The sequence below is a fragment of the Oncorhynchus tshawytscha genome, unplaced genomic scaffold, assembly GCF_018296145.1.
Source record: "Oncorhynchus tshawytscha isolate Ot180627B unplaced genomic scaffold, Otsh_v2.0 Un_contig_19123_pilon_pilon, whole genome shotgun sequence".
Lineage (NCBI taxonomy): Eukaryota > Metazoa > Chordata > Actinopteri > Salmoniformes > Salmonidae > Oncorhynchus > Oncorhynchus tshawytscha.
This window is the reverse complement of record NW_024609076.1, coordinates 31357-102854: the sequence shown is the minus strand read 5'-3', so window position 1 is coordinate 102854 and position 71498 is coordinate 31357. Positions and strand designations below refer to the sequence as shown.

General features: G+C 44.9%; 3 protein-coding genes across 6 annotated transcripts; all 3 read right to left on the bottom strand.

Moving 5' to 3' along the window:
• Nucleotides 1–11285: 11285 nt before the first annotated feature.
• On the bottom strand, nucleotides 11286–23257 carry LOC112240170 (prostaglandin reductase 1-like). 2 transcript variants are annotated; one of them, XM_042314130.1, is made up of 9 exons: nucleotides 22978–23257; nucleotides 20986–21139; nucleotides 16645–16748; nucleotides 16030–16197; nucleotides 15801–15918; nucleotides 14611–14766; nucleotides 14343–14448; nucleotides 13490–13608; nucleotides 11286–11724 (listed from the first exon to the last, which is right to left on the bottom strand). In XM_042314130.1, the coding sequence occupies exons 2-9, from the start codon at nucleotides 21091–21093 to the stop codon at nucleotides 11614–11616; spliced, it is 990 nt and encodes a 329-aa protein (XP_042170064.1). In that variant the 5' UTR covers nucleotides 21094–21139; nucleotides 22978–23257; the 3' UTR covers nucleotides 11286–11613. The 2 variants fall into 2 exon arrangements, with proteins under 2 accessions (XP_042170064.1, XP_042170063.1); XM_042314129.1 differs by having other exon boundaries at nucleotides 22983–23255.
• Nucleotides 23258–24873: 1616 nt separating this feature from the next.
• On the bottom strand, nucleotides 24874–39254 carry LOC112240168 (C-type lectin domain family 4 member E). Of its 2 annotated transcripts, XM_024408510.2 has the most exons (5): nucleotides 39066–39254; nucleotides 38692–38785; nucleotides 30003–30127; nucleotides 29675–29799; nucleotides 24874–26317 (listed from the first exon to the last, which is right to left on the bottom strand). In XM_024408510.2, the coding sequence occupies exons 1-5, from the start codon at nucleotides 39207–39209 to the stop codon at nucleotides 26164–26166; spliced, it is 642 nt and encodes a 213-aa protein (XP_024264278.2). In that variant the 5' UTR covers nucleotides 39210–39254; the 3' UTR covers nucleotides 24874–26163. The 2 variants fall into 2 exon arrangements, 1 of the variants encoding a protein (XP_024264278.2); XR_006081908.1 differs by lacking the exons at nucleotides 38692–38785; nucleotides 39066–39254 and adding an exon at nucleotides 33830–33962.
• Nucleotides 39255–63709: 24455 nt separating this feature from the next.
• Nucleotides 63710–65553, bottom strand: LOC112240169 (N-acetylaspartate synthetase-like). Of its 2 annotated transcripts, none has more exons than XM_024408511.2 (3): nucleotides 65217–65553; nucleotides 64707–64871; nucleotides 63710–64204 (listed from the first exon to the last, which is right to left on the bottom strand). In XM_024408511.2, exons 1-3 carry the CDS (start codon nucleotides 65431–65433, stop codon nucleotides 63810–63812), a joined length of 777 nt encoding a protein of 258 aa, XP_024264279.2. In that variant the 5' UTR covers nucleotides 65434–65553; the 3' UTR covers nucleotides 63710–63809. The 2 variants fall into 2 exon arrangements, with proteins under 2 accessions (XP_024264279.2, XP_024264280.2); XM_024408512.2 differs by having other exon boundaries at nucleotides 64707–64789; nucleotides 65217–65351.
• Between the last annotated feature and the right edge of the window lie 5945 nt (nucleotides 65554–71498).

The window sequence follows — 71498 nt, the reverse complement described above, 5'->3', positions numbered from 1 at the left end:
GAAAGGCCCTGGAGCAACGAACCACCCTTGCTGTCTCTGCCTCTGCCGGTTCCCCTCTCTCCACTGGGATTCTCTGCCTCAAACCCTATTACGGGGGCTGAGTCACTGGCTTACTGGTGCTCTTCCATGCCGTCCCTAGGAGGGGTGAGTCACTTGAGTGGGTTGAGTCACTGACGTGATCTTCCTGTCCTGGTTGGCGCCACCCCCCTTGGGTTGTGCCGTGGGGAAGATCTTTGTGGGCTATACTCGGCCTTGTCTCAGGGGGCTGTGGGGGCTGTGCTCTGGCAAAGTGGGTGGGGTTATATCCTGCCTGTATGGTGTTGGGGATGAATCAGAATTAGTTGGGTAACATAGATAAATAAGATGTTTTATTTACATAATGTGCTTATGTGAGATTCTTGTCATTAGAATGTCTCCTATTGGACTATACTGTTGGCAGTTGCACTTTTCCCTTCTCAGCTTGGGAAAAGTCACTTGGGGCCCAGAGAGGAGAGAGGTCAGGCTTGTCTTCATATGTGAATGTATCTGTTAAACCATGTGAAGGGATGATTAAGGGGGAACCAATTATCTCTTGGCTCCACAATGTCTGTGTGCCAGTCACTCAGTGAGCTTGTCCAGGAGTGGGGAGAAGAGGGGGTGTATTTGAGAGGGGGGTATCTAGAGTTGACAATTGATACATGCCATTGAATGAGGTGATGTTTTGGTACTACCAATAATTAAAGATGAAGTTTAAGTATAACTCTGACTGGTGTGTGGTTTGTAACTCTCATCATTTAGTAATACAGGAAATTACCATGACATTGGCCCTGTGTCCGGGGGTATCGTTGGACAGGGTCACAGTGTCTCCCGACACCTCCTGTCTCAGCTTCCAGTATTTATGCTGCAATAGTTTATGTGTCGGGAGGCTAGGGTCAGTCTGTTATATCTGGAGTATTTCTCCTGTCTTATCCGGTGTCCTGTTTGAATTTAAGTATGCTCCCTCTAATTCTCTCTCTCTCTTTTTCTCTCCCTTTTGCTTTCTTTCTCTCTCTCTCTCTCAGAGGACCTAAGCCCTAGGACCAAGCCTCAGGACTACCTGGCCTGATGACTCCTTGCTGTCCCCAGTCTACCTGGTCGTGCTGCTGCTCCAGGTTCAACTGTTCTGCTTGCGGCTATGGAACACTGACCTGTTCACCGGACGTCGCAGACCTGCTGTTTTCAACTCTCTAGAGACAGCAGGAGCGGTAGAGATGCTCTGAATGATCGGCTATGAAAAGCCAAATGACATTTACTTCTGAGGTGCTGACCTGTTGCACCCTCTACAACCACTGTGATTATTATTATTTAACCCTGCTGGTCATCTATGAACATTTGAACATCTTGGCCATGTTCTGTTATAATCTTCACCCGGCACAGACAGAAGAGGACTGGCCACCCCTCATAGCTAGGTTACTCTCTAGGTTTCTTCCTAGGTTCTGGCCATTCTAGGGAGTTTTTCCTAGCCACCGTACTTCTACACATGCATTGATTGCTGTTTGGGGTTTTAGGCTGGGTTTCTGTACAACACTTTGTGACATCAGCTGACGTAAGAAGGCCTATATTAATACATTTGATTAATTGATTGATTGCCGTCTGGAGAGCCCTGTGGTTGCAAGTGGTGCAGTTGCCGTACCAGGTGGTGAAACAACCCGACAGGATGCTTTCTATTGTGTATCTGTAAAAGTTTGTGAGCATCTTTCGGGTCAAGACAAATTTCTTCAGCCTCCTGAGCCTTCTTCGGCCTTCTTCACCACACTGTGTGTGAGTGGACCATTTCAGATTGTCAGTGATCTGTACTCCGAGGAACTTGAAGCTTTCCACCTTCTCCACTGCGGTGCCGTTGATGTGGAAAGGGGCATGATACCTCTGCTGTCTCCTGAAGTCCAAGCTCAGCTCCTTCGTTTTGTTGACGTTGAGGGAGAGGTTATTTTCCAGGGCCCTCACCTCCTCCCTGTAGGCTGTCTCGTCATTGTTGGTAATCAGGCCTATTACTGTTGTGTCGTCTGTAAAGTTGAAGATTGAGTTGGAGGCGTGCGTGGCCACGCAGTCATAGCTGAACAGGGAGTGCAGAAGAGGGCTGAGCATGCACCCATGTGGGGCCCCTGTGTTGAAGATCAGTGTAGTGGAGGTGTTGTTTCCTACCGTCACCACCTGGGGGCGGCCCGCCAGGAAGTCCAGGACCCAGTTGTGCAGGGCGGGGTTCAGGCCCAGGGCCCCGAGTTTGATGATGAGCTTGGAGGGTACTATGGTGTTGAAGGCTGAACTATAGTCAATGAACAACATTCTTACATAGGTATTCCTCTGGTCCAGATGGGATAGCGCAGTGTGCAGTACGATGGCGATTGCAACTTCAGTGGATATATTGGGGCGGTATGCAAATTGATTTCGGTCTAGGGTGTCAGGTAAGGTGGAGGTGATATGATCCTTAACTAGCCTCGCAAAGCATTTCATTATGACATAAGGGAGTGCTAATTAGTTCAGTTACCATTGCTTTCTTGGGTACAGGAACAATGGTGGACATCTTGATGCAAGTGGGGACAGCAGACTGGGATGGGGAGAGACTGAAAATGTCCGTAAACACTGCAGCAGGCTGGTTTGCACATGCTCTGAGGACGCAGCTAGGGATGCCATCTGGGCTGGCAGCCTTGCGAGGGTTAACACGCTGAAATGTCTTACTCACATCGGCCATGGAGACCGAGAGCCCACAGTCCTTGGGAGTGGGTCGTGTCAGTTGCACTTTGTTATCCTCAAAGCGGGCGAAAAAGGTGTTTAGCTTGTCTGGGAACAAGACGTCAGTATCAAGCGACGTGGCTGGTTTTCCCTATATAATCTGTGATTGCCTGGAGTTCCTGCCACATCGCCTTGTGTCTGAGCCATTGAATTGCGACTCCACTCTGTCTCTGTACTGACGTTTTGCCTATGTGATTGCCTCACGGAGGGAATAACTACACTGTTTGTATTCAACCATATTCCCAGTCACCTTGGGTAGGTTTTAATAGTCACATGAACTCAGTCTCCGTGTATACGTCAAAGTTATTTTCAGAGAAAACCCAGTACATATCCTAGTCCGTGTGATCAAAACAATCTTGAAGCATAGATTCCGATTTGTCAGACCAGCGTTAAATAGACGCTTAGCACAGGTACTTCCTGTTTGAGTTTCTCCCTATAGGAAGGGAGGAGCAAGATGGAGTCGTGATCTGATTTGCAGAAGGTAGAGCGGGGGAACGCATTGTAGCCATCCTGGAAGGGGAAGTAACAATGGTCGAGAGTTTTTGATGCGCGAGTACTACAGGCAATGTGTTGATAGAACCTCCATAGCATTTTCCTCAAATTTGCTTTGTTACTATCCCCAGCTACAATGAATTCCAGTGTAGTTCTTTGAGGGCCGTTGGGAATATACACGGCTGTGACTATAACCAAAGATAATTATCTTGGGAGGTAATACGAACTGCTTTAAATTTAAGGTATTCTATGTCGGGTGAACAAGAGGACTTGAGATCCTGTGCGTTATCACAATCACACCATAAGTAGTTAATCATGAAACACACACCACCGCCTTGTTTCTTCCCTTTATTCCTGTCTGCGTGATGAACTGAGAACCCAGCTGGTTGTATGGATGGGGACAGTATATCCGGAGAGAGTCATGGTTCTGTGAAACAGAGTATGTTACAGTCCCTGATGTCTCTCTGGAAGGAGATCCCCGCCCTGAGATCATCTACTTTATTGTCCAGGGACTGGACATTAGCTTGTTGAGTAATCATACTTTGACCCCCCACCTACATTTACAAATCACCTTGACTAAGATGCAAAATAGTTTCTATTGTGAAAAAAACAAGAAATTAAAACAGAAATTGAGCGTGCACAACTATTAACCCCCAAAAAGTCAATACTTTATAGAGACACCTTTTTGCAGTAATTACAGCTGCAAGTCTCTTGGGGTATGGCTCTATAAGTTTGGCACATCTAGCCACTGGGATTTTTGCCCATTCTTCATGGCAAAACTGCTCAAGCTCCTTCAAGTTGGATGGGTTCCGCTGGTGCACAGCAATCTTTAAGTCATACCACAGATTCTCAATTGGATTGAGGTCTGGGCTTTGACTAGGCCATTCCAAGATATTTAAATGTTTCCCCACCACTCAGGTGTTGCTTTAGCAGTATGCTTAGGGTCATTGTCCTGTTGGAAAGTGAACCACCGTCGCAGTCTCAGATCTCTGTAAGACTGAAACAGGTTTTTCTCAAGAATTTCCCTGTAGTTAACGCCATCCATCATTCCTTCAATTCTGACCAGTTTCCCAGTCCCTGCCGATGAAAAACATTCCAACAGTACGATGCTGCCACCACCATGCTTCACTGTGGGGATGTGTTCTCGGGTGATGAGAGGTTGGTGCCAGATATAGCTTTTTCCTTGATGGCCAAAAAGTTCAATTTTAGCCTCATCTAACCAGAGTACTTTCCCACATGCCTTTTGGTGAACACCAAACATGTTTGCTTATTTCTTTCTTTAAGCAATGGCTTTTTTCTGGACACTCTTTTGTAAAGCCCAGCTCTGTGGAATGTACGGCTTAAAGTGGTCCTATGGACAGATACTCCAATCTCCGCTGTGGAGCTTTGCAGCTCCTTCAGGGTAATCTTTGGTGTCTTTGTTGCCTCTCTGATTAATGCCCTCCTTGCCTGGTCTGTGAGTTTTGGTGGGCGGCCCTCTCTTGGCAGGTTTGTTGTGGTGCCATATACTTTCCATTTTTTAATAATGGATTTAATGGTGCTCTGTGGGATGTTCAAAGTTTCAGATATTTTTTTATTACCCAACCCTGATCTGTACTTCTCCGCAACTTTGTCCCTGACCTGTTTGGGGAGTTCCTTGGTCTTCATGGTCCCACTTGCTTGGTGGTACCCCTTGATTGGTGGTGTTGGAGACTCTGGGGCCTTTCAGAACAAGTGTATATATACTGAGACATGTGACAATTAGATTGCACACAGCTGGACTTTATTTAACTAATTATGTGACTTCTGAAGGTAATTGGTTGCACCAGATCTTAGTTAGGGGCTTCATAGTAAAGGGGGTGAATTCATGTTCATGCACCACTTTCTGTTTTTTATTTTTTAGAACTTTTTGAAACAAGTCATTTTTTTTTTTCTTTTCACTTCACCAGATTGGACTATTTTGTGTATATCTATTACATGAAATCAAAATAAAAATCTATTTAAATGACAGGTTGTAATGCACCAAAATAGGAAAAACGCTAAGGGGGATGAATACTTTTACAAGGCACTGTAGCCTTATTATTGGCAAAGTGGGTGGGGTTACATCCTGCCTGTTTGACCCTGTCCGGGGGTATCGTCGGATGGGGGCACAGTGTCTCCTGACCCCTCCTATCTCAGCCTCCAGTATTTATGCTGCAGTAGTTTATGTGTCGGGGGGCTAGGGTCAGTTTGTTATATCTGGAGTACTTCTCCTGTCCTATTCGGTGTCCTGTGTGAATTTAAGTGTGCTCTCTCTAATTCTCTCTTTCTCTTTTCCTTCTCTTTCCCTGAGCCCTAGGACCATGCCTCAGGACTACCTGACATGATGACTCCTTCCTATCCCCAGTCCACATGGCCCTAGGACCATGCCTCAGCCCTGAGGACCATGCCTCAGGACTACCTGACATGATGACTCCTTCCTATCCCCAGTCCACATGGCTGTGCTGCTGCTCCAGTGTATTATTATTTGACCATGCTGGTCATCTATGAACATTTCATCTATGAAAATCTTGGCCGTGTTCTGTTATAATCTCCACCCGGCACAGCCAGAAGAGGACTGGCCACCCCACATAGCCTGGTTCCTCTCTAGGTTTCTTCCTAGATTTTGGCCTTTCTAGAGAGTTTTTCCTAGCCACCGTGCTTCTACACCTGCATTGCTTGCTGTTTGGGGCTTTAGACTGTGTTTCTGTACAGCACTTTGAGATATCAGCTGATGTACGAAGGGCTTTATAAATACATTTTATTTGATTTGATTGGTATTTTACTGTGTTACTTTATATTTGATTTTTTACTTTATTTTGGTAAATATTTTCTTAACTCTATTTCTTGAACTGTATTGTTGGTTAAGGGCTTGTAAGTAAGCATTTCATTTGTATTCGGTGCATGTGACAAAAAAAAAAATGTATTTGAAATACGAGATCCCGACATAGAAAAAACTTTCATAACAACTTCCAGGTCCTTAACATACGTTGTAAACTCAGTCATCATCTTTGGACCCGGACTTTCCCCACATGCTGAACTCTGACATCAGCTACCACAGAAATGACTTTGATGGCAGTATTTTCTGCAGTTATCAAAATAAACTTTTTTTTAACACTATAAATTGTTTGCTAAGGTTCCCAAGTTCTTACTCCAAGTTGACAAGTCATTCCTCTGATAACTCTAAACTCTGATAGGACTTGAATGTGGCAATAGACCTTGGAGAAAAAAAACAAGGAAGTGAAAATATACAGTATAAAAGAAAAGTATGAGCTGACTGAAAAATAATTGGTGGTGGTGACGAGGTAGGGCAGATTAAGATGCACTTTAAACTATAGAATCAAGTACTACCTTCTTAATTCAACAAAACACTAACTTCTTACACTTGGGCTGTTTCTCAGGTGTCTAAAACTTTTTCCTCTCCTTCACTGATCTGAAAGAACTGACCAGCTGAATGTTAAGCCAGTCTAATGATGAGCTTCCTTCCACAAGACTGTTTTCACCTGTGTATTTTTTTCTCTCCAATAAGTGCAGATGGAGGGGAGGAGACAAGGAGAAGGTGGATTTTAAGACAATTGAAAAAGAGCCTCTGGCCACATTCAGTAGTGAAACGTGGTTGAAAGTTCCATATAGAAATGCTATGAATAAAGTGGACATGATTCCTTCTTTTCTACATGTCAGAGAGGCATGTTTGTTCCTCATAGCACATTTCTATCTGAACGCTCCTAAACATTGCATCCTGCTGAACGCCCCTTTGGTCTGGTTACATGTCCACAGATGGAATACCAAGATCACCATCTGGTGGTAAATTCTCATAGTGCTATAACAACTAGTTTCTGTCTATTCAATCTGACCTTTTTAAAGGGCAATTGCACTTTGCTTATTTGGCTCTGTTTTTCATCCATGTTCAATAAGTACTACTAGCGGCCATGACTGACGGTAAATGAGAGTTGTCTCGGAGGTGTGGTTAGACGTGGGTGTTTCTTGGGTGTGTCTGCCATTCAATCACAACAGAAAAGTGCAGTAGTGGGTACAGCGAGGTAAGATAAGTTAGCTTTGCTATGGAGAGAACAAAGTTTTGAGAACTTCTCTCCTCCCAACCGACTCGCCATCTCAAGATGGTCAGTTAATTCAATTCTATGTGTAGGCTAAAGCTAGTCCTTGATCCAGTGGCGTGCTGTGGGGCTGGGCCTGCAGTGAGGTCCTACACAGTCCCACCCGAATTAATCCACCTCTTATTACCATCGTTATGATGCCATGGCTCTAGACACTATACATTTAGACAGAAACGCAGTATAACTAGGCATTGCGTCACCTTGAAATTGACATTTTTATTCATAGAATTGCAGGGGAAGAGTACAATACCTTTTATTGTGCAGCTCCCGTTGCCCTGCGCGCTTGTTCATTGAGCTGTAGATCCACTCGGGTGTCCCCAAAAGTTTTCAAAAGCACCATTGCTTGTAAGTGCCCAGCCGTGTCTCATTGCTGCCTTGGTTAGACAACTCAAGTTTGCAAAGCCAGTGTGGCTCCAAACACCAAATCGATCACTTGCAAATAATAGGCATTCCCAGCAGTACAGTTTGCAGTGCTTCTCGGAGCCTGTGAGCCATTGATAGCGCTCATAGTTGGAACTTTAAAAGTGGCGAACGAACCCCTTTCCCTTTACAAGCATACCCATAACATGGAGACACCACTGCTTGGAAATATTAAGTGGTACTCAGTAATGTGTTGTATAGGATTTGCCCCAAACATAACACTTTGTATTCAGAACAAAATGTTAATTGTATTGCATTTTTTGAAGTATTACTTTAGTGCCATAGTTGCAAAAAGGCTGCATGTTTTCAAATATTTGTATTCTGGTCTTTGAGATTGAATCTATGTTTGAAATTCACTGCTTGACTGAGGGCCCTGACAGATCAAATGTGGTTCAAATCAAGGGGTGTGAATACTTTAAGGCACTGTAACAATGTGCAAATATTACACTTGTCTTTCATCTTTTACTGTAATTCACAGCCGATACAGATACTGCACCTATCAGCGTTTTGCCTGGTGACACTGGTTGGGTTAATGGCGGGAACCAGGTTACTGGGATTTTCTGCCCAACCCACTCTAAGGACGATGCTGGAGATGAGAAGCAGGTACAGGGAGTGGATGTTTAATTAACAACGGACATGGGACAGGACAGCGTCTGGACAGGAACACACAACAACATTAATGCTGATACAGGGATCTAATCAAAGAAACAGACAGATATAGGAGAGGCAATCAACAAATTAAAGGAGTCCAGGTGAGTCCAATGACGCACTGCTGTTCGTGATGGTGACCGGTGATGAAGCGCAGGTGTGCATAACGATAGTGACAGGTGTGCATAACGATAGTGACAGGTGTGCATAACGATAGTGACAGGTGTGCATAACGATAGTGACAGGTGTGCATAACGATAGTGACAGGTGTGCGAGTGCCAGAGAGGGAGAGCAGGAGCAGGCGTGACACCCACTCCCTTTTCGCGGGATAAATAATTGCGAGAAACTAGTAAATTATAATAAATTAGGTGAGGTGAAATGATATGCAATGTCTAAATCTGTCTTCACACAGCATTCTCTGCTCTGCTATGAGCGTTGATTAACTATGAACAATCAGAGAGGGGGCATAATAGTGTTGTTCTGGCACCATAACGTGAGTCTGACTGGGGAAGAGGGGTCTCCTCGAGGGACTAGAGTGTGTGTGTGTGAGGGTTGGGGGAATCCGAGGTCCATCAACCAGGCTAGACATTGGCCAATCAGAATACACCCATCCCTGCACAATTGGCACTCCTCTGAACAGTTACAACTATATGTGCATTCACATAGCAAGCCTTCTCTTCAGCTGGGCTGGAGGTTGGAATGACTGCTTTTATTGTGTGTGTTGGTTGTGTAGGTGATTGTATGCAGGTCTGTGGGTGATTCTGGTGTGCATGAGCCCCTTACTACCCAGAGAGTGGACCACCTGGTTCTCTGTGTTGTTCAACCACATGATTTGCTTACACTTTACAACAACTCTCATGAATAGGCCATTATAAATGGTTTATAAATTAATTGTTATAAATGCTTAGGATGTTTTGTTTAGAAGTGCTTCGTTAATGTTAACAAATAATAAAATAATGATGTATTAATAGCATGTACACTTCATGAGTAATTATAAAATACTAACAATTATTTTTAATACTGAAGGATTTTTAGAGCTGACTCTGTTTTAACTACATGTGTAGGAAGAACAACAAACCAAATAAGTTATTTGGCTTGGAGGACTGTGCTATTGTCACCCAAAGGTCATCAGATCCATTGACGAGCTGGAACAGTGTAGGGAGCATTATGAAAATCAACTAGGTCTGTGAGAACTAGACACACAATCAACTGGGTCTGTGAGAACCAGACACACAATCAACTGGGTCTGTGAGAACCAGACACACAATCAACTGGGTCTGTGAGAACCAGACACACAATCAACTGGGTCTGTGAGAACCAGACACACAATCAACTGGGTCTGTGAGAACCAGACACACAATCAACTGGGTCTGTGAGAACCAGACACACAATCAACTGGGTCTGTGAGAACCAGACACACAATCAACTGGGTCTGTGAGAACCAGACACACAATCAACTGGGTCTGTGAGAACCAGACACACAATCAACTGGGTCTGTGAGAACCAAACACACAATCAACTGGGTCTGTGAGAACCAGACACACATCCATGTTGAACACTAGTTGTAATGGTTATGGGTCCATGGTTAAAGAAGGGTCTGTAAGAACCAGACACACATCCATGTTGAACACTAGTTGTAATGGTTATGGGTCCATGGTTAAAGAAGGGTCTGTAAGAACCAGACACACATCCATGTTGACCACTAGTTGTAATGGTTATGGGTCCATGGTTAAAGAAGGGTTTGTAAGTTGTGAAATGTTGACCACTAGTTGTAATGGTTATGGGTCCATGGTTAAAGAAGGGTTTGTAAGAACCAGACACACATCCATGTTGACCACTAGTTGTAATAGTTATGGGTCCATGGTTAAAGAAGGGTCTGTGAGAACCAGACACACATCCATGTTGACCACTAGTTGTAATGGTTATGGGTCCATGGTTAAAGAAGGATCAGTCTGGGATTGTCTAACTGACAGGGTGTCTGGTCGCTTTGTTGTTTGATTCCCAGACTGACCCTTTATTAAGGTTATCTGATGGAGTTGTGTTGGATATGCATGTGGGGTTTTAAGTAATAAACTGACAACATTATATCAGAAATTATTTTGAGGTTAAGGTCACTACAGTATAAATCACTATAGACCAGGTTATGAGGTTGCTAGGTGTTGGGTTAAGGTCACTACAGTATAAACTCACTATAGACCAGGTTATGAGGTTGCTAGGTGTTGGGTTAAGGTCACTACAGTATAAACTCACTATAGACCAGGTTATGAGGTTGCTAGGTGTTGGGTTAAGGTCACTACAGTATAAACTCACTATAGACCAGGTTATGAGGTTGCTAGGTGTTGGGTTAAGGTCACTACAGTATAAACTCACTATAGACCAGGTTATGAGGTTGCTAGGTGTTGGGTTAAGGTCACTACAGTATAAACTCAGTATAGATCAGGTTATGAGGTTGATAGGTGTTGGGTTAAGGTCACTACAGTATAAACTCACTATAGACCGGGTTATGAGGTTGCTAGGTGTTGGGTTAAGGTCACTACAGTATAAACTCAGTATAGATCAGGTTATGAGGTTGCTAGGTGTTGGGTTAAGGTCACTAAACTCAGTATAAACTCAGTTTAAGTAGACCAGGTTTGGCTGTTGTTGCTAGGTGTTGGGTTGAAGGGTATAAACTCAGTTGTAGGGGTCTGGTAATTAGGTTGCTAGGTGTTGGGTTAAGGTCACTAAACAGTATAAACTCAGTATAGACCAGGTTATGAGGTTGCTAGGTGTTGGGTTAAGGACAGTATAAACACGGTTGTGGGGACTGTCTGGCTGTCAAATGTGAATTATTGGTGTGGAAACAGTAAATGATCAGTAGGCTGGATGTATTATAAACATTATATTGTGAAGACATGTTTATTTAGTTAATAGCATTACACTGGACCAAACCTGTCTGGCTGTCTGTTGAATTACATTGGACCAAACCTGTCTGGCTGTCTGTTGAATTACACTGGACCAAAACCTGTCTAGCTCTCTGTTGAACGTGTCTATGAATAAACATGGAACAGAACACTATAGTGTGATTTTCAGGAAGGATACTGGAATGTTAAGGTGAAACAGATTCTGGTTCTAGAACCCGGAGTGTATGAAGTTGAGTGTTCTGGAATGCTTTAGCCAGATGTTCTGGAGGAGTGTAATGTTGATTGTGATGTCATCACACCTTGACCACAGCCTTGCCGGTGTTGTCTCCCTGTAGCATGCCCATGAAGGCAGCAGGCATGTTGTTGAAACCAATGGTGATGTGTTCATTGCATCTCAGCTTGCCCTGAAGGATCAACACAAACATTTTATTCTCCTCCTCCTCCTCCTCCTCGTCTGCATCATCATTACCGTCATCACCATCATCACCACTGTCATATTCCTCAACATCATCATCATGCTTACACAATATTTGACAACTGTTTTCATGGATTCACATGACTCTATAAAACTACCTTCACAAGGAATCTTAACTGGATTGGTTTCTATTGTATCCTGAACGTCCTGAACACTGGTAATGGAACACTTTTTATTTTATTTTTTATTTTACCTTTATTTAACTAGGCAAGTAAGTTAAGAAAAAATCTTATTTACAATAACAGCCTAGGAACAGTGGGTTAACTGCCTTGTTCAGGGGCAGAACAACAGATTTGTACCAGTGTTCAGAACAACAGATTTGTACCTTGTCAGCTCGGGGATTCAATCTAGCAACCTTTCGGTTACTGGCCCAACACCCTAACCACTAGACTAATTGCCGCCCCTGCCAACAGAACACTGGTAATAGAACACTTGTTATGGAACACTGGTAATGGAACACTGGTAATGGAACACTGGTGATGGAACACTAGTAATGGAACACTGGTAATGGAACACTGGTAATGGAACACTGGTAATGGAACACTGCCAACAGAACACTGGTAATAGAACACGTGTTATGGAACACTGGTAATGGAACACTGGTAATGGAACACTGGTAATGGAACAATGGTAATGGAACACTGGTAATAGAACACTGGTAATAGAACACTGGTAATAGAACACTGGTAATAGAACACTGGTAATGGAACACTGGTAATGGAACACTGGTAATGGAACACTGGTAATATAACACTGGTAATAGAACACTGGTAATAGAACACTGGTAATAGAACACTGGTAATAGAACACTGGTAATGGAACACTGGTAATGGAACACTGGTAATGGAACACTGGTAATAGAACACTGGTAATAGAACACTGGTAATAGAACACTGGTAATGGAACACTGGTAATAGAACATTGGTAATAGAACACTGGTAATATAACACTAATAATAGAACCCTGGTAATAGAACACTAGTAATAGAACACCAGTAATAGAACACTTAGTAGAACACTAGTAGTAGAACACTGGTAGTGGAACACTAGTAGTAGAGCGCTGGTAGTAGAACCCTGGTGATAGAATCCTGGTAACAGAACACTACTCTACTCCAGCCACTTTAATAATGGGAATTGATGGGAAATGATGTAAATATATCACTAGCCACTTTAAACAATGCTACCTTATATAATGTTACTTACCCTACATTATTCATCTCATATGCATACGTAGATACTGTACTCTATATCATCGACTGCATCCTTATGTAATACATGTATCACTAGCCACTTTAACTATGCCACTTGGCTTACATACTCATCTCATATGTATATACTGTACTCGATATCATCTACTGTATCTTGCCTATGCCACTCTGTACCATCACTCATTCATATATCCTTATGTACATATTCTTTATCCCCTTACACTGTGTATGAGACAGTAATTTTTTGGAATTGTTAGTTAGATTACCTTTTCGTTATTACTGCATTGTCGGAACTAGAAGCACAAGCATTTCGCTACACTCGCATTAACATCTGCTAACCATGTGTATGTGACAAATAAAATTTGATTTGATTTGATTTAGTAGTAGAACACTGGTAATAGAATCCTGGTAATAGAACACTGGTAATAGAAACCTGGTAATAGAACAATAGTAATAGAACCCTGCTAGTAGAACCCTCTCTCTGTACCTCAGTCATCCAGGCCATCAGCCTCCTCAGTGACTGCTGGTGTTTGTGTTTCCAGCGAGCACACAGGAAGCCCTCCATCCTCAGCTGCTTGAAGATCATATGGGTGTGTACATAAGGCCCTGAAATATAAACACATACAGTAGCCAAATATTAACATGAACAGATATACGGATCCAGTTACACAGATACAGTAAGATCATATAGGTGTGTACATACGGCCCAGAAATATAAATTAATAACTGTGGTGTGGACAGTAGACCTGTCTGTGGTGTGGACAGTAGACCTGTCTGTGGTGTGGACAGTAGACCTGTCTGTGGTGTGGACAGTAGACCTGTCTGTGGTGTGGACAGTAGACCTGTCTGTGGTGTGGACAGTAGACCTGTCTGTGGTGTGGACAGTAGACCTGTCTGTGGTGTGGACAGTAGACCTGTCTGTGGTGTGGACAGTAGACCTGTCTGTGTAGACCTGTCTGTGGCGTGGACAGACAGAAGACCTGTCTGTGGTGTGGACAGAAGACCTGTCTGTGGTGTGGACAGTATACCTGTCTGTGGTGTGGACAGTATACCTGTCTGTGGTGTGGACAGTATACCTGTCTGTGGTGTGGACAGGAGACCTGTCTGTGGTGTGGACAGGAGACCTGTCTGTGGTGTGGACAGTAGACCTGTCTGTGGTGTGGACAGTATACCTGTCTGTGGTGTGGACAGTATACCTGTCTGTGGTGTGGACAGTATACCTGTCTGTGGTGTGGACAATGTACATGTCTGTGGTGTGGACAGTATACCTGTCTGTGGTGTGGACAGGAGACCTGTCTGTGGTGTGGACAGTAGACCTGTCTGTGGTGTGGACAGTATACCTGTCTGTGGTGTGGTGTCGTTGTACATGGAGATGCTTCCACACACAGCTATTCTGCCATACTCTCTCATCTGAGGCATCACTACACTGGAGAACTTCCCACCAACCTGGACGGAGAGAGAGAGATTGAGCTTTGATACACACACACACACGCATGTCCACACACACACAAATCCACACATACGCATGTCCACACACATGCATGTCTACACACATGCATGTCTACACACACAAAAAGTGTGTGTGTGCGAGTGGTGCAGTGACCTCACGTTCTCAAAGTAGCAGTCGTATCCGTGTGGCGCGGCCTCCCTGAGTGATTCCTCCAGAGAGGTGGCAGTCTTGTAGTTGAAGACCTGGTCAAAACCCAGCTCCTTTAGATAGGACACCTTGGTATCTGTCCCCGCACAGCCCACCACTCTGCAGCCCTGAGGACGGACACACACACACACACACACAGTGTCACGACTTCTGCCAAAGTCGGTCCCTCTCCTTGTTCGGGTGGCATTCGGCGGTCAACGTCACCGGTCTTCTAGCCACCGCCGATCCACTTTTCATTTTCCATTTGTTTTGTCTTTGTTTTCTACACACCTGGTTTCTATTCCCCAATTACATATTCATTATTTAACCTCTGCTCCAGCAGGTTTATCTCTCTGGTCACCTTCCAGTTCTCTGCTGCCAATGACTGGAACGAACTACAAAAATCTCTGAAACTGGGAACACTTATCTCCCTCACTAGCTTTAAGCACCAGCTGTCAGAGCAGCTCACAGATTAATGCACCTGTACATAGCCCATCTATAATTTAGCCTAGACAACTACCTCATCCCCTACTATATTTAATTATTTTGCTCCTTTGCACCCCATTATTTCTATTTCTACATTCTTCCACTGCAAATCTACCATTCCAGTGTTTTACTTGATATATTGTATTTACTTTGCCACCATGGCCTTTTTTTGCCTTTACCTCCCTTATCTCACCTCATTTGCTCACATTGTATATAGACTTATTTTTCTACTGTATTATTGACTGTATGTTTGTTTTACTCCATGTGTAACTGTGTCGTTGTATGTGTCGAACTGCTTGGCCTGGTCGCAATTGTAAATGAGAACTTGTTCTCAACTTGCCTACCTGGTTAAATAAAGGGGGGAGAAAAATGAAATAAAAATGTTTGTTTGTGAGTTGTTGTTTATTGTATTACGGTCCGTTATTGTGGGCTCGGTTTATTATGTTTTATGTGGTGAATATTATGAGTAAATATGTGTTTTACTCAATGCGCCTGACTCTACACCAGCTACACACAGACCTTATTACACACAGACTCACTATACATTATGAAAGTCACTGGTAACACACAGAGACACATGGAATGTAGAACACAACTTATCCTCATCTTCAGGAAGTAACTAACACTGTTGAGACGTTGTTGGGAACGCTCTGGGAACGTTGGGGGAATGTTGTACCTTGATCTTGGCGATCTGTCCCACCACTGAGCCCACGGCTCCTGCTGCAGCATTCACCAGAAGAGTCTCCCCCTTCTTTATCTCACACACCTCCTCTAGTCCATACAGAGCTGTCAGACTAGAGAGATATCATCATCACCATCAGCACTAATATATATCACACACCTCTCAACCACACAGGGCAGTCTGCATATCTATCTATTGAGATAGATCCATCTATCCATCCTACCCAGGCATGCCGATGGCCCCCAGGGCCAGGGAGAGGGGGATGTCCTGGGGCCAGTCGGGAAGCACAGGGGTCAGCTCTGCCCCATCACACACCCAGTGACTCCTCCATCCACAATCACTGACCACATGGCAGCCCACCGGGAAGCTGGGGTTATAGCTCTGGATCACCCTGGAGGGAGGGGGGACAGAGAGAGGTGAGTGTGTGTGTCAACATGACTGTCAGTCAGTCTGTAGTGTGTCAACCTGAGTGTCAGTCAGTCTATAGTGTGTCAAAATGAGTGTCAGTCAGTCTATAGTGTTTCAACATGAGTGTCAGTCAGTCTATTGTCAACATGACTGTCAGTCAGTCTATAGTGTGTCAACGTGAGTGTCAGTCAGTCTATAGTGTGTCAACATGAGTGTCAGTCAGTCTATAGTGTGTCAACATGAGTGTCAGTCAGTCTATAGTGTTTCAACATGAGTGTCAGTCAGTCTATTGTCAACATGACTGTCAGTCAGTCTATAGTGTGTCAACGTGAGTGTCAGTCAGTCTATAGTGTGTCAACATGACTGTCAGTCAGTCTAGTATGTGTTTGCATCCACATGCCCGCCTCCCTCCCCCATAATGTACCCTTACTTGGCAACTTGTGATCCAATCATAACGTCTCCCTCCTTCATCATTGTCTGGCTGTAGGGTCTCATGTAAGGGTCCACACTGAGGAACACAGCCTCCAACAGCACCTGAACAGTGGTCTATTCATTAGTACACACCGTAGCGAAACATTTTGCAACTGAAAATATTTTGCTAAAAAAATGTATAATTTGTTAAGGGGTATATTCATTAGTGGACACCGTTTTGCAAAGAAAACATGTGTTTTTTTAACACAGATATCAAGTCATTTCACATGCCATGGAACATGTTAGAATTGCAAAAGGAACGTGCTAATTTTGTGTAAAGTTTCCGGTAGGGCGCCAAGACAATTTTCCCCACTGGGACATTAAGGGGCAATTCCGCCACTTTCAACTTCATATTCTTTATCTCCAGCAACAATCCAGTGTCTACATGTGAAAACAGTGTGTTTCTGTGATCCGTGGTTAAAAAGAGAAGACGGTCCTCAAAAAGTATTCTCTGTGGCATCACAGGGTAGAATTAAAACAGTGATTTCTTGCTCCCCACATCACTGCAAATGTCAGCGTTAGAAAAACACTGTTTTTAAAAATGTTTTAACTTTTGATGAATGGAAAATGAAAGAGACTCTAGGAGCTCAGATGCAAAAATGTAATTACCAACATTTCGACAGCAAAGCTGTCTTCATCAGGGTATAATCACAAACACTGCAGGATGACTTGTTTATATAGTGTCAAAAGACTCAGGTGTCTGTAATCATGGCCAAGAGTGGCCTAATATCATTGGTTAATTCTAGTCACTTTCTATACTTTGCCGAAATTACACAAGAATGTTACAAGACCTCCAGGGCGCCCTATTGTAGAGGGCATTGATGTAGTAACAGCCCCTATTGTAGCGGGCATTGATGCAGTAACGGCTCCTATTGTAGTGGGCATTGATGCAGTAACGGCTCCTATTGTAGAGGGCATTGATGCAGTAACAGCCCCTATTGTAGCGGGCATTGATGCAGTAACAGCCCCTATTGTAGAGGGCATTGATGCAGTAACAGCCCCTATTGTAGAGGGCATTGATAACAGCCCCTATTGTAACATTGATGCAGTAACAGCCCCTATTGTAGAGGGCATTGATGCAGTAACAGCCCCTATTGTAGAGGGCATTGATGCAGTAACAGCCCCTATTGTAGAGGGCATTGATGCAGTAACAGCCCCCCTATTGTAGAGGGCATTGATGCAGTAACAGCCCCTATTGTAGAGGGCATTGATGCAGTAACAGCTCCTATTGTAGAGGGCATTGATGCAGTAACAGCCCCTATTGTAGAGGGCATTGATGCAGTAACAGCCCCTATTGTAGTGGGCATTGATGCAGTAACAGCCCTATTGTAGTGGGCATTGATGCAGTAACAGCCCCTATTGTAGTGGGCATTGATGCAGTAACAGCCCTATTGTAGTGGGCATTGATGCAGTAACAGCCCCTATTGTAGTGGGCATTGATGCAGTAACAGCCCCTATTGTAGTGGGCATTGATGCAGTAACAGCTCCTATTGTAGTGGGCATTGATGCAGTAACAGCTCCTATTGTAGTGGGCATTGATGCAGTAACAGCCCCTATTGTAGAGGGCATTGATGCAGTAACAGCTCCTATTGTAGTGGGCATTGATGCAGTAACAGCCCCTATTGTAGTGGGCATTGATGCAGTAACAGCTCCTATTGTAGTGGGCATTGATGCAGTAACGGCTCCTATTGTAGAGGGCATTGATGCAGTAACAGCCCCTATTGTAGAGGGCATTGATGCAGTAACAGCCCCTATTGTAGAGGGCATTGATGCAGTAACAGCCCCTATTGTAGAGGGCATTGATGCAGTAACAGCCCCTATTGTAGAGGGCATTGATGCAGTAACAGCCCCTATTGTAGAGGGCATTGATGCAGTAACAGCCCCTATTGTAGAGGGCATTGATGCAGTAACAGCCCCTATTGTAGAGGGCATTGATGCAGTAACAGCCCCTATTGTAGAGGGCATTGATGCAGTAACAGCCCCTATTGTAGAGGGCATTGATGCAGTAACAGCCCCTATTGTAGATTGATGGGCATTGATGCAGTAACAGCCCCTATTGTAGTGGGCATTGATGCAGTAACAGCCCCTATTGTAGAGGGCATGATGCAGTAACAGCCCCTATTGTAGAGGGCATTGATGCAGTAACAGCCCCTATTGTAGTGGGCATTGATGCAGTAACAGCTCCTATTGTAGTGGGCATTGATGCAGTAACAGCCCCTATTGTAGAGGGCATTGATGCAGTAACAGCCCCTATTGTAGTTGATGCAGCATTGATGCATTGATGCAGTAACGGCTCCTATTGTAGTGGGCATTGATGCAGTAACAGCCCCTATTGTAGTGGGCATTGATGCAGGGCATTGATGCAGTAACAGCTCCTATTGTAGCGGGCATTGATGCAGTAACGGCTCCTATTGTAGAGGGCATTGATGCAGTAACGGCTCCTATTGTAGAGGGCATTGATGCAGTAACAACCCCTCTATCTACTTTTGTTAACTTTTTTATTAGACCACTCGCAGAACAGCTCCCCTCCTTTGTAAAGGACACCAGCAGTATGATCTCAGAACAGCTCCCCTCCTTTGTAAAGGACACCAGCAGTATGATCTCAGAACAGCTCCCCTCCTTTGTAAAGGACACCAGCAGTATGATCTCAGAACAGCTCCCCTCCTTTGTAAAGGACACCAGCAGTATGATCTCAGAACAGCTCCCCTCCTTTGTAAAGGACACCAGCAGTATGATCTCAGAACAGCTCCCCTCCTTTGTAAAGGACACCAGCAGTATGATCTCAGAACAGCTCCCCTCCTTTGTAAAGGACACCAGCAGTATGATCTCTATCATTGAATCTCTTGATCCTCTCCCTGAGAATACCTTGTTAGTTACTTTTGATGTTGAGTCGTTATACACAAATATTCCATACGAGGGCGGTATTCGAAGCTATGGAACATTTTCTTCTGCAACGTGACCCTAATGAACTACCTTCCAGTGCCTGCATTATAACATTGGCTGAAATAGTACTCACACATAACTACTTCATGTTTCTAAATTATTTATTTATTCAGACTAAAGGGACTGCTATGGGATCCCCCATGGCTCCTAACTATGCTCATTTGTATGTGGGTTACATGGAGAAACAGTATATTTTCAATCCTCTCAAAAATTTTCTTGCCTCACATCATTATTTGTAAACGGTATATTAATGATATTTTTGTTCTATGGAGGAGTGATGCAAAACAGCTCCAGGCGTTCCATGCTTTTCTTAACTCCTGTTCTGAGCATCTGAGATTTACTATGCAATCTGATACACGTCAAATCAGTTTTCTTGATCTTCTGATGTTGTGTGAAGATAATGTTCTATACACTGATCTTTACAGGAAACCTACTGATCCTAACAGTTTGTTGAGGGCTGACAGTTGTCACCCACTTCCCTTGAAAAATAGTTTGCCCTACAGCCAATTCTGTCCAATCAAAAGAATTTGCAAAAAACAATCAGATTTCTGCAGAAATATGGCTGAGACGCAAAGAAAGTTCAAAGACCCTTGCTCCCTTCGGTCTCAACGTAGACTTTGATCTGAAGCCATTCTTGTGATTATTGTGACTTTGCCATTGTAATTGTTTGTAAGCTTGTGTAGTCTAAAATGAATCTATGATCGTATGCTATCCATTTGTTGTTTGTATGTTGTTGTTTGTGTGCCATTTTAATATTTGAAAATTAACCAATGATATTAGGCCACTCTTGGCCATGATTACAGACACCTGTGTCTTTTGACACTATATAAACGAGTCATCCTGCAGTGTTTGTGATGATACCCCTATTAAGACAGCTTGGCTATTGAAACATTGGTAATTACATTTTTGCATCTGAGCTCCTAGAGTGTGCGGCTCTCTTTATTTTCAAGTTTTCTACTCCGCTAGCCAGCACCTCTAGCCAGCACCTCTAGCCAGCACCTCTAGCCAGCACCTCTAGCCAGCACCTCTAGCCAGCACCTCTAGCCAGCACCGCTAACCAGCACCTCTAGCCAGCACCTCTAACCAGCACCTCTAGCCAGCACCTCTAGCCAGCACCTCTAGCCAGCACCGCTAGCTAGCACCTCGCCTAAATAGGTGTGCGTTTCTTTTTCTTCTAGATTAACTTTTTGATGATGTCATTGAGTAGAACTTTTTAAAGTTATATTTTTTTCTACAAAACATAGAAATGCAACATTTCCACATATGTAGTAGACACCGTTATTGTGCTGCATATGATGAAGATACGGTTGGAAAATGGTGGAATTGCCCTTCAAAGTTTATCCTATCCTATCCTCACCTGCCCATTCTTGGGCTGCGGCAGCGTCTCCTCCCTCAGATGGAAGTCACTAGCCTTGGGGAAACCCTGGAAGTGCTGGCGTAACGTCCAGGCCTTGGACACAACCATGGTGCTCTGCTCCTCTGGTCAAAAACAGTAGATCTGTAGAGACTGGCTGGAGGGAAGAGGAGGAGACAGAGGTCTGAGTGTATGAGAGAGACAGAGGTATGAGTGTATGAGAGAGACAGAGGTCTGAGTGTATGAGAGACAGAGGGAGATCTAGAACATGTGTTGTGTGTCTTGGGTTGATATCACAGCGTAAATATTTGCATTCCTTTGTGCATATGCTAATAAATCCTATCACAGCCATGTTTACTCAGGGCAGGTCATGAAAACTATTGTTTAGCTATGTTTACTCAGGGCAGGTCATGAAAACGACTTTGTCCCAATGTTTTCTCAGGGCAGGTCATGAAAACTATTGTTTAGCCATGTTTACTCAATGGCAGGTCATGAAAACTATTGTTATGACATAAAAACAGATTAAGCTACTTTGGGTTGGGAGCAAAATACATTTTCATTCACTACTGCAAGATAATGGACAATAAAGTATTATTACTGTAATTCCAATGATTCTACCTGAATATGCTGATTACTGCAGCATAAAACTCAAGGGCGCGACTTTGGTTTTAGAAGTGGGGGGGCATAACAATACATATATTATAAACAGCCTACCCGACCGCTCGGAGATGTCCGCATGGTCCTAAAGCACACTTTTGCCTCATTTTGTATTACATTTCCAATTATAAAACTGGGGTGGAAAAAATGGAAATATCTGCATGCCCCCATCTGTCCGCAGTGAAAGTTGCACCCCTGATAAAACAGAAGTATGTCCAGCTATCCTAGTCTGCACACTCTACATTTTATTTTCTGGCTGAACCTTTAGTTAACTAGGCAAGTCAGTTAAGAACAAATTCTTATTTACAATGATGTTGCTACCCCGGACAACGCTGGGCCGATTGTGCGGCGCCCTATGGGGCTCCCAATCACGGCCTGATGTGATACAGCCTGGATTTGAACCAGAGACTGTACTGATATGCAGTGCCTTAGACCGCTGCACCACTCGGCAGCCCATGTACATTGAGTACATTCCTCACCTAGCTATATTTCACTGTGTAAAGCTGATTAAATATTGTCATCTATGTTTTCCATTAAAGTATTTGGTAATTGAATGGAATAGATCTAAGCATTGCCACTGTGGATTTCAGACAGCTTCATTTCAGCTACTTTGCAACAGTGTTGCTATGGGTTACTTTATAGGTGGCTGTAACGACTTTGATCTCGAATGTCCACTTCATACAGAGAAATGACACCTCGGCAATGAACTAAAGCAGCCGTTCAGAATTAAATATAGTTGTGATGAATGGGCTTTTATGGAATGCAATATATGCACGTGTTCAGACAAGACAACTCAACCCAAGGCTGGTCCCAGATCTGTTTGTATGCCAACTGTAGCCAACATGCAACATATTCCTATTCCTATAGTCGTTGTTTGTGGTTGAAGTTGAATTCTTGGTTTGAAACAGACGACCGAGCTACTCTATGCTAGCCTTTATGCTTAATGTTAAACTGATCAATATGTGTTGTTAATTCAACGTTTCTCAGGCGTCAACATGCGGAATAGATCTACTTCAGCAGCAACAACAAAAAGGCGAGGAGCAGAAGAACCCGCCCGTAAACTACATGCGTGCTGGCAAGCATCTCATCCAAGCAGCCAGATAACGGAATGGGACTAGTCCTACTTTTCGCTAAATCGAATCCTCACTCGTACGACATCCGTTAGTAAACGCGTAATTACGCCACCGCGAAATCGACTGAATGAGTGTAGGCCAACGTCTCATAAACGCGGAACTTGTAAATTCGATAAACATTTGTACTAGACAAACACTGAATATAAACATTTGTACTAGACAAACACTGAATATTAGGGTAGAAAGTGTGGATATGTCTGTTTACTTTACCGTTTGGTCCGTGCTTGCGCGTCTGCTGTTTCAGTTCAGGCTCGCCCAAGTCTGCTGGAGAAAGTTGGCTTGTCGGTGGATCTCAGGATTGGGTATAGTAACCGATCTGTTGCAGTGTCCGGAAGGGAACTGTGGGCTTTGTTACTGGCATTGGAGTTATAACGTTGCCTAACCTTTCACCCTAATATTTCATCACCGACCGAAAAAGCAGAATCATTGAACAGTGCGATGACAGAAGTTGTAGCCTAATGCTACGTTCATAACCAAGTGGAAAGGTTGTATTTGCCATGTACGACTGGGAAAAAACATCCTCTTTGAACGTCCCCTCCAACTGGTAATTACTAGAGGAAAACACGTTTATCATCCCTGAGCTCAGACTTCTCCCACATGCTGACCTTTGTCGTCATCTACTAAGAAAATTACTTCCAGAACAGCATTTTCTGCAGTTAAGTGCAACAAAACCTTATTTATAAAAAGTAATCTATTAATATGGTTTTGTAACATTATAATTTGTTTTCAAGCATGATGTCCATGGTTGATGCAGCTTGTTGGCTTTTAGCCAGTTGCAGTTTCTCAAAGAGTTCAAAGCATGTGAATGCATCAACTGGAATTATGACTTCACAACTGGTACTTACCACTTTCCATGAATGCAGCATTACTCCGTCAATTTATGCTGCATTCATAACCAAGTGGGAGGTGGTTATTACTAGAGGTGTGCCAAGTAGTCGAACAAGCAAGTATGGTGAAGGAAATGAGCAATTCTCTTGATACGATTATGATCCGAGTCTTTCTTTATTATCCGTGATCGGAAACGCATCTTTCTCTTGTCAGTCAGTCAAGCGAGGTGCTGCTATATCATCTAAATAGCTCAACTGGCTAGTTTGCCTGTCTGTAAAGAGAAGGGTGGGCTGTATATTGATCCTGCTGTTCTGATTGGATAGAGTAAAGCTGTATGTCTCTGTCCACTCGCTTCATAATTTCACCCGATCACTTTCATTTCTGTTTCGGTATGGTCATTCACGTTAGCATGCTTCTATGATAAATCACATGGCAAGGACGTTTGCTATCAAGCTATCAATGTGCTTAATATCTAACAAACGGGTGAGGGTAGGAAAAAAAGATGAAACGCCAACTCGCATTCTGACTGATAGCAAAATTGTCCGCCCACTGCAAGTTGAGGAGACACAGGTGGAACACACACCCCTCCGCGGCTCCTACTCTGCATCTGCAGGTTGTTTGGTCTATAAACGTGCAGGGAGATAGGTATTTGCCAACATCTACTTATCCGACCCAACTATCAACTGTCAATGTACAGATATGATTACGAATATGAGGATGGCCGTGTAATTAACAGTTGTGAAGTCGTAAATACCAGTTGGATACATTCGCATGCTTTGACCTCATTGAGAAATGCCGATAAGATAATGGCCAACAAGCTGCTAGGTAATATTTAACTAGACAAGTCAGTTATTAAGAACAAATTCTTATTTACAATGACTGCCACACCGGCCAAACTCAGACGACGCTAGGCCAATTGTGCGCCGCCCTATGGGACTCCCAATCACAGCCGGTTGTGATACAGTCTGGATTCGAACCAGGGTGTCTGTAGTGAGGCCTCTAGCACTGAGATGCAGTGCCGCTGCGCCAACTTGGAAGGCCGAGAGTAAGCCAATTAGTGTTCAAAAACATATTAGTAGATTGTTTTTATAAATTATGTTGTATTAAATTTAACTGCCTAAAATGCAATTATCGAGATCATTTCCTTAGTAGGTGACATCAGAGGTCAACATGTGGGAGAAGTTGGAGCTCAGGGATTTCCCACTAGTAATTACGAGTTGAAGGAGCATTAAAGTGGTGGGAAGGTGGTATTTATGATATTCATGATATTGACTTACATTTGTATATTGTCTTTTTTTATTTAAATGTTTATTAATATCACACATTAAGGCATACTATTTATAGGGATATTGGCAGCATATTGTAGGAAATGTTTCATTTTATTCTTCCACCTCAACATGAATCGATTAATCACTTTTTTTTCTTAGTAGCTGAAAGACATAGGCCTAGCTCTGGTCCAGGGCGTTAGTGCGCGTTTCACTTCAAAGATTACGCTTTGAACACACCGACTGTACCTGCGCAAAATAGTTCGCTGTGTCATCTAGATATGTGTGCAACAAAAGTTCAACATTCACCTTATGTTACCATTTCTGTCAACCCTTTTACGCATACAGTTTGACGTATGCGTTCGATAAATCCGACGTATAAACCACACAGAACGCACTGAAACAGCCTCTGCAACGCAATTGTCAAAGGCAACGCAGCGTTCCATTGGAAATTAATGTACTTCTGGTGTCCCAAAACGCAAACTCACAGTTAGTGTGTTCAACGCGTAGGATATAAGAGAATGCGCACTAACGCTCTGGACCAGAGCTATGGAAGGAGGAACTGAAGTGCAAGCTCCAATCTATTTCGCCAGGTGGCGACAATAGTCCAGACAAAGTATCAATGATTTTCTACACACCCATACACCAAGGCTTTTGCACTATTATTACCAGTACAGCATACATGGTCTACTGAGCTAAAATATTACCAGTACAGCATACATGGTCTATACTGAGCCATTATATTACCAATACAGCATACATGGTCTATAATAACATATTATATTACCAGTACAGCATACATGGTCTATAATAACATATTATATTACCAGTACAGCATACATGGTCTATACTGACCCATTATATTACCAGTACAGCATACATGGTCTATACTGACTTTGTACTGTTAAATAATAAGCTGTTATGTTTCTTTGCTAATACATTTGGATTTCTATTACTTAAGCTGCTTCGCCAGTTCTCTTAAATCCATAACAGTTTCTGATAATATAATGTTGGGATTTCATTACAAAATAAAACATCATCTAGTCACATTGGATATCCAAATGAGAATTTTAGGCTGTTTATGGTTCCGGCTGGGTTTTGAACCAGGGTCATATGTGCAAGAACAGACTGTGTTAGCCCACCACAGCGTGTGTTAGCCCGCCATGCTCAGATAAGGGTCAATTTACCTATGTTTTTTCCCCCAATCACTTTGCCAAATTTTCACAAGAATGAGCTTAACACAAAAATCTAAAACAGATCATCAAAATGTCTCATGTTTCAAAACTCTAAACACATAATTACAATGTGGACGTTGTCTTCTCACACATCCAGTGCTTATTCATTGTGCATGGTACGTCGTTCCAACTCTTTAGTGGGTCTGATGCCATCTTTGAGAGATGAGCGCAGTCTTCACCCTGATTTGCATCGTTTGGTTCCCCATCCCTCCAATACCTATAACAAAACAGATGGCAAAAAGTAGTCAAAAAAGCAATCAAACAGGCTACAGCACAGATAGTCAGACGGTAAAAAGTCACATGGAACAACACAGGGAAACAGAAGGTAAAAAGACATCCAACACATATGACATTTACATTTGAGTCATTTAGCAGACGCTCTTACCCAGAGAGACTTACAGTTAGTGAATTCATCTTCAGATAGCTAAGTGGGACAACCACATCTCAGTCATAGTAAGTACATTTTTCCTCAGTAAAGTAGCTATCAGCAAAGTCAGAGCTAGTAAGGTAAGAGCTAGTAAGGTAAGAGCTAGTAAAGTAAGAGCTAGTAAGGTAAGAGCTAGTAAGGTAAGAGCTAGTAAGGTAAGAGCTAGTAAGGTAAGAGCTAGTAAGGTTAGGTAAGAGCTAGTAAGGTAGGGTAAGAGCTAGTAAGGTAAGGTAAGAGCTAGTAAGGTAAGGTAAGAGCTAGTAAGGTAAGGTAAGAGCTAGTAAGGTAAGGTAAGAGCTAGTAAGGTTAGGTAAGAGCTAGTAAGGTAAGGTAAGAGCTAGAAAGGTAAGGTAAGAGCTAGTAAGGTAAGAGCTAGTAAGGTTAGGTAAGAGCTAGTAAGGTAGGGTAAGAGCTAGTAAGGTAAGAGCTAGTAAGGTTAGGTAAGAGCTAGTAAGGTAAGGTAAGAGCTAGAAAGGTAAGGTAAGAGCTAAGCTAGTAAGGTTAGGTAAGAGCTAGTAAGGTAAGGTAAGAGCTAGAAAGGTAAGGTAAGAGCTAGTAAGGTTAGGTAAGAGCTAGTAAGGTTAGGTAAGAGCTAGTAAGGTTAGGTAAGAGCTAGTAAGGTAAGGTAAGAGCTAGTAAGGTAGGGTAAGAGCTAGAAAGGTAAGGTAAGAGCTAGTAAAGTAAGAGCTAGTAAGGTTAGGTAAGAGCTAGTAAGGTAAGTAGTAAGGTAAGGGCTAGTAAGGTAAGGTAAGAGTGTTAGTTCAGTGAAAGGCTTAAGGTCTAGTAAGGTAAGGGTGGGTGTGGTGTCTAGTGGTGGGGGGGAAAAGTCAAGTGTAAGTGTTAGTTCATGAAAGGCTTCTGGGTGGGTGTGGTGTGGTGGTGGGGGGGTATGTGGTATGATTTAAGCTACTTTCTGAAGATGTCGGCTTTCGGATGTTTTTTGGAAGATTGTTGTCCTAGCTTCAGGAGGAAGAGATTGGACTGGGCTTCCGTAAAAGGTGGGAGGGCCAAGAGACCAGAGGTGGGAGAACTGAGTGCCCGGGTTGGGAGAGAGTTGGTCAGAGACCGCACGCTCAAGTGTTTTGGACAGAAATTTTAAAAAAGGATACCGGTCTGTAGTTTTTGATGTCAGAGGAGTCGAGTGTTGGTTTCTTGAGGAGCGGAGCGGGCCATTTTCAAGTCAAGAGGGGACGCAGTCAGGGATGAGTTGATGAGGAAAGAGAGAAGGTCTCCAGAGATGGTCTGGAGGAGGGGATGGGGTCAGGTTGTCGGGTGGGAGTTACATTTTCCTCCTTTTTCACTCAGCTGCCCACAGCCCTGTTCTGTAAGCTCGCAATGAGTCACAGCCACGGGGCAGGAGGGGAGGGCCGAGCCAGCCAGGGAGGAAAGGGGACAGTGTGAGTCATATGATGTGGAAAGGGAGGAGAGTAGGGTCAAAAAGGCAGAATCGGGAGACAGGAGGGAGAAGGGTTTAGCAGAAGGGAGAGATGATAGGATAGAAGAGGAGAGAGTAGTGGGAGAGAGAGAGAGAAGATTGTGACGGCACATGGCCATCTAGATAGGTGCTGAGTGGTTAGGGTTGGAGGAAAGGGAGACAGAAAAGGAAAACAAGTAGTGATCAGAGACCTGGAGGGGGTTGCAGTGAGATTAGGAAGAGAACAGAGACCTGGAGGGTTGCAGTGAGATTAGTAGGAGAACAGAGACCTGGAGGGTTGCAGTGAGATTAGTAGGAGAACAGAGACCTGGAGGGTTGCAGTGAGATTAGTAGGAGAACAGAGACCTGGAGGGTTGCAGTGAGATTAGGAGGAGAACAGAGACCTGGAGGGTTGCAGTGAGATTAGGAGGAGAACAGAGACCTGAAGGGTTGCAGTGAGATTAGGAGGCGAACAGCCTCTAGTAAAGATGAGGTCAAGCGTATTGCCTGCCTTGTGAGTGGGAGGGGACTGGGGAAAGATGAGGTCAAGCGTATTGCCTGCCTTGTGAGTGGGAAGGGACTGGGGAAAGGTGAGGTCAAAAGAGGCAAGGAGGGAAAATTAATCGGAAATGAAGGAAAGAAATTCATCAAAGCCCAACGTCAGGAGGTGTAAGTCACCAAATACGAAGAGCGGTGACCCATTGTCAGTAAATTAGCTTTAAGGTGTCAAGCTCATTGAGTAACTCTCTAAGGGCACCTGGTGGGCGATAGATAACAACAATGTTAAACTCAAGTGGACAATTGACAGTGACAACATGAAATTGAAATGAGGAGATGGACAGGTGAGAGAGGGAGACAAGAGGAAATCTCCACTTAGGAGAACTGAGTAGTCCTGTGCCATCACCATGACGACCAGATGCTCTCGAACTATGAGAGAACACGTAGTCAGATGGTCAAGGGACTGAAAAGCAGCATAGGCTGAGATGAACTCTGCGTACTTGACCGCAGATCAGAAAACCAGGAATTCCACATGGGTTGTGCGTGCATGGTCCACTACATTAGAAGGGCTGTAGTGGAAGGGTGGGGAGTGTCTGTAAAGCCTACAGGGAGAGGAGCGAACAGGTATAGAACACACTAATAATCGCCAAATCTACAAAAGAGCAAAATGAGATCATCAGAAAGGAGCTGGGTAAGACACTCAAGTGAGAGAGTGGTGTGGAGCCTTCCTTGAACAACTCTGCAGGACAACTCGGCAGAACCGCCTTTGTTTCGACGACCATTTTAGTTTTGGCAACAAGACCACCACTGACATGACAGCTGCCGCTGAGGAAACAGGGGAGACTGAAGTACTAACACTAAATGCTAATTGCCTTTCAAAGGTGAAGAACACACCTCCCGGTGCTCATTTCTGATTGCCTAGGAGAGGAGAAACCACTCCCCCTCTAATACAGCCACTGATTACCAAAACAACAACAGTCCCAAATTGCCCTGCCCCTTAATCCTGGTTGATGTGTCAACAATCATCTGGAAGTTATGAGCAGTCAGCAGTTCACGCACCAAGTAGGCTACTGGGAAGACAGGCAGCACTTAAAGTAGATGGCCCTAACTATAGAAGGAAGCACATAGAAACAGACAGTAAAAAGTCATCCAATACCAACACAGATAATCAGACGGTAAAAAGGAATTTGTTACAAATTAGACTGTAAAATATCATCCAGAACAGGTCCACTCACGTAGTGACAGGAGCTGATGATTGGTCTAATGCGCCATCGTTAATCCACTCCCAAACCCCCTCTGTATTGGTGTCATGGAAACCAAGATAGATTTCCAGGCATCCACTCCATTCATGGATAAATTCCTATTGTTTTGTCACAAAGAAAAGATCTTGAATCACATACAAACATGCTTTTCTGTCAGGACTATTCCCGTTTTATTTTTGGAGGGGGGGCTTGCAAACATTGGTTAAAGATAGCGACATGATAAAGTGAAAAACAAACAGGAGCTGAAATAGAAACTAAATGTGGAAATTATCAAAAATATAATTGACTAACTCCCTCTCACCTGTTCCTCTTTGCTGTTAATGATCACCAGGTGTGCTCCTCGTCCCAGACAGTCCTGCCTGCTCTCTGTCCAGGATTTCTTCTCAGTAGAGAGGTAGTACAAACTGGACTTAAACTTCTTCCATCCTTGGGGACAGGAGCGTAGAGGTTATTTCATGACAAATCCATGATAGCGATCACATTTGTCTACATCAGGGACAAAATAGCACCTTATTCCCTACATAGTGCACTACTTTCCACCAGGACCCAAATGGCATGGTGGTTTAGAAACAACAGCGTCCTTGGTGACTTTCAGTGGGAATGGAAGCTTGTCCTTTCAGTTCCCCAAAATGTTTTGACCTAGATTCAATCAGATCAAGTGTTAAGGCGACAGCAGACAGCTGCATAGCGGATGTTTTGGTGGTGTTGGAGGTTGAACTGTGTTAGATCCGTGAGTGGCTGCTCTTGCCATCAATGTCACGAAGCCACACACTTGTGTTAGATGTTCAGAACGAGAAAGTGTAGACTATATAGAAATGACGCTCAAATGGAAAAATCATCCAAATAAATCATGTGGATCCTATCATCCTAATCATTCCTGGGTTCGAAAGTGTAAACAAGGCTGCATGGGATCTCTTAATGCAAATCTGTGTAGCCAATGGCAATGTCTGCATTAGGTACACTGAGTGTACAAAACATTAGGAGCACTTGCTCTTTCCATGACATAGACTGACCAAGTGAATCCAGGTGAAAGCTATGATCTCTTATTGATGTCACCTGTTAAATCCACTTCAATCCGTGTGGATGAAGGGGAGGAGACAGGTTAAAACATTTTAAGGCTTGAGACATGGATTGTGTATGTGTGCCATTCAGAGGGTGAATGGGCAAGACAAAAGATTTAAGTGCCTTTGAACAGGGTATGGTAGTAGGTGCCAGGCGCACCGTTTTGAGTGTGTCAAGAACTGCAACGCTGCTGGGTTTTTCGCACTCAACAGTTTCCTGTGTATCAACTGTGCATTGTAGTCAGCATGGGCCAGCATCCCTGTGGAATGCTTTTGACACCTTGTAGATTCCATGCCCTGAGGAATTGAGGCTGTTCTCTGGGTTAAAGGGGATGCAAGTCAATAACAAGAAGGTGTTCCTAATATTTAGTACACTCAGTGTACAATGCCAGGAGCTGCTTGTGGATTTGACAGCTCTAACGCAGTTCCACCTCTGACACCATCAAAACAACTGCTATGTGGATGTCGGCTAAACCGGCTCTGATTAAATACACCTCTTACTGAACATGAACTGATCTGCTCTAGTCTATCTGAAATATCCAAAACTCCAAAAAATATGCTTTCATTGGTTGCTTTCCACAAAACCCTTTTTTTTTTAACAAAAAAAGTCTGACCCCTACTTACTGAGAAATTAACTCTCACATCAAAAGGTCGTTTTTAATTCATCAACACAGCTGCATCCTGTTTAATTTCCAAATACTGGGAAGACACACATGACAAACGCCTACTCAGCAACCTGGTTTCAACTGATAAGCGTCCACAGCCAGCTTCCTTCTCAGAAGCCTGGTATCAACTGATAAGTGACCAGAGCCATCTAAGTACGCAAAAATCTGACAGATCTACTTGTTTTTGCCAACTCTTTGAATAATCTACATCAAGGGTTCTTTAACTTTTTCAGCTCAAGATCCAAATTAGAAATTGGCCTTACTCCCGTGACCTAAATTGTCCTCCAATGACCCAAATTATGAAGAAACAGTGTGTAGATGTACACATAACTTGCAACCCACCTCCCACATGTTCAGGGCCCACTTTCGGTCCCGACCCATAGTTTAAGAAACTCCTGTCTACATGCAGAGTATCGCACAATTGATCATCTAACTAATGAGATGATCAGATTTATCTTGTATCCGTTACATGTCCGTTTAGGTTAAAAATCCATTGTGTTGGATGGGAACAGCATATGTTAAAAATGAAATCACACTTATTTCGAGGTAATCCAATGGATTACATTAAATTACTTGTATTGTAATCCGTCCAACCCTGATCTGTAAAAATATAGTAAATCAAGCGCACCTAAAATATATATATATTTTTCAGAAAACAATTAGGCTGCTATTTGGATCAAGCCAGGCCCCCAGTGTCCGGTTTGGAGCATGAAGTCAAGTGCTCTGTTGGTCGCCCACTGCATAGCAAACTAGCGGTGCCCAAAAAAAGCCTAAATCCATTACGATCGCTAGAACGGACCCATTTTTTAAATATACTGTTTTGGGCTCAACAATTTGTTTACTAAGATCAGGTTTGATCCCCTATGTGAATTATTTTAAAATTCTCTACAAATCGGGATATTTAATTAAATAGTGATAAATTCTGATCACTATATTGTCGTCACACAGGACCACGTCCTGACACAGACCAATCACGGGCCGGCAGGCTTAGAGGAGGCTCACGCCCTCATGCACGTGGTCTCAGGCAGGATGAAAATGACTACATCGACCATGATGCTTTGCTAGTGACGGCTGCTTTCAACATGATCCTTAGCGATTTTCTGGGTAACATTCAGTCCCATTCAGCAATATGGCACGCTTCAAATTAAAATACTTCCGGATTCATTCGCCATCGGAACTTATCCATAAGAAATAAGTGGACGACGTCAGCGTTATCACTATGTACTGGTCTTAATGTCTATGGATCTAGCAGATCTGGCGTACAGTGAAACAGTCAATTTATCTAGCACAGTGGTTCCCAAACCTTGTATAGTCCCGTACCCCTTCAAACATTCAACTTCCAGCTGTACCCCCTCTAGTACCAGGGTCAGCACACTCTCAAATGTTGCTATTTGCCATCATTGTAAGCCTGCCACACACACGCTCTATACGATACATTTATTAAACATAAGAAGGAGTGTTTTTGCCACAACCCGGCTCGTGGGAAGTGACAAAGAGCTCTTACAGGACCAGGGAACAAATAATAATATAATAATAATAATCAATAGTTTTACTCTTTATTTAACCATCTTACATATAAAACCTTATTTGTTCATCAAAAATGGTGAATAACTCACCACACGTTAATGAGAAGGGTGTGCTTGAAAGGATGCACTTAACTCTGCAATGTTGGTTTGTATTAGAGAGAGTCTCAGTCTTAAATACTTTTCCACACACAGTCTGTATTTAGTTTTCATGTTAGTGAGGGCCAAGAATCCACTCTCACATAGGTACATGGTTGCAAAGGGCATTCCTGTCTTAACAGCACTGTTTGCCAAGGCAGGATACTCTGAGCGCAGCCCTATCCAAAAAATCTGGCAGTGGCTTTTAATTAAATTCTATTTTCACAGAACTGCTTGTTGCAATTTCAATGAGGCTCTCTTGTTCAGATATCGGTAAGTGGACTGGAAGCAGGGCATGAAAGGGATAACGTATCCAGTTGTTTGTGTCGTCCTTTTCGGGAAAGTACCTCCGTAATTGCACACCCAGCTCACTCAGGTACGTCGCTATATCACATTTGACATTGTCCATAAGCTTTAGTTCATTTGCACACAAAAAAATCGTACAATGATGGAAAGACCTGTGTGTTGTCCTTGTTAATGGAGACAGAAAATACCCCCAGCTTCTAAATCATAGCCTCAATTTTGTCCCGCACATTGAATATAGTTGCGGAGAGTTCCTGTAATTCTAGATTTAGATCATTCAGGCGAGAAAAAACATCACCCAGATAGGCCAGTCATGTGAGAAACTCGTCATCATGCAAGCGTACCTCCGACAGTATTGCATGTTCCCCAGTTTGGGAATACCTAATCTAGCAGATCTGGAGTACCACAAAACAGTCAAGTCATTTTCCAATTTCTTACCACAGCTCTGTTTGTTTAGCTCTTCCTTCAAGTGGTCTCTCTCTTCAGTCAGGTTGTTGTAACTGGTCTGTAACTGGTCTCTCTCTTTAGTCAGGGTGTTATAACTTGTCTGTAGCTGGTCTTTCTCTTTAGTCAGGGTGTTACTACTGGTCTGTAACTGGTCTCTCTCTTTAGTCAGGGTGTTACTACTGGTCTGTAACTGGTCTCTCTCTTTAGTCAGGGTGTTATAACTGGTCTGTAGCAGGTCTTTCTCTTTAGTCAGGGTGTTACTACTGGTCTGTAACTGGTCTCTCTCTTTAGTCAGGGTGTTATAACTGGTCTGTAGCTGGTCTCTCTCTTTAGTCAGGGTGTTGTATCTGGTCTGTAACTGGTCTCTCTCTTTAGTCAGGGTGTTGTAACTGTTCTGTAGCTGGTCTCTCTCTTTAGTCAGGGTGTTGTAACTGGTCTGTAGCTGGTCTCTATCTTTAGTCAGGGTGTTGTAACTGGTCTGTAACTGGTTTCTCTCTTTAGTCAGGGTGTTGTAACTGGTCTTTAACTGGTTTCTCTCTTTAGTTGGGGTGGTGTAACTGGTCTTTAGCTGGTCTCTCTCTTTAGTCAGGTTGTTCAAACTGGACGTCTGGAATCTCTCTGCAGAGCAGTAATGACCAATGACTCGGGTATCTGTCAAAATAAAAACATATAGATTTTTTTTTTTTTTTTACAATTTTATAAAACAAAATTCAGCCACACAAGTGGATATAGTATACACATGTGCTTACATCACTGAGGACAACACAGTAATTTCCCCGTTGTGGTCCTTTGTAAAATCCTTTGAACATCTACGTATTAAACTACTGATGATGGAGAATGTAAACTCAGCAAAAAAATAAACGTCCTCTCACTGTCAACTGCGTTTATTTTCAGCAAACTTAAAATATCTGTAAATATTTGTATGAACATAAAAATATTCAACAACTGAGACATAAACTGAACAAGTTCCACAGACATGTGATAAACAGAAATTGAATAATGTGTCCCTGAACAAAGGGGGGTCAAAATTAACAGTCTGTATCTGGTGTGGCCACCAGCTGCATTAAGTACTGCAGTGCATCTCCTCATGGACTGCACCAGATTTGCCAGATAGCCCTCACCCTCCGATCCAACAGGTCCCAGATTTGCTCAATGGGATTGCTATCCGGGCTCTTCGCTGGCCATGGCAGAACACTGACATTCCTGTCTTGCAGGAAATCACGCACAGAACGAGCAGTATGGCTGGTGTCATTGTCATGCTGGAGGGTCATGTCAGGATGAGCCTGCAGGAAGGGTACCACATGAGGGAGGAGGATGTCTCTCCTGTAACGGACAGCGTTGAGATTGCCTGCAATGACAACAAGCTCAGTTCGATGATGCTGTGACACACCGCCCCATACCACGACGAACCCTCCACCTCCAAATCGATCCCGCTCCAGAGTACAGGCCTTGGTGTAACGCTCATTCCTTCGACGATAAACGCGAATCCGACCATCACACCTGGTGAGACAAAACCGCGACTCGTCAGTGAAGAGGACTTTTTGCCAGTCCTGTCTGGTCCAGCGACGGTGGGTTTGTGCCCATAGGCAACGTTGTTGCCGGTGATGTCTGGTGAGGGCCTGCCTTACAACAGGCTTACAAGCCCTCAGTCCAGCCTCTCTCAGCCTATTGCGGGGACAGTCTGAGCACTGATGGAGGGATTGTGCATTCCTGGTGCAACTCGGGCAGTTGTTGTTGCCATCCTGTACCTGTCCCGCATGTGTAATGTTCGTATGTACCGATCCTGTGCAGGTGTTGTTTGTTGTTACACGTGATCGGCCACTGCGAGGACAATCAGCTGTCCATCCTGTCTCCCTGTAGCTCTGTCTTAGGTGTCTCACAGTACGGACATTGCAATTTGTTGCCCTGGCCACATCTGCAGTCCTCATGCCTCCTTGCTACATGCCTGAGGCACGTTCACGCAGATGAGCAGGGACCCTGGGCATCTTTCTGGTGTTTTTCAGAGTCAGTAGAAAGGCCTCTTTAGTGTCCTAAGTTTTCATAAATGTGACCTTAATTGCCTACCGTCTGTAAGCTGTTAGTGTCTTAACAATCATTCCATTACAGTTTTTTTCGATTGCTAAACGACAGTGGACACAACTGGAGTCACATGTGCAAAACTCTAACTACAGTCTGCACAGCAGCAGTTCATGTGGACCAAACTCTAGTTCGTTTTTCATTGCTTGAACACAGTTTTCAAAACTCTACACACTTATCCCATGACTTTAACCACAACCTGCACAACACTGTGGATTTACAGCACTTTGTTCAAATGCTAACACACTGCTGTCAAAACTGTGAACCACACATTCAAAACGGAATAGATTTCAGCCTTGTGCCTTTCAAACACTGCTGATTGCAATTTCAGCTGAAAGGCTAAGCAGGTGTCTTGTTTTAGACTTGTTAGTGAACACACACACATATTACAGTATATAGGTAGAGCTCAGAAAGACTCATTTTGGAAATGGAACAAGGAAGATGGGTTCGTGGAGGGAGAAGGGTGGCAGGGAGAGGGCGGATGCTTGGAGGAAGACAAAGAAGACAAAGAGCTGTTATTTCAGATGAAATAAGGGCTACACTTATAGACCATGTCGTGAACCATGGTCTCTCATTGAGAGAGGCAGGGTTGAGGGTGCAACCCAATCTGCAAAGATCCACAGTGGCATCTGTAATGCGAATTTTCCATCATGCAAACAGGTGAGAGTTACATCCTTACAGTAAATGAAAACATTACAGGAATCTATTTTGTATTGCAATTATAGAATATTTAAACAGATATATATTACAGTAAGTTTGACTGTAAAATATATTTTTACAACAGGACCCAAAGGCTGCCCCCAACAGGGGGAAGAGGAAAAATATTTTCAGATGCGCAGGAAAATACTATTGTTGACAAGGTTGTTGTCAACAATGCAATAAAACTGCGGGAGATTCAAGATAGAGTGCTGGCTGATAATGATATATTTGAAAATGTTAATTCTGTCAGCACAACAACTATTGCTCCAGTCCTAAAGAAACACCAAGTTACAATGAAACAATTATACACTGTACCGTTCCAGAGAAACAGTGAACGGGTAAAAGAGCAAAGACACCAATATGTCCAGGTAAGACGTCTGAGGTTACGTACACAGCTATACAAAATATTTACAGTAAAAAAAAACACTAGCATTTCTACAGTAAAACTGTGCATTTACTGTTTTTCAGAGAGTAATGGAGGTGGAAGCACTGGAAAGACCACATTCATTTGTATTTATCGATGAAGCTGGATTTAAACTTGCCAAAACACGCGCAGAGGAAGGAATGTTATAGGTCAAAGGGCCACTGTGGAGGTTCCAGGCCAAAGGGGGGAAATATCACCATGTGTGCTGCAATGGCCAATGATGGTTTGCTTCTCAACACACCACTCATTGGCCCATACAACACAGAAAGGCTTATAGCTTTCCTAGAACAGCTCTATGCTCAGCTAGTGCCAGCAGAACAGGGGGAGCCAGTAAGAAACCCCCAAGTTTTTGTCATAGTTTGCGATAACGTTGCTAGTCACCACTCTGCAGCTGTCACAGATTGGTTTGCAGCACATCACAGATTTATGGTTTTGTACCTGCCTGCATATTCACCCTTCCTCAACCCAATAGAGGAGTTTTTCTCTGCCTGGAGGTGGAAAGTGTTTGGTCACCACCCACATGACCAAATGTCTCTTTTGGAAGCCATGCGTGCCGGATGTGAGGACACGAGTCCAGAGGACTGCCAGGGATGGATAAGGCACTCCAGAAGGTTCTTCCCCAGGTGCATGGCAAGAGAAAATATCAGATGTGATGTTGAAGAAAACCTGTGGCCTGATGCTAGAGAGAGGCAGGATTAGCCCCTCAATTATTTGTTCGAATTACAGTATGTACTTTTAGTTTCTACCTTTTTTTTCTCATTACTGTAATTCCGTAAATTACTACAGACTATTGAAGCAAACTGCTAATTTTCATTTACCTTAAAGAATTGTTATGTTCTAAAAATGTTAATAAATCATGTGAAAGAATGTCACTCTTTTCTTTGAAGAAAATATGACTTTGTATGAAGTCACTGAAATTGTTCAAACTGTAAAGATGAAAAGTTTGTATTTTCTGTATTGGTGTTTGATGCTAGTGTTTTTACTCTCAGTGTGTTCTGAGTGACAGTGTGTGTTATCTCAGTGAGGGTTGTGCATAGTGTTTGGCTGCACTGAGCGTGTTTTGAGCCATGTGTTAAGAGTTGTGTTGCTTGGAATGAGTTTTGCAGGTGATGTGAACTGTTTAGCTCAGGTGATTGTTGGTAGTGCAGACTGTAGTTAGAGTTTTGCACATGTGACTCCAGTTGTGCCCACTGTCGTTTAGCAATCGAAAAAAACTGTAATTGTTTATGGTTCATTGAACAAGCATGGGGAACAGTGTTTAAACACTTTACAATGAAAATTTGTGAAGTCATTTGGATTTTTACGAATTTTCTTTGAAAGACAGGGTCCTGAAAAAGGGACGTTTCTTTTTTTACTGAGTTTATTAGTGAAAACATAATAAATGTATAAACTTACAGTAGACAGACAGGCCTATGATCCCAGCCAATAGGAGGACACACAGCAGCCCCAGACACACTGCAGCAACTCCGGATGGTCTCTTCCACCACTGAAAGTTAGCTGAATCTCAAGGTATTATAAACTCTCTAGGGTAATGTTACATTTTTTTATATCATCCAGAATTGTGAGGGGACTAATAGGTACTCATCTGAGAAAGTGGTTTGTGTGTGTGTGTGTGTGTGTGTGTGTGTGTGTGTATCTGTACTTGCATTGGTACCTGAAAATGTAACACCAATGTAATCCTTTTTTCTGGGCTTGTTGGCATATGTGTCTTTGTCAATATCCATGGTCTGCATTGTTGGATTCTCCACCTGTGTTTGTATAGATTGTCTCTTACATTTTTACACTCAAAATGTGTATCTGTGCCTTATGTATCGTTATTTGAAGTACTGGAGGTGAGCTTGAAGTTGTTTATTTACTACAGAGGAAACAATGGGATAGTCCCAAACGTACAAACTCAATTAGTGATTACTCTGCTTTGGTCAAATATTAATATTTTAAACATAAAGTTGTATATATCTAACCCCCCTACACAGACAGTGCATAACAGTAGCATGTATTAATCAGGTGAAATGAGGAAGAAAATCTTACCACGGTCTTTGAGAGTTGAAAAGAAATGCGTCCAAATATATTACATTGGTGTGTAAATATGTCCAACGTAACCAGATGTACTGAGTGAGCACGAAATGTAAGATTGGAGTTGTGTGGTTTTTTTTTGTCCAAACCACTGCACATTTTGTGTCAACATCAGCATATCCTTTACCTTATTTGGCCAAACAATTATGAACTAATACACCACTGGACGATAGGGTCAGTACAAGGTATCATGTGGTTAACTTGGGCTTATCCAGAAAGTGTGTGAGTGGTTGGAAACAGGCACTATGTGTAACTAAAGTTCACAGTAAACTGAAAGTTCAAGTTACAGAATGCTGCACAGAAATGTGGGGTCATTTGGACTGTTAAAAAAACACCAGGACACTTAACAATGCTCAATCACTACATTGTGTTATGCTTGTCTTAACAACGAACCAATATAGACCGTAATAAGATTTATTTTCTTCATTTCATCTGTTATGATTGTGTCATATTTTATGCATTGTCTGATTCGTATGTAATGTGTTAGAAGCTCTGGGGCGATCAAAATACATACAGGACAACTGGTTTAGAGATATGGAATTTAGGCTTTAAATATGAATTTTACATTTAAATATGATTTTTTTTTTTAATATGAGTTTTACCCAATAGGAGCATGTGTTGCTAGTTGGGCAGATTTTGCACCTTTGGGACTATCCCATTGGTTCCTCTGTACTGGTTAAGCTGAATCATGCTAACCTCACCTTTGGGACTATCCCATTGGTTCCTCTGTACTGGTTAAGCTGAATCATGCTAACCTCACCTTTGGGACTATCCCATTGGTTCCTCTGTACTGGTTAAGCTGAATCATGCTAACCTCACCTTTGGGACTATCCCATTGGTTCCTCTGTACTGGTTAAGCTGAATCATGTTGGGACTATCCCATTGGTTCCTCTGTACTGGTTAAGCAAATAATCACCTTTGGGACTATCCATTGGTTCCTCTGTACTGGTTAAGCTGAATCATGCTAACCTCACCTTTGGGACTATCCCATTGGTTCTGAAACTATCATTAACCTCACCTTTGGGACTATCCCATTGACTGTGGAGCAGGTGCAGTTGAGAGCAAATAATTAACCAGTCCTTCAATTCGCAAGTGGCTGAAACTATCTTGAGTGGATATTTAAAAAAAAAATATGACTAATATTATTTGTTTTGAATTCTGCCCAGGTCATGAGGCCCCTCGATGAAATGAGGCCTGAGGCAATTCCCTCTTCTACCTAAGGGTAAGTCCGCCAGTGGGGAGGAGGGAAGGAGAGGCGAGAGACAGCAACCGACAAAGCCGACTCGCGCTATAGCAGACTAATAGCTGCCATAGCTAGGTTATTTATCATCCAATATGATTAGGTAGTACCTGTCTTGACTGAATCAAACTGGAGAAGCTAGTTAATAACTAGCTAGCTAGCTAGGCTAATTAGAGCTGCATGTGTTTTCTCGTCCTACAGCTACAAATAACAACAACTCCAATGAGAATATCAATTATTAGATGCTTCAGGATTATGGCAATGAAGCCCTTTATCTCCTTCTCCAGAGTCAGATGGACTGGACACCATGTTTATGTCTCTGCATGAAGTTTAAAGGAAGTTGCTTAATAGCTTTATCGCAATTGCTAACTAGTGTTAGCGCAATGACTGGAAATCTATGGTATCTACTAGCATGCTAGTTTGCATTGGCACGTGAAACTACAGTGCCTTCAGAAAGTTATCACACCCCTTGACTTGTTCCACTTTTTGTCGTGTTTTAACCAGATTTGTCTATAAGTACCTCATCTCTGTACCACACACATACAATTCTATGTAATGACCCTCAGCCGAGCAGTGAATTTCAAACACAGATTCAACCACAAAGACCATGGATGTTTTCCAATGCCTCCCAAAAAGGGCACGTATTGCTAAATGGGTAAACATGATAAAAGCAGACATTTAATATCCCTTTGAACATGGTTATTAATTGTACTATGAATGTTGTATCAATAAACCCAGTCACTACAAAGATACAGGCGTCCTTTCTAACTCAGTTGCCGGAGAGGAAGGAAACCACTCAGGGATTTCACTATGAGACCAATGGTGACTTTAAAACAGTTACAGATTCATTCCTGTGATAGGAGAATACTGAGGATGGATCAACAACATTGTAGTTATTCCACAATACTAACCTAATTGACAGAGTGAAGAGAAGGAAGCCTATACAGAATAAAAATATTCCAAAACATGTTTTCTGTTTGCAAAAAGGCATTAAAGCAATACTGCAAAAAATGTGGCAAAGCAATTCACTTTTTGTCTTGAATACAGTGTTATATTTGGGGCAAATACAATACAATACATTAGAGTACCACTCTCCAAATTTTAAAGCATAGTGGTGACTGAATCCTGATATGGGTATGCTTGTAATCATTAAGGACTGGGGAGTTTTTCAGGATAAAAAATAAACGGAATGGAGCAAAATCCTAGAGAAAAACATGGTTCAGTCTGCTTTCCACCAGACACTGGCAGATTAATTCACCTTTCAGCAGGACAGTAACCTAAAACACAAGGAAAAGTCTACACTGGAGTTGCTTACTCAGAAGACAGTGAATGTTCCTCAGTGGCCGAGGTACAGTTTTGACTTAAATCTACTTTAAAATCTATGGCACGACCTGAAAATGGTTGTCTAGATTTTAAGCAACTGAGGAATCATTGTGTGAGACAAATCAGAAAGGCAAAATCTGACTAATATGTAACTGCTCTTTTGGATTGTATTTTTTATTTTACCTTTATTTAACAAGGCAACTCGGTTAATTAAGAACAAATTCTTATTTACAATGACGGCCTACACCGGCCAAACTCGGACGACACTGGGCCAATTGTGCGCCGCCCTATGGGACTCCCAATCATGGCCGGTTGTGATATAGTTTGGATTCAAACCAAGTTGTCTATAGTGACTCCTCTAGCACTGAGATGCAGTGTCTTAGACCACTGCGCCACTTGGGAGCCCGGCTTGTAATGGTAATGGAAAACCGGCTAAATTCTGGAAAACTGTCAGAGAGACCTGAAAATAGCTCTGCAGCGATACACCTCATCCAACCTGACAGAGCATGAGAGGATCTGCAGAGAACAATGGGAGAAACTCCCCAAATACAGGTGTACCAAGCTTGTAGCGTCATACCCAAGAAAACCTGAAAATGCATTTCATCCATTTTAGAATAAGGCTGTGACGTAACAAAATGTGGAAAAAGTCAAGGGGTCTGAATACTTTCTGAATGCACTGCATTATTTATCAAAGTGCAGCTGCTATTACTCTTAAACCTTTGGATGTCATCTACCAAACATTCTTAGAAAAAAGGATTCCGAAAGGGTTCTTCGGCTTACCCCATAGGAGAACCCTTTTTTGGTTCCAGGTAGAACTCGTTTGGTTTCCATGTAGAACCCTCTGTGTAAAGGGTTCTACATGGAACCAAAAAGGGTTCTTTAAAGGGTTTTCCTATGGGGACAGCTGAAAAACCCTTTTAGGTTCTAGATAGCACCTTTTTTTCCTAAAAGTGCAGAAACCTTTGTTTGTAATTACAGAGATCATATGTTTCCTGTAGTTCTTGACCAGGTTTGCACACACTGCAGCAGGGATTTTGGCCCACTCCTCCATACAGACCTTCTCCAGATCCTTCAGGTTTCGGGGCTGTCGCTGCGCAATACGGACTTTCAGCTCCCTCCAAAGATTTTCTATTGGGTTCAGGTCTGGAAACTGGCTAGGCCACTCCAAGACCTTGTGATGCTTCTTACGGAGCCACTCCTTAGTTGCCCTGGCTGTGTGTCTCGGGTCGTTGTCATGCTGGAAGACCCAGCCACGACCCATCTTCAATGCTCTTACTGAGGGAAGGAGGTTGTTGGCCAAGATCTCGCGATACATGGCCCCATCCAATCTCCCCTCAATACGGTGCAGTCGTCCTGTCCCCTTTGCAGAAAAGCATCCCCAAAGAATGATGTTTCCACCTCCATGCTTCACGGTTGGGATGGTGTTCTTGGGGTTGTACTCATCCTTCTTCTTCCTCCAAACACGGCGAGTGGAGTTTAGACCAAAAAGCTCTATTTCTGTCTCATCAGACCACATGACCTTCTCCCATTCCTCCTCTGGATCATCCAGATGGTCATTGGCAAACTTCAGACGGGCCTGGACATGCGCTGGCTTGAGCAGGGGGACCTTGTGTGCGCTGCAGGATTTTAATCCATGACGGCGTAGTGTGTTACTAATGGTTTTCTTTGAGACTGTGGTCCCAGCTCTATTCAGGTCATTGACCAGGTCCTGCCGTGTAGTTCTGGGCTGATCCCTCACCTTCCTCATGATCATTGATGCCCCACGAGGTGAGATCTTGCATGGAGCCCCAGACCGTGGGTGATTGACTGTCATCTTGAACTTCTTCCATTTTCTAATAATTGCGCCAACAGTTGTTGCCTTCTCACCAAGCTGCTTGCCTATTGTCCTGTAGCCCATCCCAGCCTTGTGCAGGTCTACAATTTAACCCTGATGTCCTTACACAGCTCTCTGGTCTTGGCCATTGTGGAGAGGTTGGAATCTGTTTGATTGAGTGTGTGGACATGTGTCTTTTATACAGGTAACGAGTTCAAACAGGTAATGAGTGGAGAACAGGAGGGCTTCTTAAAGAAAAACTAACAGGTCTGTGAGAGACCCGGAATTCGTACTGGTTGGTAGGTGATCAAATACTTGTGTGTGGGGCGGGTTAGTGTAGTGTAATTCTAGTAGGGGAGGCCAATGGGAGAGAGTTTCAGAAGAGTAAAATATTAAGAAGAGTAAATATTACACTCACACAAGTTCCAAAAGAATAAAGACATTTCAAATGTCATATTATGTCTATATACAGTGTTGTAGCGATGTACAAATAGTTAAAGTACAAAAGGGAGTCCCATAGGGCGGCGCACAAATGGCGTCGTCCGGGTTTGGCTGGTGTAGGCCGTCATTGTAAATAGGAATTTGTTCTTAACTGACTTGCCTAGTTAAATAAAGGTTAAATGTAAAAAATGTAAATACAATTTCCCTGCTGTAATGGCACACTGGTATTTCACCCAAAAGATACAGGAGTGTCTCAAAATTGGATTTGTTTTCAAATTCTTTGTGGGTCTGTGTCTCTAAAATCGTCATACATTTGGCAGGACTCTCTCTCTATCTTTTTAACCTCTCTCTCTCCCATTGTCTCTTTAACCTCTCTCTTTCTCTCCCCTCTCCCTCTCTCCTTCCTCTCTCTCTCTCTCTCTCACAAACACTCTCTCAATCTCTCTCTCTTTCACATTTTGTGAAAAATAAAAAAATACAAAGTCGCAACACAAGCGATATTCGTTATTTTCCATTGGTCATCCAGATAGAGTTACAGTATCTAGACATGCTGCTAGCCTGGTCTAGGGAATGAATGCTGGACTCAATGTTTCTAAGAGCAGAACAAGGCTATACTTCTCCCAATGGTTAGAAGAATGACAGCTTTCAGTCTGGTTTAACCAGGCTAGTTCTGAGGGGGTCATGAGCCGCAACATCACGTGTGTGTGTGCCTGTGTGTGTGTGTGTGTGTGTGCGTGCATTTTTAGCTGAGTCAGAAAGCCTTAAGGTGATGCACTCCTGCTCTCTTCCAACGTCCCCTAATGACCTCTTCACTCCCGAATTAGGCCTCCTACACGTGCCTGTCTCCTTTCCTCCCTCCCTCTGCCCTCCCCCTACCTCCCTCCCTCTGCCCTCCCCCTCCCTCTGCCCTCCCCCTTCCTGCCTCCCTCCCTCTGCCCTCCTTCCTCCCTCCCTCCCTCTGCCCTTCCTACCTCCCTCCCTCTGCCCTCCCTACCTCCCTCCCTCTGCCCTCCCTTCCTCCCTCCCCTCCTCTGCCCTCCCCTACTCTCCCTCCCTCCCTCCCTCTCCCTGCCCTCCCTACCTCCCCTTCCTCCCTCCCTCCCTCCTGCCCTTCCTACCTCCCTCCCTCTGCCCTCCCTTCCTCTTCCCTTCCTCTGCCCTCCTCTCCCTTCTCCCCTCTGCCCTCCCTACCTCCCTCCCTCCCTCTGCCCTCCCTACCTCCCTCCCTCTGCCCTCCCCTCCCTCCCTCCCTCCCTCTGCCCTCCCCTCCCTCTGCCCTCCCTCCCTCCCTCTGCCCTCCCTACCCCTCCCTCCCTCTGCCCTCCCTTCCTCTTCCCTTCCCTCTGCCCTCCCCTTCCTACCTCCCTCCCTCCCTCTGCCTCCCTCCCTACCTCCCTCCCTCTGCCCTCCCTCCCTCCCTCCCTCCCTCCTCCCTCCCTCTGCCCTCCCTCCTCCCTCCCTCTGCCCTCCCTACCTCCCTCCCTCTGCCCTCCCTACCTCCCCCTCTGCCCTCCCTACCTCCCTCCCTCTGCCCTCCCTACCTCCCTCCCTCCTGCCCTCCCTACCTCCCTCCCTCCCTACCTCCCTCCCTCCTCCCTCCCCTCTGCCCTCCCTACCTCCCTCCCTCTGCCATCCCTTCCTCCCTCCCTCTGCCCTCCCTACCTCCCTCCCTCTCTGCCCTCCCTACCTCCCCTCCCTCTGCCCTTCCTACCTCCCTCCCTCTGCCCTTCCTACCTCCCTCCCTCTGCCCTCCCCCTCTGCCCTCCCTACCTCCCTCCCTCTGCCCTCCCTACCTCCCTCCCTCTCCCTACCTCCCTCCCTCTGCCCTCCCTCTCTCCCTCCCTCCTCCCTCCCTCTGCCCTTCCTACCTCCCCCTCCCTCTGCCCTCCCTACCTCCCTCCCTCTGCCCTCCCCTCCCTCCCTCCCTCCCTCCCTGCCTCCCTTCTGCCCTCCTACCTCCCTCCCTCTGCCCTTCCTACCTCCCTCCTCTCCTGCCCTCCTTTCCAACCTCCCTCCCCCTCTGCCCTCCCTACCTCCCTCCCTCTGCCCTTCCAACCTCCCTCCCTCTGCCCTCCCCTCCCTCCCTCTGCCTCCCCTCTGCCCTTCCTACCTCCCTCCCTCCCCTCCTCCCCCCTTCCCTCCCTCCCTCCCTCCCTCTGCCCTCCCTCTGCCCTCCTTCCTCTTCCTACCTCCCTCCCTCTGCCCCCTCCCTCTGCCCTCCCTTCCTCTGCCCTTCCTACCTCCTGCCCTCCCTTCCTCTGCCCTCCCTCCCCCTCCTCTGCCCTCCCCCTCTGCCCTCCCTACCTCCCTCCCTCTGCCCTCCCTCCCTCTGCCCTCCCTTCCTCCCTCCCTACCCCTCCCTTCCTCCCTCTGCCCTCCCCTACCCTCTCCCTCCCTCTGCCCCCTCCTTACCTCCCTCCCTCTGCCCTCCCTACCTCCCTCCCCTCTGCCCTCCCTCCCTCCTCTCCTCCCTCTGCCCTTCCTTCCTCCCTCCCTCTGCCCTCCATCTGCCCTTCCTCCCCTCCCTCTGCCCTTCCTACCTCCCTCCTACCTCCCTCTGCCCTCCCCCTACCTCCCTCCCTCTGCCCTCCCTACCTCCCTCCCTCTGCCCTCCCTACCTCCCTGCCCTCCCTGCCTCCCTCCCTCCCTGCCCTCCCTTCCTCCCCTCCCTCCCTCTGCCCTCCCTTCCTCCCTCTGCCCCCTCCTCCCTCCCTCTGCCTTCCTCCCTCCCTCTGCCCTTCCAACCTCCCTCTTCCCTCCCTACCTCCCTCCCTCTGCCCTTCCTACCTCCCTCCCTCTGCCCTTCCTACCTCCCTCCCTCTGCCCTTCCCCTTCCTACCTCCTCCCTTCCTCCCTCTGCCCTCCCTTCCTCCCTCCTCTGCCCTTCCTACCTCCCTCCCTCTGCCCTCCCCCTCTGCCCTCCCTACCTCCCTCCCTCCCTCCTCCCTCCTCCTCCCTGCCCTCCCTTCCCTCTGCCCTCCCTCCCTCCCTCTGCCCTCCCTTCCTCCCTCCCTCTGCCCTCCCTACCTCCCTCCCTCTGCCCTTCCTACCTCCCTCCTCTCTGCCCTTCCTACTGCTCCCTCCCTCTGCCCTTCCTACCTCCCCCTCCCTCCCTCTGCCCTCCCTTCCTCCCCTCCCTACTCTGCCTTCCCTACCTCCCTCCCTCTGCCCTCCCTCCTCCCTTCCTCCCTCCCTCCCTCTGCCCCCTTCCTCCCTCCCTCCCTCCCTCTGCCCTACCTTCCTCCCTCCCTCTGCCCTCCCTACCTCCCCCTCCCTCTGCCCTCCCTTCCTCCCCCTCCCTCTGCCCTTCCTACCTCCCTCCCTCTACCCTTCCTACCTCCCTCCCTCTGCCCTCCCTACCTCCCTCCCTCTGCCCTTCCTACCTCCCTCCCTCTGCCCTTCCTACCTCCCTCCCTCCCTCTGCCCTCCCTTCCCTCCCTCCTCTGCCTCTGCCCTTCCTAACTCCCTCCCTCCCTCCTCTGCCCTCCCCCTACCCCTCCCTCCCTCCCTCTGCCCTCCCTCCCTCACTCTGCCCTTCCTACTTCCCTCTGCCCTTCCTACCTCCCTCCCTCCCCTCTACCTCCCTCCCTCCCTACCTCCCCCTCCCTCTGCCCTCCATACCTCCCTCCCTCTGCCCTCCCTACCTCCCTCCCTCCTCCCTCCCTCTGCCCTTCCTACCTCCCTCCCTCCCTCCCTCTGCCCTTCCTACCTCCCTCCCTCCCTCTGCCCTCCCTACCTCCTTCCCTCTGCCCTCCCTACCTCCCTTCCCTCACTAAGGGCCCCATCCCAATATAAGACATCTATTCCTGTTTTACACACTTCTCAGTAGTTGGTATTCAGACTGATCTAGTTGGATAGTTTTTATTCAGACTGATCTAGTTGGATAGTTTTTATTCAGACTGATCTAGTTGGATAGTTTTTATTCAGACTGATCTAGTTGGATAGTTTTTATTCAGACTGATCTAGTTGGATAGTTTTTATTCAGACTGATCTAGATGGATAGTTTTTATTCAGACTGATCTAGTTGGATAGTTTTTATTCAGACTGATCTAGATGGATAGTTTTTATTCAGGCTGATCTAGTTGGATAGTTTTTATTCAGACTGATCTAGTTGGATAGTTTTTATTCAGACTGATCTAGTTGGATAGTTTTTATTCAGACTGATCTAGTTGGATAGTTTTTATTCAGACTGATCTAGATGGATAGTTTTTATTCAGACTGATCTAGTTGGATAGTTTTTATTCAGACTGATCTAGTTGGATAGTTTTTATTCAGACTGATCTAGTTAGCTAACTTCTCCATATTCTGTTTGCTATCTTTCTTAACATTATCTGGGTATTTGAGTTTCAATGTGAGTTCAACCATCATTCAGTTCGTTCTCTCCATTCATTAGTCACCATTTAACTAGCACCCATCTATTGTTGTGACGACCTGGACCTAACATGTTGTTTTTGAAGTATTCAAACCAAACCAAATGATTTCAATGAATGAAGTGAATGTAAGAAGCGCTCATCATTTCAATTAGGCTACATGTAGTATTACACACACCTGGTCTCAATTCCCTTATCATGTTCCTTATTTAACCCTCTGGCATACATGTCTGTTCTCTCCGTGATTGTTGGTGTCTTAGTGGTTGTTGTAGGTGTTAGTTTGTATGTATTTTCCTATTTGGAATATTGCTTGTATTTTTGTGAGTAAACTCAGTTGTGTTAATCAAACCTGTGTCCTGCGCCGGACTCCGCTACATCTCTGCACCCAATCGCTGACAATATAAACACTCTAAATAGGTCAGGCACCAGACAGGGAGCCTAAGAAGGAATGGAAATAAAAAATGTAGCCTATATTATTTCAAGGCTATAGCCTTTAAAGAAATACATTGTGAAGCATTTGCTAGTGCGACATACTAGGCTGGTAGGAAGTCAGGAACATTAAGCGCTAAGCATTTAAACAACATTTCGTTGTATCAAATCATTACAGTCTATAAATTGCACATATAGGCTGTGACTTACGTAGAATTAAATACAAATGATTTATGCTCAGTGCCTTTCAATTCATTTTTAGAAACACCAGGATGGCAAGTCTGTGGCTTAAGGCTCATGCGATGGTGCCTGGAGAGCAGGTCAGCAGTGGAGAACATCCTCTCCACACTTGCAGAGCCACTGTGCATGATAAACACTCGTTTGGCCACTCTTGCCAGGCTGGGCAGAGATGCAGTTTCTTTTCTAAAGGCCTGAAGGTTTTTAGACAAAATAACCCAATCAAAACGGAAAGATCCTTAAAATTTGGGAATATGTCAGGCCTATTCGGCCGAAATCAATTATGGCCTATTGTATAGATAATAGAACAACAATTAAGGAAACTTTCAAGAGATCTGATTTTTAGTTTATAAATTTTTGTTACAATGACAAACTTAATTAGCGACCCATCTTTCTTTTAGCATGTGCACATAGTAAGTACCCCATCATGCTTTCGGGACATGTGTCTTTTCAGATTCCGCAATGATTCTTTAGTTGTGGACAGAACGTCATCCCTCTCCCTCTCTTGCTCTTGGTCCTCATCTTTATAAGTCACCTTGATTTGGCACCTGTGTGTTTGATCAAATCAAATAAAATAAAATTTTATTTGTCACATACACATGGTTAGCAGATGTTAGTGCGAGTGTAGCGAAATGCTTGTGCTTCTAGTTCCGACAATGCAGTAATAACCAACAAGTAATCTAGCTAACAATTCCAAAACTACTACCTTATAGACACAAGTGTAAGGGGATAAAGAATATGAACATAAAGATATATGAATGAGTGATGGTACAGAGCAGCATAGGCAAGATGCAGTAGATGATATCGAGTACAGTATATACATATGAGATGAGTATGTAAACAAAGTGGCATAGTTAAAGTGGCTAGTGATACATGTATTACATAAGGATGCAGTAGATGATATAGAGTACAGTATAAACGTATGCATATGAGATGAATAATGTAGGGTATGTAAACATTATATTAGGTAGCATTGTTTAAAGTGGCGAGTGATATATTTTACATAATTTCCCATCAATTCCCATTAATAAAGTGGCTGGAGTTGAGTCAGTGTGTTGGCAGCAGCCACTCAATGTTAGTGGTGGCTGTTTAACAGTCTGATGGCCTTGAGATAGAAGCTGTTTTTCAGTCTCTCGGTCCCAGCTTTGATGCACCTGTACTGACCTCGCCTTCTGGATGACAGCGGGGTGAACAGGCAGTGGCTCGGGTGGTTGTTGTCCTTGATGATCTTTATGGCCTTCCTGTGACATCGGGTGGTGTAGGTGTCCTGGAGGGCAGGTAGTTTGCCCCCGGTGATGCGTTGTGCAGACCTCACTACCCTCTGGAGAGCCTTACGGTTGTGGGCGGAGCAGTTGCCGTACCAGGCGGTGATACAGCCCGACAGGATGCTCTCGATTGTGCATCTGTAGAAGTTTGTGAGTACTTTTGGTGACAAGCCGAATTTCTTCAGCCTCCTGAGGTTGAAGAGGCGCTGCTGCGCCTTCTTCACGATGCTGTCTGTGTGGGTGGACCAATTCAGTTTGTCTGTGATGTGTACGCCGAGGAACTTAAAACTTACTACCACTACTGTTCCATCGATGTGGATAGGGGGGTGTTCCCTCTGCTGTTTCCTGAAGTCCACAATCATCTCCTTAGTTTTATTGACGTTGAGTGTGAGGTTATTTTCCTGACACCACAATCCGAGGGCCCTCACCTCCTCCCTGTAGGCCGTCTCGTCGTTGTTGGTAATCAAGCCTACCACTGTTGTGTCGTCCGCAAACTTGATGATTGAGTTGGAGGCGTGCGTGGCCACGCAGTCGTGGGTGAACAGGGAGTACAGGAGAGGGCTCAGAACGCACCCTTGTGGGGCCCCAGTGTTGAGGATCAGCGGGGTGGAGATGTTGTTGCCTACCCTCACCACCTGGGGGCGGCCCGTCAGGAAGTCCAGTACCCAGTTGCACAGGGCGGAATCGAGACCCAGGGTCTCGAGCTTGATGACGAGCTTGGAGGGCACTATGGTGTTAAATGCCGAGCTGTAGTCGATGAACAGCATTCTCACATAGGTATTCCTCTTTTCCAGATGGGTTAGGGCAGTGTGCAGTGTGGTTGAGATTGCATCGTCTGTGGACCTATTTGGGCGGTAAGCAAATTGGAGTGGGTCTAGGGTGTCAGGTAGGGTGGAGGTGATATGGTCCTTGACTAGTCTCTCAAAGCACTTCATGATGACGGACGTGAGTGCTACGGGGCGGTAGTCGTTTAGCTCAGTTACCTTAGCTTTCTTGGGAACAGGAATAATGGTGGCCCTCTTGAAGCATGTGGGATCAACAGACTGGGCTAGGGATTGATTGAATATGTCCGTAAACACACCAGCCAGCTGGTCTGCGCATGCTCTGAGGGCCCGGCTGGGGATGCCGTCTGGGCCTGCAGCCTTGCGAGGGTTGACACGTTTAAATGTTTTCCTCACGTCGGCTGCAGTGAAGGAGAGTCCGCATGTTTTAGTTGCGGGCAGTGTCAGTGGCACTGTATTGTCCTCAAAGCGGGAAAAAAGTTATTTAGTCTGCCTGGGAGCAAGACATCCTGGTCCGTGACGGTGCTGGTTTTCTTTTTGTAATCCGTGATTGACTGTAGACCCTGCCACATACCTCTTGTGTCTGAGCCGTTGAATGGAGATTCTACTTTGTCTCTATACTGACGCTTAGCTTGTTTGATTGCCTTGTGGAGGGCATAGTTACACTGTTTGTATTCGGTCATGTTTCCAGTCACCTTGCCCTGATTGAAAGCAGTGGTTCGCGCTTTCAGTTTCATGCGAATGCTGCCATCAATCCACGGTTTCTGGTTTGGGAATGTTTTAATCGTTGCTATGGGAACGACATTTCAACGCACGTTCTAATGAACTCGCTCGCCGAATCAGCGTATTCGTCAATGTTGTTGTCTGACGCAATACGGAACATATCCCAGTCCACGTGATGGAAGCAGTCTTGGAGTGTGGAGTCAGATTGGTCGGACCAGCGTTGAACAGACCTCAGCGCGGGAGCTTCTTGTTTTAGTTTCTGTCTGTAGGCAGGGATCAACAAAATGGAGTCGTGGTCAGCTTTTCCGAAAGGAGGGCGGGGCAGGGCCTTATATGCGCCGCGCAAGTTGGAATAGCAATGATCCAAGGTTTTTCCAGCCCTGGTTGCGCAATCGATATGCTGATAAAATTTAGGGAGTCTTGTTTTCAGATTAGCCTTGTTAAAATCCCCAGCTACAATGAATGCAGCCTCCGGATATATGGATTCCAGTTTGCAAAGAGTCAAATAAAGTTCATTCAGAGCCATCGATGTGTCTGCTTGGGGGGAATATATACGGCTGTGATTATAATCGAAGAGAATTCCCTTGGTAGATAATGCGGTCTACAGTTTCTTTATGACAATATTTAGAGAACTTCACGACAGTAGCTGAAGCAAGGGGCTATAGCAGCACACCAGTAGACTACAGATGCATGCTGGGCCGGGCACGCCCTGAGCTGGTGAAGTGAGCACTACTGGAGCAGGCCGACTTTCCCAGCCTTTGGGACACTCTGGTCTGGACAGCAAAAACACTTTAAAGGGCTGATCGCCAGTTCAAACAATAACAAAGCGACACTGTAACCGCGGTCGAATTCATAGACAGAGCAATGGATGAAAGGACTGACCGTCCATGATAACAACACTGTACTTTAATCATGCTTTGAGGCTATACAGTGTTTGTTTACATTTACATTGTTTTACTCCAACGTTTGTAAACTATCTTATCATTTGGGTTCTGATGGGGCACGACATTAGAACTAAGCTCATGAGGCATTGATAAGTTATATTCTTCTAGAATCAATGGGTATGTACTGTATCGTTCATTTATACGTGCAGAATTGATATAGCAGCTGCAGGTTGCCCCTTTAAAGCCATTTTTTCTCAGTTTCCTTGGTTGCGCAGTTATTGCTCTTTGCATTTGTGGGGCAGTTTTGTGCTCAAGTGGCTGACCTGCCCTTATCCTATATCTGCCTCCGGTCCCTCTTATCGCCATGGGTACAACTTCCTGAAAACAATGGCACTGTACTTTGCTTGAACCTGTTCTGCCAGTTCATGTCCTAACATATTAGAATGTTCCAATGTGGTTAGTCAAGAGGATGACCTGTTAGAAAAGGTAACATTCATCCAGGGTTGCCATCGAACAGATATGTCACATTTCTGGTTCGTCCATAACTTGTGTCCTGCTTGTAGCAGGGCGTATTTACAGGAATCCTTTTCTCAAAAAACAAGTCACCTGATTTCATGAAAACAACCAAAAGAATGTCAGTAAGGGTGTGTGATGCAAGTCAAGGTGTCCTCGGACGAATGTCTTCAAGATGCATAACTAGCATTGATAAAATTACTGTTTTATTTCAATCGGACCATACCAGTTCGTGTCTTGAAAGAAGCCAGATTTCAAATGTAGTTCATGTAGAGGTATTAGGATTATGAACACAGATATTGTTCTCAGGTGGCTGCCCTGTCCTTGCCCGTAGTTCTCCTGTGTCCTACATGATACGTATGACACTTTCCCCTGACATCCATTATCACCCATGGTTTACCATTGTACATTTTTGAGTTTTTAAGCATACTGTATTTAGACACATTCATTTGTTAGAGGATCAATGTAACTACAGTATATGTTGATTTGGCACCATGACACTTGGAATACATTTGAATCACTTTTAGAACTAACAAAGGGACAGTAGAATTCAGTACATCAAATGCACAAGTGTCACATCCTGACCTTAGTTCCTTTTTTATGTCTCTATTTTGGTTTGGTCAGGGCGTGAGTTGGGGTGGGCATTCTATGTTTTTCATTCCATGTTTTGTTCTGTTTGTTGTATTTCTATGTGTTTGGCCTGGTATGGTTCTCAATCAGAGGCAGCTGTCCATCGTTGTCTCTGATTGAGAACCATACTTAGGTAGCCTGTTCCCACCTGTGTTTGTGGGTAGTTATTTTCTGGTTAGCGTGTGTTGCACCTGACGGAGCTGTTTCGGTTGTGCCTTTTGTTACTTTGTGTTTAGTTATATTTATTAAAATGCCGAACATGTACCACGCTGCACCTTGGTCCTCACCTTCTTCCACCAACGGCCGTTACAACAAGTAATCCCTCTCCGATTAAACAAGACATTTTTAGTACATGTTTCATTTAGACTCAACACTCAATTCAGAATCTTGACTTGAATCATTGGAGGAGTGAAATGGGAAGTGTGTTTAGACAGACATTTAAAGTACTTCATTATTATTATTATCACTGTTCACTGGTTTGTAAACTGTTTATAAACATCCTAAAAATAAATCCCAGTCAAGTAGAAGTGTGAGATGCTTTGTGTCCTTCTGTTATCTTCCAAAGAGTTTAATGAATAACAGCAGGACTGCTGCTTCTGTCACATACAGGAATCCTTTCCCGAGCATCATACAAACCCCGTGAACAGAGACATGGCCCTCTCTCTCTATCTTCCCCTCAGAGAGGCCACTGTTGAACAGATGTGGAGTGTCCACTACCGTCACTGTCCTCCCACACAGCTCACTCTCTCTGCTCTCACCCTTCAGGGTCAGTGACGTCATGTTGACACCTGATCCAAACACCTCTCTGTCCAGAATGGTGTTCCCTGCTGCACACTTCCCTTCCCTGTCCTCCACTCTGTCCAGAATGGTGTTCCCTGCTGCACACTTCACTCTTCCCTGTCCTCCACTCTGTCCAGAATGGTGTTCCCTGCTGCACTCTTCCCCCTGTTCTCCACTCTGTCCAGAATGGTGTTCCCTGCTGCACTCTTCCCTGTTCTCCACTCTGTCCAGAATGGTGTTCCCTGCTGCAGAATGGTCTTCCCTTCCCCTGTTCTCCACTCTGTCCAGAATGGTGTTCCCTGCTGCACTCTTCCCCTGTTCTCCACTCTGTCCAGAATGGTGTTCCCTGCTACACTTTTCCCATGTTCCCCACTCTGTTCCAGGCCAACAAGTCTCATGGATCATTCCATCTCCTGAGAGAAAGAGATGCACAGGGTTTGTGATAATTAGAACGGTATACAATATCTGAGGTATGATTTTGAAGAAGTACTGAACAATTTAAATAATTATTGAATTACCGAGCAGGAAGATGAAAAGTTCAAAAGCACTTCTACTCCTTTCTAGCAACTTCTAATGGGTGATTGATTTGATTCATCTTGTTATTATGGGTGCACAATTGCTGTGTTATATACAAATCAAATCCCATTTTTATTACTACTAATGTACAGATGTAAGATCTTAATATGATCACTCTTTTGGTGCTAAGAATTTTCCTGCACGGCAGGAAATGCAAACTTGTATTGTATTCAAGGTATAAAAGCCTTCTAAATTTTGTCATTTTCACTTTAGAATGTCAGACTTTTGTACTACTCCCTTCACAGAACAGCGCAAACTGGCTCTAACCAGAATAGAAAGAGGAGTGGGAGGCCCCGGTGCACAACTGAGCAAGAGGACAAGTACATTAGAGTGTCTACTTTGAGAAACAGACGCCTCACAAGTCCTCAACTTGCAGCTTCATTAATTGTACCCTCAAAACACCAGTCTCAACGTCAACAGTGAAGAGGTGACTCCGGGATGCTGGCCTTCCTGGAGTGCACCGGGGCCTCCCACACCTCTTTCTATTCTGGTTAGAGCCAGTTTGCACTGTTCTGTGAACAGTTTCTTGGCAGTTTCTCGCATGGAATAGCCTTCATTTCTCAGAACATGAATAGACTGATGAGTTTCAGAAGAAAGTTTTTGTTTCTGTCCGTAATCGAACTCACACTCATGCTCCAGATACTCAACTAGTCTAAAGAAGGCAAGTTTTATTGATTCTATAATCAGAACAACAGTTTTTAGCTGTGCTAATATAATTGCAAAAGGGTTTCTAAAGATCAATTAGCCCTTTAAAATGATCAACTTGGAGTAGCTAACTCAATGTGCCATTGGAACACAGGATTGATGGTTTCTGATAATGGGCCTCTGTACGCCTATGTAGATATTCCATTTTAAAAAATCTGCTTTCCAGCTACAATAGTCATTTACACCATTAACAATGTCTATACTGTATTTTTGATAAATTTGATGCTATTTTAATGGACAAAAAATGTGCTTTTCTTTCAAAAACAAGGACATTTCTAAGTGATCCCAAACCTTTGAGCGGTTGTGTATATTAATATAATAATTATATTAATCATGCATTGAACTGCATCCATCTATTCTGCCAACAGTGCCTTACTGTACATCATGGAATTTTGAGCCAAATAGAACCTCTTTTTATATTATTATATCTGAAGTGAAATAGAAAGGTAAATGCAGCAATCAGGTGGGTTCCACCATGCTAATCTTAACCAACACTGATAATGTTTTCTCTCTGTGTGTGTGTGTGGTGACCAGTATCTTTGAGGGCCAGGAGCTTATCTAAGCTGCCATGCCCATCAATGGAGCGCTGGCCAAGACCTCATGTCCAGCCTCACCTCTTGCCTGCTCACCAACGACCTCGATGGGGAGACCAGAAGTAGGTAGGTTAAGTCTGATCTGTTCAAACTTCAACATTAGTATACGTTTTTGTTGTCAGAAATCACCTATCCTTACTGCCATTGGTAATACACTGAACAAAAAAATAAACTCAACCTGCAACAATTTCAAAGATTTGACTGAGTTACAGTTCATATGAGGAAATCAGTCAATTGAAATTCATTAGGCCCTTATCTAAGGATTCCACATGCCTGGAATACAGATATGCATCTGTTGGTCACAGGTACCTTTAAAAAACAAAGTAGGGGTGTGGATCAGTATCTGGTGGGACCACCATTTGCAGTGCAACACTGTTACTGTAATTTAATTATTCCAATATGTTTTCATTATTTGAATTCCCTTAATCTATTTTATGAGAATTTGTAAGATTCTTGTTTGCATAAAATAGACGGAGACCAGTCTTATCAATAATAGATAAAAGTATTTATTCTCGGAGCGCGCTGCCACGTTACCACGAGCAACAGTTTATATACAATAACATGACGTCATTTCATTGCTTCTAGAATGAATCCCCTCCTCCCGACCTAGAATTAAGTGAGTTTAAAAGTTAATTCCAATTCACTAACACACTCACAGGTCACACAACATAACTGAATTAACTTTTGACCCCTCACCATTATCGATCACCACTTAGCTGACAGTTCTAATTAACAGAAAACCTAGGAATGCACTCACTGCCTTATCTAAAACACCCCAGAGCTCAGTTTCGTCGGTTCAACCATAGGTTAACGACCCTATCTGCTTACTTAACCCACTCCTCTCCAGACTAGTTTGGAATGGTGTTCATTATATTTAATTACTCCTTGTCCGTGTCACACAATCCCATCTTATGAACTCATATTGTTAATCAGATATAATAAAACAGAGTATAAGTTTACTTAGTTACAGTTCCATTTAAAATTAGAATATTGTTCAGTCATTTATTAATAATATTCCTAACAAACACATCGCCTTCGCATGGAGTTGATCAGGCTGTTGATTGTGGCCTGTTGATTGTGGCCTGTGGAATGTTGTCCCACTCCTCTTCAATGGCTGTGTGAAGTTGCTGAATATTGGTAGGAACTGGAACACACTGACGTACACGTCGATCCAGGGCATTCCAAACAAGCTCAATGGGTGACATGTCTTGTAAGTATGCAGGCCATGGAAGCACTGGGACATTTTCAACTTCCAGGAATTGTTTACAGATCCTTGCGACATGGGGCTGTGCATTATCATACTGAAACATGGTATCTGTGTGCATTCAAATTGCCATCGATAAAATGCAATTGTGTTCGTTGTCCGTAGCTTATGCCTGCCCATACCATAACCCCACCGCCACCATGGGGCACTCTGTTCACAACGATGACATCAGCAAACCGCTCGCCCAAACGACGCCGTACATGCTGTCTGCTATCTGCTCGGTACAGTTTACACTGGGATTCATTCGTGAAGAGCACACTTTTACAGCATTCTGGTGGCCATCAAAGGTGAGCATTTACCCACTGAAGCTGGTTCTGACACCGAACTGCAGTCAGGTCAAGACTGTGGTGAGGACGACGAGGACGCAGATGAGCTTCTGTAACGGATGTGAAACGGCTAGCTTAGTTAGCGGTGCGCGCTAAATAGCGTTTCAATCGGTGACGTCACTTGCTCTGAGACCTTGAAGTAGTAGTTCCCCTTGCTCTGCAAGGGCCGCGGCTTTTGTGGAGCGATGGGTAACAATGCTTCGAGGGTGGCTGTTATTGATGTGTGCAGAGGGTCCCTGGTTCGTGCCCGGGTATGGGCGAGGGGACGGTCTAAAGTTATACTGTTACACTTCCCTGAGATAGTTTCTGACAGTTTGTGCAGAAATGATTTGGTTGTGCAAACCCACACTTTCATCAGCTGTCCAGGTGGCTGGTCTCAGACAATCCTGCAGGTGAAGAAGCTGGATGTGGAGATCCTGGGCTGGCATGGTTACACGTGGTCTGTGGTTGTGAGGCCAGTTGGACATACTGACAAATTCTCTAAAACAACTTTCTTATGGTAGAGAATTTAACATTCAATTCTCTGGCAACAGCTCTGGTGGACATTCCTGCAGTCAGCATGTGAATTGCATGCTCCCTCAAAACTTGAGACATCTATGGCATTGTGTTGTGTCTCAAAACTGCCCATTGGAAACAGGCAGTATGTCTAACTAAAGTTCAGTCACGCTCAAGTCCAACTGAAAGTTCAAGTTGCAGACTGCTGCACTGAAGGGTTTCAAAACCCCCTCACTTAAGCACAAAACCTGGGGTTATGAATGATCTACTATTCTGCTACTCCAAAATTCCCTAAAGTTAGAAAACATGTGTCTATAGCTTACTTTCAAATATATTTTTAAATAAACCCAAACCTGGACTCGATACAAAGCAAATGTAGATCTAGGAGATCAACCATCTCAGGAATACTGACGTGGGATCAAGTCATTCCTGTCCACATGACCTTATTCATTATGATCAAAAAGGATAAACAGATCCTAGATCAGCACTCCTGCACTGACACGTTTGATAAATATGGGCCCTGACTTTAGTCTGCTGATGCAACAAAAATATGTATTTGACCTATGACTGCATTTTTCAACAACAAAAAAATAGAGGAAGAGAGAGAGTAATGAGAAAGACGAAAACAGGAAAGTATGTTGTGGAGGAGCTGTGTCAGGGTGATAAGGCAGAATCCCCCTACCCTTCACTATGTTACTTATTTTAAGTCCTATACCGTTCCTTGTAAAACACATGATTCTGCTTCTCATACAGTAGGCCTTACAAAGACCCTAAAAAAGGTTACCTAGCCACTCTACAATAGGCCACCTAGCCACTCTACAATAGGCCACCTAGCCACTCTACAATAGGCCACCTAGCCACTCTACAATAGGCCACCTAGCCACTCTACAATAGGCTACCTAGCCACTCTACAATAGGTCAACTAGCCACTCTACAATAGGCCACCTAGCCACTCTACAATAGGCCACCTAGCCACTCTACAAGAGGCTAACTAGCCACTCTACAATAGGCCACCTAGCCACTCTACAATAGGCCACCTAGCCACTCTACAATAGGCCACCTAGCCACTCTACAATAGGTCAACTAGCCACTCTACAATAGGCCACCTAGCCACTCTACAATAGGCTACCTAGCCACTCTACAATAGGCCACCTAGCCACTCTACAATAGGCCACCTAGCCACTCTACAATAGGCCACCTAGCCACTCTACAATAGGCTACCTAGCCACTCTACAATAGGCCACCTAGCCACTCTACAAGAGGCTAACTAGCCACTCTACAACAGGCTACCTAGCCACTCTACAATAGGCTACCTAGCCACTCTACATGAACCTAGTTACCCTAAAATAGGCTAGCTAGGGAACCTACAATAGGCTAGCTAGCCACTCTACATTAACCCATAATAGTCTAAGCCCTGTATTACAATTATTTGATGAACATTTTTATTTAGCTATTAGCCCATACAAATGCATTGAATAACAGATCCACTACATGGAACAGATAGTCCCCCCCCTAAACAAATCTAAGGAAGTTTGTTCTGAAGTCTCTGTCCAATATCTGAGAGATATACAGTGAGGCAAAAAAAAGTATTTAGTCAGCCACCAATTGTGCAAGTTCTCCCACTTAAAAAGATGAGAGAGGCCTGTAATTTTCATCATAGGTACACTTCAACTATGACAGACAAAATGAGAAGAAAAAAATCCAGAAAATCACATTGGAGGATTTATTATGAATTTATTTGTAAATTATGGTGGAAAATAAGTATTTGGTCAATAACAAAAGTTTATCTCAATACCTTGTTATATACCCTTTGTTGGCAATGACAGAGTTCAAACGTTTTCTGTAAGTCTTCACAAGGTTTTCACACACTGTTGCTGGTATTTTGGCCCATTCCTCCATGCAGATCTCCTTTAGAGCAGTGATGTTTTGGGGCTGTTGCTGGGCAACACGGACTTTCAACACCCTCCTTATATTTTCTATGGGGTTGAGATCTGGAGACTGGCTAGGCCACTCCAGGACCTTGAAATGCTTCTTATGAAGCCACTCCTTCGTGGCTCATGATACATGGCCCCATTCATTCTTTCCTTTACACAGATCAGTCGTCCTGGTCCCTTTGCAGAAAAACTGCCCCAAAGCATGATGTTCCACCCCCATGCTTCACAGTAGGTATGGTGTTCTTTGGATGCAACTCAGCATTCTTTGTCCTCCAAACATGACGAGTTGAGTTTACCAAAAAGTTATATTTTGGTTTAATCTGACCATATGACATTCTCCCAATCTTCTTCTGGATCATCCAAATGCTCTCTAGCAAACTTCAGACGGGCCTGGACATGTACTGGCTTAAGCAGGGGGACACATCTGGCACTGCAGGATTTGAGTCCCTGGCGGCGTAGTGTGTTACTGATGGTAGGCTTTGTTACTTTGGTCCCAGCTCTCTGCAGGTCATTCACTAGGGGTGAGATCTTGCGTGGAGCCCCAGATCGACGGAGATTATCAGTGGTCTTGTATGTCTTCCATTGCTAATAATTGCTTCCACAGTTGATTTCTTCAAACCACGCTGCTTACCTATTGCAGATTCAGTCTTCCCAGAATGGTGCAGGTCTACAATTTTGTTTCTGGTGTCCTTTGACAGCTCTTTGGTCTGGGTCATAGTGGAGTTTGGAGTGTGACAGTTTGAGGTTGTGGACAGGTGTATTTTATACTGATAACAAGTTCAAACAGGTGCCATTAATACAGGTAACGAGTGGAGGACAGAGGAGCCTCTTAAAGAAGAAGTTACAGGTCTGTGAGAGCCAGAAATCTTGCTTGTTTGTAGGTGACCAAATACTTATTTTCCACCATCATTTGCAAATAAATTCATTAAAAATCCTACAATGTGATTTTCTGGATTTTTTTTCTAATTTTGTCTGTCATAGTTGAAGTGTACCTATGATGAAAATTACAGGCCTCTCTCATCTTTTTAAGTGGGAGAACTTGCACAATTGGTGGCTGACTAAATACTTTTTTGCCCCACTGTATTAGAATGATCAGTAAACATTTTTTTACATGTATTTAACCCCTTATTTTTTGTCACTAAACAGTCTCCATATATATTTCCATTAATTTTTTCAACTGGCACGAGGGGACCTTCAGACGAGTCTTGTGAGCATTCTAGAGCAAAACAACGGAAATGTCCGTGTCCGCAAGAGTCTCACCTTTCCACAGAGGTGTCATATCAGTGTGTAGCCCAAACTGCTCGGATGCTACAGACAGAAGTTGGCAGATGGGCTGTAGAGCAAAACGAGGTCATAGAGCAAAACGAAGAAAGCAAATCGTGTTTGTGAGAGTCTCATCGGTGTCAGCTTTCCATCAAGGGGTTATAATAGTTTGTAGGCCAAACCGTTTGGAGGTTACAGGTGATGTTGTGAGAAGACCAAAGTGCAAAAATGGAGTTAGTAATCACAGATTACCCCTTTAACACTTAAAAGTAATGAATAGACAGAGTCAGCCTTCCAGTTTTCCGACTTTTGGAATTGTGGATTAGCTGAACATTCAACCATTATTTTTAACCCGAAAGTTTACCTTTTACCCCTAAAGCTTTTGTGTTTGAGAGAGAGAAGAAGTGAAACACTTCTGTGCAGCATTTTGTAACTTGAAAATTCAGTGACTTGAGGTTGACTAGAACATTTCAACTTTTGGACAAATGATAACGGTTTCCTCCCAAAGGCCATTTGTAATGACTTATCACACTACGTGTCTAGCTAACTCCTAAGGCTCATGCTAACACCTAGTTAAACTCATATAGAAACATTGGTTTTGTTTGAAACACTATTCAGTGGTATTGTTTTTTTATTTGATTTTTGGAACAAAACAGAGTAAAAAATAAAACAAATAGACCCATTAAGAAAGTTAATTGGGGGAAAAAATACAAATGTGTAAATATATTTATTGGTTTATTTTGAAAATGTAATGAATTGAAGGTTATTGGTTGATGTAAACATTGAAATGTACAGATTTGAAGGTTGTGTCATTAGATTTGGGGTGTGTTGTGGTCGCGAGAAATTATTGCGGAAAAAGTCCCCAGAAATTCTGGCGGGAAAATTCAAAACTGAAAAAGTTTGAATACCACTTGAGGTGACCGTAGGATTTTAACAGTGAGGAGACTGACGAAGCCGATGGATTTCTCTTGTCCAGTGTGAGTATTTTGATTTGCAAGTGAAGATAATAGCCGGCAAAATGTGCAAGTATTTACAAAAATGATCAAATAGAGCATTTCAAACAAACCCGAGCAGCATGCCGACCTGTTCCCTGTCCTGTTCCTCAAACAAAGAGTACAGGCTTCTTATAGCAATACCCAAGCCTTCTACATCTGCTCAATTAACATTCAAAGCACATGATATACCCTACAGACATGTTCAGATAAACATATGTAATAATACAGGCACACATTTCAATTGGAGACGCTGCTATGCTTTAATCAATAACCTGGGATATAAACATGTCCCCCGGAATAAGCTACTAGCGCGTTACCCTGAATAAACCATGCGCTTGAACGCACCCAATTTCCCCACCAATTCTCTGAACAGGAAATGAACAGAACCCTCTTCAAATCACAAGGGAAACAGGTACGTTTGCGAACAATTCTTTACCTTTAACCTAGCGATTACATACATTACGTTCTGGTGATTTTCTTCCATTCCCTAAATGGTGAAACAAGATGCTCTGAGTTCAGGGTCTCAGGGGGTTGGATTAGAGTGTGTGCTTGCGTGTGTGGTGTGCATTCATGTGTGTGTTTGCCAGCATGTGCTCCATCCCTGTTCCGTGCTGTGCTCCATCCCTGTTCCGTGCTGTGCTCCATCCCTGTTCCGTGCTGTGCTCCATCCCTGTTCCGTGCTGTGCTCCATCCCTGTTCCGTGCTGTGCTCCATCCCTGTTCCGTGCTGTGCTCCATCCCTGTTCCGTGCTGTGCTCCATCCCTGTTCCGTGCTGTGCTCCATCCCTGTTCCGTGCTGTGCTCCATCCCTGTTCCGTGCTGTGCTCCATCCCTGTTCCGTGCTGTGCTCCATCCCTGTTCCGTGCTGTGCTCCATCCCTGTTCCGTGCTGTGCTCCATCCCTGTTCCGTGCTGTGCTCCATCCCTGTTCCGTGCTGTGCTCCATCCCTGTTCCGTGCTGTGCTCCATCCCTGTTCCGTGCTGTGCTCCATCCCTGTTCCGTGCTGTGCTCCATCCCTGTTCCGTGCTGTGCTCCATCCCTGTTCCGTGCTGTGCTCCATCCCTGTTCCGTGCTGTGCTCCATCCCTGTTCCGTGCTGTGCTCCATCCCTGTTCCGTGTTCACTGCTGGCTGTGAGTGTTAGTATTGTGAACGGTCATGTCCTTCCGGTAGTGGTGATGACTGACCCGGTAGAAGAGCTGCTCCGGTACTGACCAGCTCACGCCAGGCGTGGCGTATCCCTTGGTGACGCCGACACATCGGAACCCCAGAGTCTGGTATAGCTGGTGAGCAGCCGGCGAGTAGGCCGTGGTTCCCAAGACGACAGAGAGGTAGCCACGGTCCGCTGCATATTGTAGAACCTTCCGCCCGAGGGCAACGCCAACCCCACGTTGCCGACAGCGCCGGTCCACCGACATGCGATGCAGCTCCACAGTGCCAGCTTCCCCCCGCAGGGCACAGGCCGCCACTAAACCCACCACACTGCCCTCCAGCACTGCAACCCACAGACAGGAGTCTGAGAGAGAAATAAGAGGGGTGCAATTTGGAAATAGTGGGTTATATCAAATAATATCCTAATCCTCCCATTTAATAAAAGCTGATGTCATTGTCTATTGACTTTTATACTTTAAATGGATCCTTTTCTTGAAAGAGCCTAATCACTGACTGGTCATCCTTTTGGGGACAAAGATTTACTATACTTTATATTTTCTATTGATGGGGTAGACAGAAATGAGCCTGGAGTCAGAGGGATCATGGTGACACATCCACAGGCACTGGCGTGTCATTTTAGATGAGTAATTATATTCCAGAATGGAGACAGGAATGAAGCCCTGGTTTATTTTACCTCCCTGCTCGTTTGTTTTTAACCAGGCACGGAATCTTGTGTGCAAATCTATTTTAATAAAATAACTATGTGCAATATAACTAAACTACACTCAAATAAACAAATAAACAAATATACAAATAAAACGAATGATACATGCATTTTTTTTTTACTATTCGACCAAGACTATTACCTGGAGTTTTCATGTAATGTCCCTCGATGTCGCCCATATCCGTGAGTTTGGCGCGCTCCAGGTAACCAAGGGCAACTCTCCTGCTGTAGTAGCAGCGCGCGCACAGGACAGCGAGAGGCACCAAACAAGTCAGCAAGAACGACTTGGTCGCAATAAAACAAACAACTGCAAAAGCCGTGGCGAAAAATGGATGATTGAGTAATCTAAATGTTGACATACAATAGTCAAAGGAAGGAAATTAGTTGGTACTGTCGCAATCGAGCACAAATGATGCATTCTACTGCATTTTCCCCAAAATTATACTAAATAATGCAATCAAATAACACAAACGGTATTGATGAAATGTCAAGATAGCCTAACTGTAAATTATTACATTTATAACACATTCTTCATTGTCAAAAGCACATTTTCCCAGACTAATGCAATCAAATAACACTGAAAACTAACCTTTTGCTGGAATAACAGTCAATATATAAATAGAAATTCATATAAGAACTATTTCTCCCTTACTTGTCATAGCGGCGTACAGGAGCAGGCTCTCAGGGTGATGTTTTAACCCTCTAAACGCGGTATCCGGAACCATCTCCATCAGCCCGTCAATGAATATGCGCTCGACGTCCGGATAGTCAGCGCTTTCGAATTTACGCACAACCACACGGTCCGTTCTAAATCCATTATTCCCTTTCTGATGGCACTTTCTCTTCACTTGGTTGTTGTTGTCTTCCATGTTATCTCACTCAGAAACTTTGTTGACGCCTCCCTGGGAAAAGTGAACTGGCTCGCGTAAGTCGTTAAATACTATCACACCTTTTTCTTCGAGGTTTAACGGCGGTTGGCATCCAATTTGTTGCATTACCGCCGCCTACTAGACTGGAGTACAACGCCCTTACACTTTGTATGAAAAATACAAATGTAATGAATTAAATACCCTACCATCTAACACTACTCACTAATTTAAAAATTATAGAAAACAAAATTACCACCCTACTCCACTAATTAACCGTATTTATTCCTAACTCATGCCATCATCCTGAAAGGATGGGACACCACCACTTAACACACCCTGTATCTCTTCTGATGTCAAGTCTCTCACACCCAAACACCTCTCTACAGCTGCCACCACCACTTAACACACCCTGTATCTCTTCTGATGTCAAGGCTCTCACACCCAAACACCTCTCTACAGCTGCCACCACCACTTAACACACCCTGTATCTCTTCTGATGTCAAGTCTCTCACACCCAAACACCTCTCTACAGCTGCCACCACCTCTTACCACACCCTGTATCTCTTCTGATGTCAAGTCTCTCACACCCAAACACCTCTCTACAGCTGCCACCACCACTTAACACACCCTGTATCTCTTCTGATGTCAAGTCTCTCACACCCAAACACCTCTCTACAGCTGCCACCACCACTTAACACACCCTGTATCTCTTCTGATGTCAAGTCTCTCACACCCAAACACCTCTCTACAGCTGCCACCACCACTTACCACACCCTGTATCTCTTCTGATGTCAAGTCTCTCACACCCAAACACCTCTCTACAGCTGCCACCACCACTTAACACACCCTGTATCTCTTCTGATGTCAAGTCTCTCACACCCAAACACCTCTCTACAGCTGCCACCACCACTTACCACACCCTGTATCTCTTCTGATGTCAAGTCTCTCACACCCAAACACCTCTCTACAGCTGCCACCACCTCTTACCACACCCTGTAACTCTTCTGATGTCAAGTCTCTCACACCCAAACACCTCTCTACAGCTGCCACCACCTCTTACCACACCCTGTATCTCTTCTGATGTCAAGTCTCTCACACCCAAACACCTCTCTACAGCTGCCACCACCTCTTACCACACCCTGTATCTCTTCTGATATCAAGTCTCTCACACCCAAACACCTCTCTACAGCTGCCACCACCACTTACCACACCCTGTATCTCTTCTGATGTCAAGTCTCTCACACCCAAACACCTCTCTACAGCTGCCACCACCACTTACCACACCCTGTATCTCTTCTGATGTCAAGTCTCTCACACCCAAACACCTCTCTACAGCTGCCACCACCTCTTACCACACCCTGTATCTCTTCTGATGTCAAGTCTCTCACACCCAAACACCTCTCTACAGCTGCCACCACCACTTACCACACCCTGTATCTCTTCTGATGTCAAGTCTCTCACACCCAAACACCTCTCTACAGCTGCCACCACCACTTAACACACCCTGTATCTCTTCTGATGTCAAGTCTCTCACACCCAAACACCTCTCTACAGCTGCCACCACCACTTACCACACCCTGTATCTCTTCTGATGTCAAGTCTCTCACACCCAAACACCTCTCTACAGCTGCCACCACCACTTACCACACCCTGTATCTCTTCTGATGTCAAGTCTCTCACACCCAAACACCTCTCTACAGCTGCCACCACCACTTACCACACCCTGTATCTCTTCTGATGTCAAGGCTCTCACACCCAAACACCTCTCTACAGCTGCCACCACCACTTAACACACCCTGTATCTCTTCTGATGTCAAGTCTCTCACACCCAAACACCTCTCTACAGCTGCCACCACAACCTCTATTTTCTGCGACTTTGTTCCATCCCATCCCTGCAGTACAGTTGATAACCATTGCTTTAAATGCTAAAATCCAATCTTACTGAAAGGTATATCACTTTTTGGCCTGTCCCTCTGTAACGGATGTGAAACGGCTAGCTTAGTTAGCGGTGCGCGCTAAATAGCGTTTCAATCGGTGACGTCACTTGCTTTGATACCTTGAAGTAGTAGTTCCCCTTGCTCTGCAAGGGCCGCGGCTTTTGTGGAGCGATGGGTAACGATGCTTCGTCGGTGTCAGTTGTTGATATGTGCAGGTCCCTGGTTCGTGCGAGGGGACGGTCTAAAGTTATACTGTTACACCTCTGTACTGGTATATCTCTACTACTCTCACCACTCCTCCCCCTTAACCCATCTTCCTCTACTTTCTTCACTGCCTCAGCATATGACAACTTCTGCACTACTCTAACCCTGGAAACCTCAACCTGCCTCTCTCGCAAAGAACATTTCTGATCCCCAGCTCCAAATCTGTCATTCTGCCCCTGAACAAGGCAGTTGGCCTACCGGGGGAACAGTGCCTAGTTGAATGAAGGTTAAATTGAGAAAATATAAAAAAAATGGGCCCCCTACAATTAACACTTTCCACTACTTTCTCCAATGCTACACATTCCTTTGTCTCATGCCCTTCTGCACACTTCTCACACCTAGGAACCTCCCTCCTACACACTGCGGTCACATGCCCTTCTGCACACTTCTCACACCTAGGAACCTCCCTACATACTGCTGTCACATGCCCTTCTGCACACTTCTCACACCTAGGACCCTCCCTCCTACATACTGCTGTCTCATGCCCTTCTGCACACTTCTCACACCTAGGACCCTCCCTCCTACATACTGCTGCCACATGCCCTTCTGCACACTTCTCACACCTAGGACCCTCCCTCCTACATACTGCTGCCACATGCCCTTCTGCACACTTCTCACACCTAGGACCCTCCCTCCTACACACTGCTGCCACATGCCCTTCTGCACACTTCTCACACCTAGGAACCTCCCTACATACTGCTGTCTCATGCCCTTCTGCACACTTCTCACACCTAGGAACCTCCCTCCTACATACTGCTGCCACATGCCCTTCTGCACACTTCTCACACCTAGGAACCTCCCTACATACTGCTGCCACATGCCCCTCTGCACACTTCTCACACCTAGGAACCTCCCTCCTACACACTGCTGCCACATGCCCTCTGCACACTTCTCACACCTAGGAACCTCCCTCCTACACACTGCTGTCACATGCCCCTCTGCACACTTCTCACACCTAGGACCCTCCCTCCTACATACTGCTGCCACATGCCCTTCTGCACACTTCTCACACCTAGGAACCTCCCCCCTACATACTGCTGTCTCATGCCCTTCTGCACACTTCTCACACCTAGGACCCTCCCTCATACATACTGCTGCCACATGCCCTTCTGCACACTTCTCTCACCTAGGAACCTCCCTCCTACATACTGCTGCCACATGCCCTTCTGCACACTTCTCACACCTAGGAACCTCCCTACATACTGCTGTCTCATGCCCCTCTGCACACTTCTCACACCTAGGACCCTCCCTCCTACATACTGCTGCCACATGCCCTTCTGCACACTTCTCACACCTAGGAACCTCCCTACATACTGCTGCCACATGCCCTTCTGCACACTTCTCACACCTAGGAACCTCTCCCTACATACTGCTGCCTCATGCCCCTCTGCACACTTCTCACACCTAGGACCCTCCCTCCTACATACTGCTGCCACATGCCCTTCTGCACACTTCTCACACCTAGGAACCTCCCTACATACTGCTGCCACATGCCCCTCTGCACACTTCTCACACCTAGGACCCTCCCTCCTACATACTGCTGCCACATGCCCTTCTGCACACTTCTCACACCTAGGACCCTCCCTCCTACATACTGCTGCCACATGCCCTTCTGCACACTTCTCACACCTAGGACCCTCCCTCCTACACACTGCTGCCACATGCCCTTCTGCACACTTCTCACACCTAGGAACCTCCCTACATACTGCTGTCTCATGCCCTTCTGCACACTTCTCACACCTAGGAACCTCCCTCCTACATACTGCTGCCACATGCCCTTCTGCACACTTCTCACACCTAGGAACCTCCCTACATACTGCTGCCACATGCCCCTCTGCACACTTCTCACACCTAGGAACCTCCCTCCTACACACTGCTGCCACATGCCCCTCTGCACACTTCTCACACCTAGGAACCTCCCTCCTACACACTGCTGTCACATGCCCCTCTGCACACTTCTCACACCTAGGACCCTCCCTCCTACATACTGCTGCCACATGCCCTTCTGCACACTTCTCACACCTAGGAACCTCCCCCTACATACTGCTGTCTCATGCCCTTCTGCACACTTCTCACACCTAGGACCCTCCTCATACATACTGCTGCCACATGCCCTTCTGCACACTTCTCTCACCTAGGAACCTCCCTCCTACATACTGCTGCCACATGCCCTTCTGCACACTTCTCACACCTAGGAACCTCCCTACATACTGCTGTCTCATGCCCCTCTGCACACTTCTCACACCTAGGACCCTCCTCCTACATACTGCTGCCACATGCCCTTCTGCACACTTCTCACACCTAGAACCTCCCTACATACTGCTGCCACATGCCCTTCTGCACACTTCTCACACCTAGAACCTCCTACATACTGCTGCCTCATGCCCTCTCTGCACACTTCTCACACCTAGGACCCTCCCTCCTACATACTGCTGCCACATGCCCTTCTGCACACTTCTCACACCTAGGAACCTCCTACATACTGCTGCCACATGCCCTCTGCACACTTCTCACACCTAGGACCCTCCCTCCTACATACTGCTGCCACATGCCCCTCTGCACACTTCTCACACCTAGGAACCTCCCTCCTACATACTGCTGCCACATGCCCTTCTGCACACTTCCACCTAGGAACCTCCTACATACTGCTGCCACATGCCCTCTGCACACTTCTCACACCTAGGAACCTCCCCCTACATACTGCTGCCACATGCCCTTCTGCACACTTCTCACACCTAGGAACCTCCTACATACTGCTGCCACGTGCCCTTCTGCACACTTCTCACACCTAGGAACCTCCCCCTACATACTGCTGTCTCATGCCCTTCTGCACACTTCTCACACCTAGGAACCTCCCTACATACTGCTGCCACATGCCCTTCTGCACACTTCTCACACCTAGGAACCTCCCTACATACTGCTGTCTCATGCCCTTCTGCACACTTCTCACACCTAGGAACCTCCTACATACTGCTGCCACATGCCCTTCTGCACACTTCTCACACCTAGGAACACATACTGCTGTCTCATGCCCTTCTGCACACTTCTCACACCTAGGAACCTCCCTCATACTGCTGCCACATGCCCTTCTGCACACTTCTCACACCTAGGAACCTCCCTACATACTGCTGTCTCATGCCCTTCTGCACACTTCTCACACCTAGGAACCTCCCCCTACATACTGCTGCCACATGCCCCTCTGCACACTTCTCACACCTAGGAACCTCCCTACATACTGCTGCCACATGCCCTTCTGCACACTTCTCACACCTAGGACCCTCCCTCCTACACACTGCTGTCACATGCCCTTCTGCACACTTCTCACACCTAGGACCCTCCCTCCTACACACTGCTGTCTCATGCCCTTCTGCACACTTCTCACACCTAGGAACCTCCCCCTACATACTGCTGCCACATGCCCCTCTGCACACTTCTCACACCTAGGAACCTCCCTACATACTGCTGCCACATGCCCTTCTGCACACTTCTCACACCTAGGACCCTCCTCCCTACATACTGCTGCCACATGCCCTCTGCACACTTCTCACACCTAGGACCCTCCCTCCTACACACTGCTGTCACATGCCCTTCTGCACACTTCTCACACCTAGGAACCTCCCTCCTACACACTGCTGCCACATGCCCCTCTGCACACTTCTCACACCTAGGAACCTCCCTACATACTGCTGCCACATGCCCCTCTGCACACTTCTCACACCTAGGACCCTCCCTCCTACACACTGCTGTCACATGCCCTTCTGCACACTTCTCACACCTAGGGACCCTCCCTCCTACATACTGCTGCCACATGCCCTTCTGCACACTTCTCACACCTAGGAACCTCCCTACATACTGCTGCCACAT

Excerpts from the sequence above, each read along its gene's own strand:
- LOC112240170 (XM_042314130.1), bottom strand. The coding sequence starts at position 21,093 with ATGGTTGTGTCCAAGGCCTGGACGTTACGCCAGCACTTCCAGGGTTTC. Across the intron at positions 16,749-20,985 it reads CGCAGCCCAAGAATGGGCAG|GTGCTGTTGGAGGCTGTGTT; the intron begins GTGAGGATAGGA and ends ACCACTGTTCAG. Across the intron at positions 16,198-16,644 it reads ATTGGATCACAAGTTGCCAA|GGTGATCCAGAGCTATAACC; the intron begins GTAAGGGTACAT and ends CCCTCCCTCCAG.
- LOC112240168 (XM_024408510.2), bottom strand. The coding sequence starts at position 39,209 with ATGTGCAGTGGTTTGGACAAAAAAAAACCACACAACTCCAATCTTACA. Across the intron at positions 30,128-38,691 it reads CATTGGTGTTACATTTTCAG|GATGGAAGAAGTTTAAGTCC; the intron begins GTACCAATGCAA and ends CCTGTCCCCAAG. Across the intron at positions 26,318-29,674 it reads TCATCAGCTCCTGTCACTAC|GTATTGGAGGGATGGGGAAC; the intron begins GTGAGTGGACCT and ends GTTTTGTTATAG.
- LOC112240169 (XM_024408511.2), bottom strand. The coding sequence starts at position 65,433 with ATGGAAGACAACAACAACCAAGTGAAGAGAAAGTGCCATCAGAAAGGG. Across the intron at positions 64,872-65,216 it reads CCTGTACGCCGCTATGACAA|TTGTTTGTTTTATTGCGACC; the intron begins GTAAGGGAGAAA and ends CGGCTTTTGCAG. Across the intron at positions 64,205-64,706 it reads ACATTACATGAAAACTCCAG|ACTCCTGTCTGTGGGTTGCA; the intron begins GTAATAGTCTTG and ends TTTCTCTCTCAG.